This window comes from Mobula hypostoma, chromosome 1 (assembly GCF_963921235.1).
Source record: "Mobula hypostoma chromosome 1, sMobHyp1.1, whole genome shotgun sequence".
NCBI lineage: Eukaryota > Metazoa > Chordata > Chondrichthyes > Myliobatiformes > Myliobatidae > Mobula > Mobula hypostoma.
In genome coordinates this window covers 215430467-215502555 of record NC_086097.1, presented here as the reverse complement: position 1 = coordinate 215502555, position 72089 = coordinate 215430467, and the positions used below count along the sequence as shown (strand labels likewise).

The following is a 72089-nucleotide window of genomic DNA, read 5'->3' as shown; positions in this document are numbered from 1 at the left end:
AACTGCTGGAGTCAGTTATCAAGGATGTGATAACAGCACATTTGGAAAGCGGTGAAATCATCGGACAAAGTCAGCATGGATTTGTGAAAGGAAAATCATGTCTGACGAATCTCATAGAATTTTTTGAGGATGTAACTAGTAGAGTGGATAGGGGAGAACCAGTGGATGTGGTATATTTGGATTTTCAAAAGGCTTTTGACAAGGTCCCACATAGGAGATTAGTGTGCAAACTTAAAGCACACGGTATTGGGGGTAAGGTATTGGTGTGGGTGGAGAATTGGTTAGCAGACAGGAAGCAAAGAGTGGGAATAAACGGGACCTTTTCAGAATGGCAGGCGGTGACTAGTGGGGTACCGCAAGGCTCAGTGCTGGGACCCCAGTTGTTTACAATATATATTAATGACTTGGATGAGGGAATTAAATGCAGCATCTCCAAGTTTGCGGATGACACGAAGCTGGGTGGCAGTGTTAGCAGTGAGGAGGATGCTAAGAGGATGCAGGGTGACTTGGATAGGTTGGGTGAGTGGGCAAACTCATGGCAGATGCAATTTAATGTGGATAAATGTGAAGTTATCCACTTTGGTGGCAAAAATAGGAAAACAGATTATTATCTGAATGGTGGCCGATTAGGAAAAGGGGAGGTGCAACGAGACCTGGGTGTCATTATACACCAGTCATTGAAAGTGGGCATGCAGGTACAGCAGGCGGTGAAAAAGGCGAACGGTATGCTGGCATTTATAGCGGGAGGATTCGAGTACAGGAGCAGGGAGGTACTACTGCAGTTGTACAAGGCCTTGGTGAGACCACACCTGGAGTATTGTGTGCAGTTTTGGTCCCCTAATCTGAGGAAAGACATCTTTGCCATAGAGGGAGTACAAAGAAGGTTCACCAGATTGATTCCTGGGATGGCAGGTCTTTCATATGAAGAAAGACTGGATGAACTGGGCTTGTACTCGTTGGAATTTAGAAGATTGAGGGGGGATCTGATTGAAACGTATAAGATCCTAAAGGGATTGGACAGGCTAGATGCAGGAAGATTGTTCCCGATGTTGGGGAGGTCTAGAACGAGGGGTCACAGTTTGAGGATAGAGGGGAAGCCTTTTAGGACCGAGGTTAGGAAAAACTTCTTCACACAGAGAGTGGTGAATCTGTGGAATTCTCTGCCACAGCAAACTGTTGAGGCCAGTTCATTAGCTATGTTTAAAAGGAAGTTAGATATGGCCCTTGTGGCTACAGGGGTCAGGGGGTATGGAGGGAAGGCTGGGTTCTGAGTTGGATGATCAGCCATGATCATAATAAATGGCGGTGCAGGCTCGAAGGGCCGAATGGCCTACTCCTGCACCTATTTTCTATGTATGTTTCTATGTATGTTTCTATGTAAGGATTTCATAAAATGCATTTTTTATATTATTATCTCATTCTAGTGGTCTGTATTTTTCTACACATTCATGAAAGTTCTAAATCCATTTGTAGTAGTTACATTTATAGTTTTACTATTTACATTGTTAGCATTTGGTATATAAACTGTATATATTTGTATTACTTATAAAATTATACATTTGCATTGGAATGGTTATAAAATGCTGCAATCCAAGAAGATTGCAATATGACCAGTGTTTCACAACACCTGGCAAGCATGCATCTGAACAGGTAAAATCCCTGATTTTAAAGCAAACCAATTTGTTTTGTTCCATAGATGCTGCCTAACCTGGTGCATTTCCAACTTTTGCTGAAATTTTTGTTATAGAATCAGTTTCTGTTTACTTCTGTCATATTTTTCAGTTATGTTGCTTATTTTCTTTGCAGTGTTATGATCTAGCTCAATTATTTTTACACCTGAGAGTGTGACACAAATGAATCATTGATGCTGCAAGCAAGCTGATGGCAAAAATCAGTAAGCAATGTGCGGGTGTCTTTTGCAGGTTCTTCACAGTTAGTTACTCTTGCATGTTTTTGCATCAAATTTAGTGTGTGAGTTCCAATATCATTCAACAATCTGATGCTCTCTATACCCAATTTCTTTCAATCCTATTTACAGTTTATCGATGATTATCAGCAGTTTTACCAAAGGGCAAAATAACCCTTTGATGACCCATCAGTAGTTCACAGTATTCTTTAATTATATAAATTCAACATAAAAGAAATATTACCCAAATACACCTTAGCAGAGTTTTGCTGTGAAAATACAATTGTGCTCAATGGAACTTTGCTATTATTGATAAAACATTGTCAATAGTTGCCAATGCACAGAGCTAAGAATTTTTTAAACACAATCTTGACTAGCTAAACACTATTAAAACCTAACATAAGAATAAGCTAAAACTTAACATAAGAATAGGCAAACATACGAATGAGGAGCAGAAGATCTCTTTTTGCCCCTGGGGTCTGCTGTGCCTTCTTGTTCTGGTTATATCCTTAATTTTGCATTCCCTCCTTACCTCCACCCCCCACCACCCAACTAATTTTTCATTCCTTTGCATTTCAAGAATCTTTATTCCTCAGCCTTAAGATTATTCCAAGTAAAGGTTTCTTTAAGAAAGGGAGTTCTCAATGTTCACATTTCTCTGAGCGAGAGAAAAAATCAGCCTCACCTTAGATTTAAGTTGGTAAACCCTTTATTTTTAAACAAGTTCAGGATTTTCCCAGAGGAAAACATCCTTTCCAAATCCATCCCTCAGGAACCTTTGAGATTTTATGTATTTCAGTCACAGTGGCTCACAAGTTTCTAAACTTCTGCAGGTATCCACCTAACCTTTCCAAACTTCCCTCAGAAATCTATCTTAGGTATTGGTCTAGTAAATGATGTCCTAATAGTAAATGGTGTCCCAAAGGTTTCCTACACACTTACAGTACATCCTTCCTCAAGGTCGAACAGCAAAAACATAGAATTGCCGAATCATACAGCACAGAAACATACACTTTCATCCCACCTTGTCTATGCCAACCCTGCTGCCAGTTTGCGCTAATCCCATTGAACAGAACTGTCCATATCTCTCTTTGCCTTTCCTGTCCAAGTACCAGTCCAAATGCCTTTTAAACATTGTAAATGTATCTGCCATCATCACATCTTCTGGTAGCTTATTCCACCTTTTTTCACCGATGCCCATATGAAAATCTAACCCTTCGGATATGCTTTAAATTTCTCTCATCTCAAGTTAAACCTGTGCCTTCTAGTTCTAGGCTCCCCTAGAAAATCTATCTCGCTTGTGCCTCCGTGATAAATGCCTGTAAGACCACCCCTCAGCCTCCTGCATTTCAATGAAAATAAACCCAGCCTATCGGATATAACTACTGCCTGCCGTTGCCAGCAACATCCTAGACAATCTTTTCAGAACCCTTTCCATTTCTACCACATTCTTCCTGTACTGTGGTGATCAGAACTGTGCACTATTTTTGTACTACTACAACAACTTTTCCACTCCATGCCTTGGCCTGTGAATGCAAGCATTCCAAATACCACTCTTCACTGCATTATCCATCTGTGTGGCCACCTTCAAAGATTTCCAGACTTGCACCCCAAGGTCTCTCTGTACATCAGTGTTCCTGAGGTCCTTGCCATTTACTGTATATTGTCCTACCAGAATATGACTTCCTAAAGTGCAGTTCTTCACAATTTTCAGGATGAAATACATAAAATTCCAGAGGTGGTGTCACCATTGCCTTAAAAATTGAAGCATAACCTCTCTGTTTTTGTATTCATAGAGTCATAGAACACAGCATCATAGAAACAGGCCCTACAGCCCATCTAGTCAATGCTGAGCCAGTAATCTGCCTTCTCCCATCGACCTGCAATGAGGCCATAGCCCTCCATACTCCTACCATACTTGTATCTATCCAAACTTCTCTTAAATGTTCAAATCAAGCTCTCAAGAACCACTTGTACTAGCGGCTCATTCCACACTCTCACGATCTTCTGAGTAAAGAAGTTTTCCCTCGTGCTCCCCTTAAACATTTCAATTTTCACCCTTAACCCATGGCCTCAGTGGAAAAACTCTGCTTGTATTTACCTTATCTATACTCCTAATAATTTTGTATACCTCTATTGAATATCTGCCCCCACCCCAATCTTCTACATTCTCGGGATTAGTTCCTAACCTATTCAATCTTTCCCAGTAATTCAGGTCTTTAAATCCCAGCAACATCCTTCTAAATGTTCTGTGCATGCTTTCAATCTTTCTTTCATCTTTCCTGTAGATAGGTGACCAAAACTGCAGACAATACTCCAAATTAGGCCTCACCAATGTCTTAGATGACTTCAACATAACATCCCATCTCCTGTAGTCAGTACATTGATTTTGAAAGGACAATGTGCAAAGAGCTTTCTTTATGACCCTATCTACCTGTTAAGCTACTTTCAAGGAATTATGGATCTGTATTCCTAGATCCCTCTGATATACCACATTCTTCGGTACCCTACCAGTCACTGTGTCAAACCTACCCTGGTTGGTCCTCCAGAATTGCAACACCTCACACTTGTCTGCATTAAATTTCATCTGCCATTTTTCAGCCCATTTTCCCAGCTGGATCCGACCCTACTGCAAGCTCTGATAGACTTCCTCGCTATTCCTCCAATCCTGGTGTCATCTGCAAATTTCCTGATCCAGTTTACCATATTATCATCGAGATAATTCCTGTAGATGACAAACAACAATGGACCCAACACCAGTCCCTGCGGCACACCACTAGTCACAGGCCTCCGGTCAGAGAGGTGACCATTTAGAGTCACCCCCTGGCTTCTTCCATGAAGCTACCGTCTAATCCAATTTATTACCTCATCTTGAATGCCAAGTGACAGAACTTTCTTGACTAACCTCCCAAGTGGGACCTTGTCAAGGTCTTGCTGATGTCCATGTAGATAACATTCACTGCTTTGCCTTCATCAACTTTCCTAGTAACTTCCTCAAAGAATTCTATGAGATTGGTTAGACATGACCTACCATGCACAAATCCATGATGACTACCCCTAATCAGTCCCTGTCTATCCAAGTACTTATATGTCCAATTCCTTAGACTACCTTCCAATAACTTTTCCACTACTGATATTAGGTTCACCGGCCTATAATTTCCTAGCTTAGTCTTAGAGCCTTTGTTAAACAACAGAACAACATTAACTATCCTCCCATCCTTCAGCCCCTCACCTGTGGCTATATATCTCTGCTAGGAATGTTTTAAATACCCCTGCAATTTTTGCACTAGAGTCCCAAAGTCTGAGGGAGTACCTTGTCAGGCCCTGGGGATTTATCCACCCTAATTTACCTCAAGAGAGAAAACACCTCCTCTTCCTTAAGCTGTATAGGGTCCAAGACCTCGCTGCTGAATTTCCTCACATGTATAGACAATTCTTCAGTAAATACAGATGTAAAAAATCCATTTAAGATCTCCCCCATCTCTTTGGATTACCACTCTGATCTTCCAGAGGACTAATTGCTACCTTTTTTCACTTGTATTCAGTTTCTTTCACGCTAAGTTATAACATTGTTTTCAGTTTCCAAGTTATTTGTTGTGCCTGCAGCAGGGAAAACTGATCTCTCCACAGCTCAGACCACCCACCAGTTAGATGTTTCTTTTCCTTTCCAAATTTCATATTTTTCCTTATAAGGAACTTAATAGACTTACTTGACCTATGTATGACTTCTTTCTACTCCTCGTCACAGCTTTCTCTTCTATCACTTATTTTATCATTGTCAAATGGTAAAAGGACAGTCATAGAAGTTAAAATAATTATGCTAGTAAAATACAGCAGTGATAGGTAAACAAAATATTGAAAACTCTGAGGATCTAGAATGGTGATGATAAACATAGAAGATTCTATTCCTTCAGAGCCTAACACTATTTATAAGTAGACAAAGGGTGGTTACATAAGAACACAAAATGTGGAATTAGGAGCAAATTATATGGACCCATGAGATAGCTCTGCCATTAACAATGATTATTGCTTTCATCTGTCTCCTGATCCACATATTTCCTGATTCTCTTAGTGTCCTGAAATACCCTCATCTCAATCCTAAATATGGCTGACCATCACAAGCCTCACTCAAAGAAAACATTTCTTCACCCCGGTGTTAAATAAGCAACCCTTTATCCTGAATGAAGACCGCTTGGATATAATATGCTGAGAGCTAATATTTATTTTGGCTGATGGTTATTGAGTAATGCATTGTTGGAATTGTGGAGGATATATTAAAGATAGATAGGGAATGCCATTTATCTGTCTCAGCTCATCCATCTAGAAAAGCACAGCAGGGTGGAAATTCATCCTTAGTTGCTTGCACTAAATGCCTATATATTGTACTGGCTGCACATTGTACTCTTGCTTTCAAAATATGTTTCCTTTGACTTTGACTTCAATAGCATAATACAGCATGCAACTTGCTGCTGTGTGTGCATTTAGTGCAAGTAACAAAGGACAAATTTCTATACACCTTCATCCTGATATCAAGCTGTTCTTTTAAGTGATTCCAGAATTTTTGCCTCCACCACCTACTATGTAAGTATTGATCACTCTTTGCACAAAGAATTGCCTGACAACAACATTAAGTGTTTATCATTATTTTAAATCTGCCCCAATGCCAATCCCAACCCTCCCCCATCACCTACTGTAAAAGTTTAGTTTGAAACAATTTTCAGGATGTTCTTTTGTATATAGGTAGGTCACCTTATAATACCCCCTTACTTAAATCTGAAAACGCCCCAGTACTCTCATCTTTGCTTATAATATAGTTACCTAGGATCAATTACGGACCAGAGCATTATTTCTCTGCCCTTCCTTCAGGGTGATTTGGTGATCATAAGGAGCTTGGTACTTATGGGGATCCCAGACCAAATCTCATACCTTCCTAGCTTGGATATAATAATTATACTGCACTTTCATTGGTATCTTGCATTGTTTTTACCTCATGGTATTGTACAAGCATCATCCTCTCAGGGACAGCGGAGGAGACAAGCTCCATTTGTATCATCTTAGAACTACCAAACAGAGACAATAGATGAAATCTTGCTATTATTATTTACACCCAAGGACAGAAGTTAAAATAAGTACCAGAAATGGTTCTGAGGAAATAAGGAAGATAAAGATTAAAGATCAGCTTTATTTGTTACATGTACATTGAAACATAGAGAGAAATGCGTTTCTCATGTCAGCAACCAGCATATTCGAGGATTTTCTGGGGGAAGCCTGCCAGTGTCATCATGTTTCTAGCGTCAACACACCACGCCCACGACTTACTAACTGCATGGCTTTGGAATGTACATGGGAAGAAAGTGGAACGCCTGGAGGAAGCCCACATGGTCACGGCGAGAATGTACACGCTCTCTACAGACAGCGGCTGAGATGGACTCGGGACGCTGGCTCTATAAAGTGCTACGTTAACTGTTACACCACTGTGCTGCCCTCATACTGTACGTCACCTGAGAAAAACTAAAAACGTGCTCATCTTTATAGCGCCTTGCTCAATGTTGAGATGTGTTTAGATGCTTTGATAATATATACAGCATAATGATATAATATCTCATGTCTATCATTAGGGGACATTTTACAGATAGCAATAACCTAATGAGCAAGCAATCTGCTCTGACTGAGAGATGTCTGTTGGTCAGGACACCAGGATATATATACTTTTCTCAAATAATGTCATGGAGTAATGAGAGGGCATCTCTGGTTAGCACCGCATTGCCTCCTGGTGATACCGCTGGCAACCTAGCAGTCACATGACCTCTTAAAGTCAGGTGAAATTGTGAGCTGTGCGGTAGAGCAGGTTAATTATGATGTGAAGAATAATAGGTGTTAGCTTTGCTGGATTCCTATTTAAAGGTCAGGAAGAAATTTTATCTTCTTTTCGTTCAAGTTTTACCTTAGTGCGTCATCTTCTGATGTGCAAACACACTGCTGAAGTTTTGATTCCTCATCACCTAGATAGCAATTTGGGAAGTGAATCACCCTCTCTTTATAGAACCCACCTGATTTCCATTCTATTTATTTCATACCCAGCAACACTATTTGCTTTTTGTCATGTAATTTATACACATTCATTCCTGTTGTAAAAAGTAGTTAAAAGTTTTGAGTAGTATAGAGAAGCAACAGCAATATCATTAGTAAAGGCTGCAAAAGACTGATTAAGTGTTAAATCTCTTGCCTTAATAAAAAACAAACTTGAGGAATGTTGATTTTAGCTGTGCAATTGTTCCTCAAAGGCTCCTTACAAATTTCTTCGTAAAGGATAATAAAATAACAGATCTATAAAAGCATTGCATGTACTAGCTGAATTTACAGTTAAGGGCATTAACTAGCCAATTTTTTGACTTTTATTGTATTGCTGGAAGCAGCTTGGAAGCTGAAAAATTTAGCATCCAAGTTACCATGGAGTATATTGCTCAAAGAAAATACTATCGCTGCAAGAGAACAGACAGCTTGGCTGGAGAGGATTTAACAAGGTATGAGTTTCTTAGGAGAGCACAATGAAGTGGTTGGAATTGTTTGATGAACACCCAGCTATCACGTTACGAATTCTGGCTACCCTTTCAGTCAATCAAGCAAGTCAGTGTTCTATGGATGGCTGATGGCCGTCAGTGTAATGAGGTTATGAAATACAGAATGACCGTTTGCTTTTGCTTCTAAAGGAGTGGGAGTGAAACTTTCATGCAGTGCCAGTGGGGCATTTGTATCCAACATAGCTGTGTTACTGAAAAAAAAATCTCAAAACATTTCACTCTTTTATTGAACAATCTATTCGATGTTTTCTACTGGACAGTTAGAAAATTTGTAGATGGTACAAATCTTTGTGTGAAATGTGAAACTAAATAGAATCTGCAATAAGGTTTAAATGTACTGCAAATTTTTGGCAAACGATAACAAAGTGTTTTACCTAGACAGATACAGAATGGTGCAAGCATTGAGAACACCACAGAATGTATTGACATTTTACACTGACCAGTACTGCACTGTGAGAAAAGGCAGAGTGCAACATTTCAACATGTTATTGTACACTCAAGGTTCATGACCTGTCCGAAGAAGCCACATTTAAAATATCCACATCTTTAGTGGAAAGTGATCCATCACTTCATGCAAATATCATGAAAAAAATTGTGCAAGTCAAATTTAGCTTGTTATTAGGTTGAGTGATGACGAGCTTGCTTAAAAAGCTAATTTTGATGAGTATCCTAGAGTTGGTGGTGAAACGTAAGGAAGGAATTACACATGTCCGGGAGCATAAAAGGTATTATCTTGTATTGATAGAATATTACTGTCTATTTGGCATAAATCAGTGCATCTAATCTTCGCAGGTCCTTGGTTCGTGTGCTTAAATTCTATCATTTACTGCGGTGATTCCCTCATGCTAAATCTTGAATAAAACTTCGAGGAGAACTTCAAGATTAGCCACCAGCTTAAGACACAGGCTTAAAGATAGGGTGCATTCACTTGATATCAACAAAGACTTAGCGATGACCCAACTTAATTTTATAGACCGAATAAAAATTTGGATTAGGTACTGTCAATAACTTTAGTTAAACATGCAAGGAGCATTCAACATCCTTTCTGTTCAGATGTAGGACATACTGCAGCTGTTCACAAGGCCACCATTAGCCCCCGTCCTGACCATGTTTGAGAAAGTTAGAATAATAGCTTCTTGAACTGCTGCATTTCCTATGATGAAAGCACTACCAGCCATGATGGAGCAGGTATGTATTTCCAAGTTCCTACAAGCCAAAGGAAATGGTACAGCTGTCCATTCACCACCACAATACAGGGCCCCAAGCAGTCCCTCCTGGTGAGGCAACACTTCACCAGTGAATCTGTTGGGGTCATATATTGTATCCAGTGATTCTGATGGAGCCTGTTTTATTATAGTGAGACCCGATGTAAACTGGGGGACCGCTTTGTTGAGCACCTCCGCTGCATCTGCCAAAAGCAGAATTTCCCAATGATCAGCCATTTTAATTCAGACCCCCTTTCCCATTCTGACATGTCAGTTCATTGCCTCCTGTTTTGCCACAATGAGGCTACTCTTCGGGTGGAGGAACAATCTCATACTACTAAGTAGCTTCCAACCTGACGTCATGAATATCGATCTCTCCTTCCAGTAATTAATTTCTCCTCCTGTTCCCCTCTTCTTCTACTCCCCTCTCTGGCTGTTTACCTCTTCTCCTCACCTGCCACTGGTGCCCCTTCTTCCCTTTCTCCCGTAATCCACTCTCCTCTCCTATAAGGTTCCCTCTTCTCCAGGCCTTTATCTTTCCCACCCACCTGGCTTCACCTATCACATTCCAGCTTGTCCTCTTCCAGCTCCAAACTCGTTGTATTCTGGTCCTCCTCCAACTCCACACTCGTTGTATTCTGGTCCTCCTCCAACTCCACACTCATTTTATTCTGGTCCTGCTCCAACTCCACACTCGTTTTATTCTGGTCCTCTGCCAACTTCACACTCGTTGTATGCTGGTCCTCCTCCAACTCCACACTCGTTGTATTCTGGTCCTCCTCCAACTTCACACTCGTTGTATTCTGGTCCTCCTCCAACTCCACACTCGTTGTATTCTGGTCCTCCAACTCCAAACTCGTTGTATTCTGGTCCTCCAACTCCAAACTCGTTTTATTCTGGTGTCTTCCCCCTTCCTTTCCATTCCTGATGAAGGGTTTATTCATCTCCATAGATGCTGCCTGACATGCTGAGTTCCTCCAGCATTTTGTGTGTGTTGCTTTGAAAGTATTCTCCCTTATATTTTGAGATTTTGAAGTTTCCAGGGGATACAGGTACTTCTTTTTGCCTTAAGTAGTTTGTGTAGGGCGCATGTGCTTAAAACTGTGACTACTCATTGATGTAGTAGATGGATTATGAAGATAATATGTCATATATTATAAATGTGGATTTTCAGAAGACGCTTGATTAATGCCACATAAATGGCATGTTAGAAAAGCTGTATTTTATCCAGTGAAAGGGCTAGTGATAGCAAGGGTAATCAATTGGCTCTTGGAGCCACAAAGCAAAGGATCATGGTAAAGATCAAGAGAGGCTGCCGATGCTGGAAGTTGCTGCAAAAAACAAACAGCTGGAGGAACTCGACGGCTCATGCAGCATCCGTGGAGGCAAAGGAATCCTTAACATTTCAGATTGAGACTATGATTTAAACCTGTCCTGATTTACGGGAAAGCAAAAATTGCAGATGCAAGATATCTGAAATGAAAAGGTGAAATGTTGGGCATACTGATCAGCCCAGGCAGCAACTGTATAGAGGGAAATGGAGTGATTGTTTCAGATTGTTGACATTCATCAAAACTGGAAAAATGGGGGAAAAAAGTGTATGGTTAATTTGCACAAGATAGAGAAGCATAGTGGAGGGAACTAAGGGAATATCTGAAATAGGATGGAAACCATGACTGTCCAGATGGCACAAATTCACTAAGAGAGGGTGATGAATGCTTTCTAATCATTGTGGAGTGTAAGTAAAGGCTGATGAATGAAAGAGGAAAAAAATACAGAGAATCTGCAATGCACAGTACGTTTGGAAATCTGAAGTAAACAAAGATGCTGGAAACACCCAACTCCTCATGGTCTGTGAGGAGTTATTATTATAGTTTAATGGCTTTCAGTCATTATGACACAAACAAGAAAGTAAATTATCTGAGGCTGTTGAATTCAGTATGGATGAAATTCAACAGCACTGAGTCCTGACGGCTGCAGTATGCCTAAATGAAGGATAAAGACTTCATTGGAATAGTGAAGGAACAGGGAGAGAGGACAGAATGGGAAAGGGATGGAGAAATAAATAGAAAGACAACTAGAAATCAAAAGTCTCCCTCAGGGACTGAACAGAGGGATTTTGCTTTCTTTTTGACCTGCTTATTTTATTTTTTTTATTTATTATTATCATTTACAATATTTCTTACTATATCTTTTATGTACCTCAGTACTATGGGCACAAAACAACACACTTCTTATTTGTTAGTGACAATAAACCTGACTGGCCCTGATCTTCAGTGGAGATCTCACCATGAGCACCAAATTCTGCACACTAGAGTAGAAGAGTGCAAATGAATTTCATCTACAGCTGGAAAGACTGTTCGGATCCGGGCAGTGTGAATGGATAAATGTCTAGGTGTTACATCTCCTGTGATTGCAAGGAGGAAAGTACCTCGAAAGGGGTGAGGTTTGTGAAGAAATGATATGATGTTTTGCCCAAAAACCAGCAGCAGCTTGAGCTTTAACAGTAAAACATCTTAAATCTGACCTTGTCTTTATCATGTGGTTATCTGGGCTCTTCACTGAGAGCACAATTTCTTTTTGTTTTTAGATGGGTTATTATAGAAGACTTAACAGATTTAGACACACTGTTTTATATTAACTTGGAAATTCCCCCAGTTAGCTGCCATAACCTGAGTAAGAGATGGGGAAAATACTCATGGACATGTTAAATGGAGTCTGTGGGATCGTCCACTATAGTTCAAAGGTCATGTCGGAGAGGCCTGGTCCTGGGTGTAACCGGCCAAGAGCTGGTGATCTTGCTGTATGAGGATCGGCAGTTTGGTAGCATTGTAGAGTGCGGCGGCAGGTTGAAATATTCGTCTCAGTGAATTCCCTGAATTTGTCATCACAAGAGATGGTTCAGTGCAAGCCGGGCAGTTCTAAATAAGGGAAGGGAGGAAGCTTTGAAACACATCACAGTATCTGCGAATGGTAATGAAAGCATTTTGTGATTGTCTCATTGAAAGCACTGTTTTTCTTAGAGAAGTAAAAATAACCAGCATCAGTCATTATACAACTTCACTCACTTGGTTTTCTTCATTCTCAGGTATACTAACCTAAGCAGTTGGCTGGTTTAATGTCTCTTTTTACTTCTGAAGGGAAGAAGAGTCGTTTAGCAATTTTGCCATCACTTGGTGACTGGGCCGGATGTTCAGGTCTTACAAGGACCACGCTGTGCTTATTGTTTACTAGCCTGTTAACCATAATCACTTCTGCTAATTATCACAGAAACCGGCATTTATATGAGTCTGAGAAAGTAAACTGTGCTGCACTTGCTTTATAGGCTTAAAATGGCTACTAAATGGGCCATGAGGCTAGGCTGAGTGTAAGGCACATACAGTACTCACGCCACACCTGAAACCCATCAGGGTGAAACTGTTTCAGGCAGAATCCAAAACCGAAATTAGTCCATCAAAGTCAAAGGCAAAATTGAATTTATTTTCAAATGTCCAAGTACGTGTATACAAGGGCGCAATAGAGACCTTGCTTGCAACAGCATCACAGGCACGCAGCGTCAAATACAAAACGTCACGAGAAAAACTTAAATTACACAAAGTTATGCAGGAGTGAACATGATTGGGACAAAAAAGTCCATTGTCATGGTTACCATCTGACCAGCCGGCTCCAATCATTGATCCAGAGCAAACACGGAGGACCCTTGCCAGGCTCATCCCACGAAAAGCGGGAGGTCCCGACAACATCCCTGGACGTGTGCTCAAGGAATGTGCTGATGTATTAGCAGATGTCCTGACAGACATTTTCAACATCTCCCTTAGTCAAGCTATTGTCCCCAGATGCTTCAAAACCTCCACAATCATCCCTGTAGCAAAGAAATCAGTTGTAGCCTGTCTGAATGATTACTGTCTCGTTGCCCTGATCCACATAGTGATGAAATGTTTTGAACGGCTTGTCAAGCCTCATATCACGGCCAGCCTCCCCTCATCACTGGATCCTCTACAGTTTGCTTATCGTCCAAATCTCTCTACGGAGGATGCAATATCCACCACACTGCACACAGTTCTCTCTCACTTGGACAACAAAGACACTTATGCCAGAATCCTGTACATTGATTTCAGTTCAGCGTTCAATACCATCATCCTGCAGAGACTAGTGGAGAAACTGTCGCTGCTTGGCCTTAATACTGCCATGTGTCGCTGGATTCTGGATTTCTTGACAGAGAGACCACAGTCAGTCTGTGTTGGCAGGAACATCTCTGACTCCATCACACTGAGCACTGGATCCCCACAAGGCTGTGTGCTTAGCCCATTGCTGTTTACACTGCTAACACATGACTATGCAGCCAGATTCAAGGAGAATCTGATCATTAAATTTGCTGATGATACCACAGTGGTGGGGCTCATCAGCAGAAATGATGAAACTATGTACAGGGAGGAGGTCAAACACCTAGAGAGCTGGTGCAGGGATAACAACTTGATGCTTAATGTCACCAAAACCAAGGAGATGATGTCAATTTCAGACGGTCTCAGCCTGAGCACACACCCCTCAGCATCAGTGGCTCCAGAGTGGAGAGAGTGGAAAACATCAAGATCCTTGGGGTGCAGATCTCGGACAATCTCACCTGGTCCAGGAACACCACTGGGATTGTGAAACGGGCCCAGCAGGGATTGCACTTTCTGAGGAAGCTTAAACAAGGATCACTCCCCACTAACATCTTAACTACATTCTACAGAGGCGTGGTTGAGAGTGTACTGACCTTTTGCATCACAACCTGGTACTCCAGCTGCAGTGCTGTCGACAAAAAAGCCTTGCAGAGGGTGGTTAGGGGAGCAGAGAAGTTTATTGGGGTCTCCCTACCTTCTGTCCAAGACCTCTTTCAGAGTCGAAGCCTCCAGAAGACACAGTACATCATCAAAGACCCCTCACACCCTCTCCATGAACTGTTTGTTCTTCTGCCATCAGGCAAATGTTACAGGAGCATCAAAACTAAAACCACAAGGCTACTGAACAGCTTCTTCCCACAGGCAGTCAGACTGCTAAATAGCTGCTCTACCTGACTCTGCTTTGGACACTTTAACTTGCACTGGACACTTATAACTTGATTTTAACTGACATGTGGCTGTTGTGTTTTACTATTTATTGTTATGTTTATTATTTAGTGTTGTGTTTGTTATGTAATGATTGCACTGCTCCTGAGAAATGCTGTCTCATTCTGCCCTGCAGAGCTGATGTACGGTTAGAATGACAAAGTTTTTTGAATCTGAATCTGAACCTAAAGTGGTCAAAGTGATCACAGTGTTACTAAACTGAGTTAGTGATTGGTGTTTTGTAGGTTGGTTCAAGAACAATGTTGGAAGGATGTGGCTGTTCTGAACCTGGCGGTGTGGAACTTCAGACCTCTGTACCTTCTTCCCAATGGTAGCTGCAAGAAATTTCATGGCTGGAATGGCGGGGATCTTTGGTGATAGATGTTGCTTTCTTGAGGCAGTCCTCATGTTGAGAATACCAATGGTGTGGAGGGGTGCGCCAGTGATATATAACACACTGTAAAGTTTCACTGCTAATGTAATAGTTTCTCTGTAGCAGCAATGTTTGGGTTATGACTAGAGATAACTGGGTTTTGGAATGTGGGGGCTATCCAATGAGTGAAATGTTGTTCTTTCTTGTGAGTCTGGAAGAGAGATTTTTGCGGTCTTTGGTCGGCGAGAGGAGAAGAAGGAAGACGCGTATGGAGAGAGCTGGTAGACCACCGGACGGAGTGGACTGGGAGCGAGGGTCCGAAGGTCGGCGACGCTCGGACGAGGTCGATGGTTGATGCATAGCCGTATCAGTGAGCTCCAACGTGCACTTGTGACTTCTCCCTTAAAATGGGCCCTTTTTCTTTTTATTTTCTTTACTAACTCTATATTCAGATTAAGATTTATAAAGTTCAATCAGTTAATTGCATATGGTGCACTGTCTGATATCTTGCGGTGCAGATTTGTAACCAGGCAACACATCACGTAGCATCTACACGAACGAGGTTTCTCAGTTTGGCGGAGCCAGAAGTTGTCTTCCCCTGGACGAACACGTGCTGGCCGAGCCTGAGGGTTATAGATATATTAGGCTGAATTCGCTGTACTCTGAAGCTTCTTATGTTCCTACACAATTGAATTGCCGTACCAGACCATGATACAACCATTCAGGATACTTTCAGTTGTAGATGTTTGTTTGAGTGTATAGAAACATAGAAAACCTACAGCACAATACAGGCCCTTCAGCCCACAAAGCTGTGCCGAACATGTCCCTACCTTAGAAGTTACTAGGCTTACACATAGCCCTCTATGTATCTATTCAAAAGTCTCTTAAAAGACCCTATCATATCCGCCTCCACCATCGTTGCCGGCAGCCCATTCCACACACTTACCACTCTCTGAGTAAAAAACTTACCCGACATCTCCTCTGTACCTATTCCCCAGCACCTTAAACGTGTGTCCTCTTGTGGCAACCATTTCAGCCCTGGGAAAACGCCTCTGACTATCCACACGATCAATGCCTCTCATCATCTTATACACCTCTATCAGGTCACCTCTCATCCTCTGTCGCACCAAGGAGAAAAGGCTGAGTTCACTCAACCTGTTTTCATAAGGCATGCTCCCCAATCCAGGCAACATCCTTGTAAATCTCCTCTGCACCCTTTCTATGGCTTCCACATCCTTCCTGTAGTGAGGCAACCAGAACTGAGCACAGTACTCCAAGAGTATGTGAAGAAGCCACACCTCCTTAACCTTCTAAGAAAGTAAAGTGTAAATGTACCAATGTAATTCTTTTTCAACACACTTTCTGCAAGTTACCCATGAATTAAGAGGATTTTCCTGACAAGACTGTCGGGCAGCACTGTGGCAGAATTTCACAACTCTGGCAACCTATGCTAATCCTAACCTCCTGGTCTGTCCGTGTGGAGTTTACATGTTCTCCTATGGATCGTGTAGATTTCCTCCTACATTTGAAAGACAAGTAGCTTGCTAGTTTAACTTTCCACTGCAAGTTCCCCCTGATAGAATCTGAGATGATGTCAATGTGCGGAGAATATAACTGGATGACTGTAAATAGGCACTTTATTGGTCAGCATGGAAGTAAAATTTGTTGTTCTATTTGTAAGGAAATATTCTGAAAATCCTATGAGCTGGATTATCTGGCACAGTGGGAAGATTATCAGTGGTCACTGATTTCATACCTGGTGCTGGTACCCGTTTCCAGTAGGTATAGTGTGTTATAACTTTGTGATTTCCTCCACACCTGCAATGTTACAATAGTTTGACACCAGCAGGTTGTCAAGTCCCTTTTCTCAAAGCACTTTGTGCTTCCCATGTGCCATGCTGGTGGATACATGGGTATAAAGCTGAGATTCCACCCATTCAGCACCCAGCCGATGTCTCTCCACATCTCCAGATCACCTCACTTTTTAAAGGGAGAGAATACCATTGCATTAGGGCATTTCCCCAGTATGCCTCTAGCCTGGGTGTTCCAGTAAAATCCTGACATTTACCCGGAAGCCGTCCAGGTTATGCGCTGTTACCAAAGGCCAGAACAAATGCATTCAAAATTTCAAAGGTTCATTATTAAAGCATGTATCCATATACAACTTTGAATTTTGTCTTCTCCAGGTAGCCACGAAACAAAGAAAAAACAAGGAAGTCATTCAGAGAGAAACGTCACCCCTCCCCACAAAAAAGAATGGTATTCCAATCATCAACCACCAAAAAACCCCTCCCCTGCACAAAATGGAACAGGAGCATTGACCCCCCAAGATCCCCTCCCCCACACAAAAAAACTAACAAAACATCAACCCTCAAACACCCCCCACTCACACAACAAAACGGAAAAAGAACGGGCAATAAAAGAACACAGAATATAAAAACCACAAGTCTGAAAAAGTCCACAATCCAAAAACGCAACAGTCCAATCCATTAACACAGAACCACAATATCATTCTACAATACCACCGACATTCTTCGAAAGAGAGGGACACCACACGAGTCTCTTGACTTTTGAACTCAGTGCTTCGACTAATAAAAGTAATCATTCCATCAGCCTTCTTAACCACCTTACTGACCTGTGTAGCCACTTTCAAGGAGCTGTGAACTTGGACCCCAAGATGTCTCTGCTCAGCAAACACTGATAACACTTCTTGCCCTACTGAGGAGCATGAATGCTGCCCAGTAGCCCACTTGATTGGCTCTCAAAACCTTAATTCCCTGCACCCCCAACACATAGTGGTTGCAGTGTCTCCCATCTATAAAATATAATGAAGTTTTTTTGCCTAGGATGTTCTAACAGCATCATCTAAATCTGTGACCTCTACCATGGGGAATAATAAGGGCAGCAGACACACCAGAAACACTAACACCTACAGCTTCCCGTCCAAGTTGCACACCATCCTGAATTATAAAAATATCACTATTCTTCCATCATTGTTAGTTCAAAATCCCGGAATTCCTTATCCAACATCACTGTGAGAGTACTTTCACCATAATGACTACAGCAGGTCAGGTAAGCATGTATCACCTTCTCTTAGGATATTAGAGATTGGCAATAGATGCTGTGACCCAAGGTCTGAGGAGAAACTCTGATGAAAAAAGGTTTAAAGATCAGCTTTATTTATCACATGTGAATTGAGATATCGAAACATGCATTGAAATGCATTGTTTGTGCTAACAATCACCACAGTCCAAATGTGTTCTAGGGGAAGCCCGCAAGTGTCGCCATGCTTCTGGTGCCACACCCACAATTTACTAACCCTAACCCATACAGTACATCTTTGGAATGTGGGTGGAAACCAGAGCACCCGGAGGAAACTCATGCATGCATGGAGAGAGCATGCAAACTGCTCACAGAGACTGGTGGGAATTGAATCCCAATCTTACAGCTGGTACTGTAGAGAGCTATGTTAACTGCTATGGTACCCTGCTGTCCCCTTGGTTACCGTCGTGTCTCCTAGGCTACCATGCCACCCTCTAGGCTACCATGAAATTCAATGGCCTGCGTGGCTTCCGTTACCACTGTGTGTGCTTAGTAGCGTAAAACCAGGATGAGCAGTGAATGGACTTACCTTTCACAAGCTGTTTAGCAATCTCTGAAACTGACTCTTCTTACCTGATGCAGGGTAACTTGCCTCTTAGTCACTGTAATCTCCATGATCTAGGAGCAGAATTAGGCCATATAGTCCATCGGGTCTGCTCTGCTGTAACCATCATGGCTGATTCTGAATTCCCACTCAACCCCAAACACCTGCCTTCTCGTCTTCTGGGAAGATTGGCACGTTTTTCTAAATTTACTTTTGGCCTAGTTTGTTTCTTAACCTACTTTGTCTGTCTTTCCCAGGAGTTATCAGCCCAGTAGGTACTCTGGAAATGATAATTTTTATATTTTTAAAGATGTGGCACAGTAACAGGTCCTTCTGTCCCAATGAGCTTGCTCCACCCAATTACTGCCATGTGACCACAGAATCCTAAAGGGGGGGGGGTGAACGGCCAGAAGTCATGATATATATTGGTACCAATGGCATATTGTAGGTATGAAAAGGGAGGAGGTCCTGAAGAGAGTTAGGTAAAATGCTGAAAAGTAGGACCTCCAGGGTAGTAATCTCTGGATTGCTGCCTGTGCCATGAGTGTAAGAATAGGATGATTTTGCAGGAGAATGTGTGGCTGAAGAATTGGTGCAGAGGGAAGGGTTTCAGATTTCTGGATTATTGGTATCTCTTTTGGGGAAGGTATGATCTGTTCGAAAAGGATGGTTTACACCTGAATCTGAGGGGCACCAATATCTTTGCAGGAAGGTTTTCTAGAGCTTCCGGGGTGGGTTTAAGCTGATTTGGGAGCCAGAGTGATAAGACTGAGGAACAGGCTTTAGATACAGTATATAGTTAAGACTGTGAGGAAGGACAGGCAGATGATAGGGCAAAATTGCAGTCAGTTGGATGAGTTAAATTATAATGGGCTAAAATCAAAAAGGATGATGAATACAGGACTGAAGGTGCTATATTTGAACGTACACAGTGTAGAGAAAAGGGTCTTGTAGCACAGTTAGAGATTGGCAGGTATGCAGTTGTGGGCGTCACAGGTTGTGGCTGAAAGAAGATCATGGTTGGGAGCTTAACATCCAAGGATAAATATTGTATTAAAAGGACAGGCAGGTAGGCAGAGTCACGGGGTGGTTCTGTTGGTAAAAAATGAAAGCAAATGCTTAGAAAGAGATGACATAGGATTAGAATAGAAAGATGGAGAATTCTTGTGGGCAGAGTTAAGAAACTGCAAGGGTAAAAGACCCTGATGGGAGTTATATACAGGCCTCCGAACATTAGCCAGGGAATGGGGTACAAATTGCAACAGGAGAGAGAAAAGGCATGTAAAATGGGTAATGCTGGGATAGTCATGAGGAATTCCAATATGCAGGTAGATTGGAAAAATCAGGTTAGTCTGGATCCCAATAGGGGGAATTCGTAGAATGCCTAAAAGATGGATTTTTAGAGCAGCTTGCGTTTAAACCCACTAGGGGAAAGGCATTTCTTGATTGGGTATTGTGTAATGACCCAGATTCCTTGTGCAGGATTCCCTAAAGGTTAATTTACAGGTTGAATATGTGGTGAGGCGAGGAAGGTAAAAGCAATGTCAGGATTCATTTCGAGAGCACTAGAGTATAAAAGCAAGGATGTAATGTTGAAACTTCATAAAGCTTCTCATAAAGCTTCACTTGGAGTACTGAGAGCAGTTTTGGGCCTTTATCTTAGAAAAGGTGTGCTGAAACTGGGGAGGGTTCAAAGGAGGTTCACGCAAGTGATTCCAGGTTGAATGGCTTGTCATATGAAGAGTGTGTGATTGCTCTGGGTCTGTATTCACTGGAATTCAGAAGAATGAGGGGTGACCTCATTGAAACCAGTCGAATGGTGAAAGGCCTTGATAGAGTGGATGTGGAGAGGATGTTTCCTATTTTGGCAGAGTCTAAGACCAGAGGTGTATCCTTTTAGAACAGAGATGAGGAGGAATTTCTTTCGCCAGAGAATGGTGAACCTGTGAAATTAATTGCCCCAGGCAGCTGTGAAGGCCAAATCTTTATGTATATTTAAGGCAGAGGTTATAGATTCTTGATTGGTCAGGGCATGAAGGGATATGGGAGGGAAGGCAGAGCTTGGGGCTGAGAGGAAAAATGAATCAGCCATGATGAAATGGTGGAACAGACTCGATGAGCCAAATAGAAACATAGAAACATAGAAAATAGGTGCAGGAGTAGGCCATTCGGCCCTTCGAGCCTGCAACGCCATTTATTATGATCATGGCTGATCATCCAACTCAGAACCCCGCCCCAGCCTTCCCTCCATACCCCCTGACCCCTGTAGCCACAAGGGCCATATCTAACTCCCTCTTAAACATAGCCAATGAACTGGCCTCAACAGTTTCCTGTGGCAGAGAATTCCACAGATTCACCACTCTCTGTGTGAAGAAGTTTTTCCTAATCTCGGTCCTAAAAGGCTTCCCCTCTATCCTCAAACTGTGACCCCTCGTTCTGGACTTCCCCAACATCGGGAACAATCTTCCTGCATCTAGCCTGTCCAATCCCTTTAGGATCTTATACGTTTCAATCAGATCCCCCCTCAATCTTCTAAATTCCAACGAGTACAAGCCCAGTTCATCCAGTCTTTCTTCATATGAAAGTCCTGCCATCCCAGGAATCAATCTGGTGAACCTTCTTTGTACTCCCTCTATGGCAAAGATGTCTTTCCTCAGATTAGGGGACCAAAACTGCACACAATACTCCAGGTGTGGTCTCACCAAGGCCTTGTACAACTGCAGTAGTACCTCCCTGCTCCTGTACTCGAATCCTCTCGCTATAAATTCCAGCATACCATTCGCCTTTTTCACCGCCTGCTGTACCTGCATGCCCACTTTCAATGACTGGTGTATAATGACACCCAGGTCTCGTTGCACCTCCCCTTTTCCTAATCGGCCACCATTCAGATAATAATCTGTTTTCCTATTTTTGCCACCAAAGTGGATAACTTCACATTTATCCACATTAAATTGCATCTGCCATGAATTTGCCCACTCACCCAACCTATCCAAGTCACCCTGCATCCTCTTAGCATCCTCCTCACTGCTAACACTGCCACCCAGCTTCGTGTCATCCGCAAACTTGGAGATGCTGCATTTAATTCCCTCATCCAAGTCATTAATATATATTGTAAACAACTGGGGTCCCAGCACTGAGCCTTGCGGTACCCCACTAGTCACTGCCTGCCATTCTGAAAAGGTCCCATTTATTCCCACTCTTTGCTTCCTGTCTGCTAACCAATTCTCCACCCACACCAATACCTTACCCCCAATACCATGTGCTTTAAGTTTGCACACTAATCTCCTGTGTGGGACCTTGTCAAAAGCCTTTTGAAAATCCAAATATACCACATCCACTGGTTCTCCCCTATCCACTCTACTAGTTACATCCTCAAAAAATTCTATGAGATTCGTCAGACATAATTTTCCTTTCACAAATCCATGCTGACTTTGTCCGATCATTTCACCACTTTCCAAATGTGCTGTTATCACATCCTTGATAACTGACTCCAGCAGTTTCCCCACCACCGATGGCCTCATTCTGTTCCTATCTCTTATGTTCTTATCAACACCCACAAAATGCTGCAGGAACTCAGCAGGTCAGTCAGCATCTATGAAAAAGAGTGAACAGTCAACGTTTTGAGCCGAGACTGGAAAAGGTCCCAGCAAGGATCGGAAGATCAATTATTCCCGCAAGGATTGGAAGATCAAAACATAGTTTACGTTGCTCAAAACACTGACTGATGGGCTGAGTGGCCTAATTCTGCTCTTATGTCTTATGGTCTTATGACTTTTTCTGATGCAGTATCTTAGAATGTTTAGTGTGATCTGGTTAATATGTGTGACTGTGGTCCATATTAAAAGCCGGCAGTATTTTTATTTCTGTGTCTGCATTTCCTTTCCACTATTATCAACTCATGGAATTTTCTCCTGACTTCCTTTCAGGACCTTTTTGCTTCCAAAGCAGTTTCTACTGCACCAAGCAAACCACAGCCAGACTAGCATCAACTGTGAAGAATGAGTTAATCTCTCAGTCAACTTCATCAACGAGGGCAGATCACATATTCTTTGAGCCCCTGACTTCTTTACAAAGCTACTTGTGAACTGTGAAGCCAACCACTGATGCGGTGTTCCTTGGACTGGCTGATTTCAAGGACGAAAGGTACTTAGAAGCATTGGTTAATGAATGCTAACCACAAACAGAGAATAAGAACTTAAGGCTTTCACTACCAAGCAATGAAAATATAACCAAAATATTTTCATGAACGTGAAATATTTATGTAGGTCTTAAAAATGGCTTTTATTGCTTGCAGATAGTTTCCCACTTTATAAACGTTCTGCAGTCATAGGTTAAGGCATGGTGATATAAAACGGTAACCAATTAAACAACATTCCTTGTCACCTTACCTATTAAAATATCATATTTCTTTCCAATTCTTCTTCAATTATATTTTTCTCCCTCTCTTTCATTTTTCCATTTTCTTTTTTGCAGTCTTAACAAATTAATTTATCTTTGTATTCCTCTTTGAGCTTAAGGACATAAGGTACAGTCAATAAGTGTTGAAGGAGTAGTGACAGTATAAACCAAATTTGCAGTTTTAGAGGGATGCAGAAACTTGTGCACGTGTGTGCATAAATCTTAAAAGTGAAGGCAGGTTGAGAGAGTAGTTAATATCACGCATTGGGTTCTGGGCACCTTAAATAGAAATATGGAGTGCAAGAGTAGGGAGATTATGCTGAACTGTAAAACACAGGTTATGCTGTAACTGAAGTGTCTAATTAGAGCAAATTTTAGGAGAATGTATACAAAGGCTCCAGGATGAGGAATTTCAGTTATGAAGATGGCTTAGAAAATTTGGAGTTCCTTTTCCTTGGAACAATGAAGATTAAGAGGAAATTTGGAAGAGCTGTACAAAATCACGGGCAAGAAGACTTGCATTTCAGAACGATTAGCAAATAATCTAGAGCGGTTTGAAAGAGAAAAGAAATCACACAGCATGTAGTTATCATCTGGAATGGATTGCCTGAATGTGTGATGAATGCAAATTTACCGGTGTACAGGATTAGAAAAAGCTGCAGAGGGGTGTAAGCTTGGCCAGCTCCATCACGGACACTAGTTTCCCCAGCACCAAGGTCATCTTCAAAAGGTGATGCCTCGAAAAACCAGCATCCATCATTAAGTATCTCCATCGCCCATGACGTGCCCTCTTCTCATTACTACCATCAGGGAGGAGGTACAGGAGGCTGAAGACACACAATCAATGCTTTGGGAAGTGATTTTTCTCCTCCTCAGTTAGATTTCCGAATGGACCATGAACCTATGAACGCTACCACGCTATTTTTGCTCTCTTTTTGGAGTACTTGTTTTATACACTTTACTGTGGAAAAGCTTGGAGACATACAGGTAGCTAGGATGCCTAAGAATGTTGCTCCTGCTGCAAAAAAAACAAATTTCATTTCATATGTGAGTGGTGAAAAACCTGATTCTGATATGGGTCTCTATTGTGAACTATGGAAGGGGGCAGGGAGAGGGGAATCATGGTTGGGAAAGGGGGAAGGGAGAGGGGAGGGAGCAGGAAGCACCAGAGAGACAATCTGTAATGATCAATAAACCAATTAACTGGAATCAAATGACCTTCCCTAGTGTCTCAGGGCTGGGTGTGTCTATACCCGTGCCACAACCTGTCCGGGCACTCCTTCTCTGCCATCTGTCCCACACCCCTCCCACGGTGGTCCACCCTCTCCATTTCCAACATCCTTTGCTCCCACCAGATTTACAAACTCGCTCCCTGCTCCACGTTGACAAATGCAGTGTAATGTATGTATTTCTTACGGTAAGTTTTAGTCTATTTTATGCTTGCACTGTATACACAAAACACCAAATTATGTCAGTGATATTAAACATGGATTTGATTCTGAATTAAGTTGTAGTTTTCAAGAGAGAAGTGATAAATATTTGAAGAAAAGAAATGCTGGCCTGTGGAAAAAGAATGGAGAAATAGGACTGGCTGGATTTCTGTGGCAAGAGTTGGCACAGGCCCAGTGGCCTGAATTGCCTCCTTCTGTGCTCTAATGTTCTTGTGATACTATAATCCAGAGAGGAAAGGAATTTGCCTTGAATGGGTTGACTGCACAAATAGATCATGCATAGTAGCATTTGAACTGTAGTTAATAATCCAGGTTACTTTAGAGAGCACCCGGCTGCGTTTTAACCTCTTATGCTTTCAGACATCATCGCCTAATAGTTCCCCATTGATGTTGCCAGCAGTCAACCACAACTGTTTAATCAAAAGCATTCAAAATCCAAAGCTAGAAATGACAGATGGAACAAATAGATAGTAAGATAAATCAGAATTGCTTTTAAGTAATCATTTTTATCAAACACCTCCGATGACGAGACTTGCTTGTTAGCAACATAACGACTCAGCTCATTTCATTTAAATGTGTTAGTAACTTGTCACTGAGCAAGCTTGGGTGAGCATGGCTTTGGCCACTTCCATGGCCAGGTCAAGAACATTAACAATTGACCACCACTGATTGGTTAAAATCCACTCACAGATAGAAAGTTTCTTCTAATTTTTGCTTCCAATGTAGTGGATGCTTCAGGAAAATTAGACAATTGGACACTATCATCCCAAACTCAAATTGTACGCTGTAATTTTGTAACTGAGCTGCTTCTATATTTGGACAATTCTCAATTGCAAGTGAGAATTCCTCAAATATGACACTGCACATCCTCACATTTTGCATTCCAGTTAAATGTTCTGTTCATTACTTACAGCTATAAATCCTATATATACACAGAAGATCTATATTTGTATGTAGGTGTGTGTGTGTATCCAGTATATAATCCTGGAAATACATGTGCAAATGAAGAAAATTGTAATTAATGCAATTGATAAAGGATTAAGGATTTCTTTCGTGTTCAATAAGTAACAACATTCTAAACCAAAAATTTAAGTTGTCACTCACATCGTTCACACAAAGATGGACCCTAGCCTTGACATCTATTGCTATTCTCAGCCCCAGAGACAGAGATTCATTCAGTCAGTATGTTCAGAAAAATTCCTGTCTTCCTGAAGAAGGCACCAGAATAAATTGTCAGCTCGTACACTGACATACTGAAACATATTACTAAGAAGAACACCAAAAGAGGAAAAATTTAATGCTGAAATTTATACATTGAACTACCAACTACACCATTCTGCAAATCTAAACAATTATCAAACATTTTAATTCTCAATAACTAAGTGCATTTCTTTTGTAGTTGGGATGGTGTTGAAGGTAGGGAAAATGGTTATTGCAATTGCTTTTAAGAAATGTTTATTGAATGTATTGAATATGTAAGAAAACTTGTGTGGGAAAAGAATGAGCCTTAGAAACATTACGAACAATCAGTGTACCCTATCACAGTCAGGCTCTTCCTATGATCAAGCGCTCAATGGAATTAGACCTCTTATCTCACAATCATCATGCAACCACCTTTCTATCCTCCAAGATCACCCCCATTGTACAAGTGACTCTGTATTCACCCACTGCCACCTGAACAACGTCTCTTCCACATCATAACCATACAATCCCTGATGCAGAGTTTCCTGCCTGACAGTTTTTGAAAATATCTTATCAGCCAATCATGTGGCAGTAAATCAGTGCTTAAAATCCTGCAGACATGGTCGAGTGGTTTAGGTGTGATTCAGCCCAAACACCAGAATGGGGAAAAAATGTGATCTAGGTGACTTTGACTTTGAAATGGTTGTTGGTGCCAGAGGAGGTGTTTTGAATATCTCAGAAACTGCTGATCTCCTGGGGTTTTCACACACAACGGACTCTAGAGCTTATAGAGAATGGTGCAAAAAGCAAAAACAAAAAGACATCCAGTGGCAAGCAGTTCAGTGGGTGAAAATGCCTTGTTAATGAGAGAGGTCAGAGGAGGATGGCCAGACCGGTTCAAGCTGACAGAAAGGCGGCAGTCGTTCGAATAGCCATGCATTAAAGCATGGTGTGCAGACGAGCATCTCTGAACACACAGCGCGTCAGATATTGAAATGAATGGGCTACAGCAGCAGACTGTGAACATACGCACAGTGGCCACTTCATTAGGTACAGGATGTGCTGCTCGATGTCTTTATTCCTCTGTTCGATTTAATACTAAAATTCCTTTGTATGTAGCTGTGGCCACTGAAAACAGGAAATTGAAACTGGGAACTGGGTTTTCCATGGTATGAAGAAGAAGCCATAGAAAATAATTGCTTATCTTTATAAAGAAGCACAGAAGGAAGCTAATCTCTGGTAGCTGTATTAGTATCATCACTGTCAATACATCAGGAATGGCTTTGTTTGGAATAGGTTCATACCCAACTAATAACTTTAATTACTGGCCACTACTTTGCACAGTTAAAAGTCAGGCACCTGATGTTAATGGCATTTTACAATTGCACTGGTTTGACGTGTGATATTCTATGTGTTGTTCTCTCGCTTTTTGCCCTTGCCGCTATTTGTTCTTTCTTTGCGCATTGGGTGTTCCATGTTTTCCTGAATGGGTTCCATGGTGTTTCTTTGTTTTGTGGCTGCCTGCAGGAGGATATATCTCAGAGTTGTATTCTGTATACAGAACCTACTTTGAATCTTTGAATCACTGGATCTTTTTAGTTGCAGTCTATCACAGGAAAAGCCCTCCACACCATTGAGCATATATATCTACCATGAAAAAGCAGCATCCATCAACAAGGATCAAGGATCCCCACCATCCAGGCCATGATCTCTTCTTGCTGCTACCATCAGAAAAGAGGTGCAGGAGCCTTAGGTCCCACACCACCAGGTTCAGGAACAGGTATTACCCTTCAACCATCAGGTTTCTGAATCAACGTGAATAACTTCACTCATCTCAATACTGAACTGACACAACTATGGACTCAGTTTCAAGGACTCCAAAACTCATGGTCTCAGTATTATTTGTTTATTTTTGCTCATTGCGGCCAAAATGTTTCATTCAAAAAGTTCAAAGGAACATCTAGTCAAGCCTGATGCATTTTGGAAACAAGTCCTGTGGACTGATGAAGTTAAAATAGAACTTTTTGGCCGCAATGAGCAAAAGTATGTTTAGAGAAAAAAGGGTGCAGAAGAATTTCATGAAAAGAACACCTCTCCAACTGTTAAGCACGGAGGTGGATCGATCATGCTTTGGGCTTGTGTTGCAACCAGTGGCACGGGGAACATTTACTGGTAGAGGGAAGAATGAATTCAATTAAATACCAGCAAATTCTGGAAGCAAACATCACACCGTCTGTAAAAAAGCCGAAGATGTAAAGAGGATGGCTTCTACAACAGGATAAGGAACCTAAACACACCTCAAAATCCACAATGGACTACCTCGAGGCACAAGCAGAAGGTTTTGCCATGGCCTTCACAATCCCCTGATCTAAACATCATCGAGAATCTGTGGATAGACCTCAAAAGAGCCGTGCATGCAAGACAGCCCAAGAATCTCACAGAACTAGAAGCCTTTTGCAAGGAAGAATGGGCAAAAATCCTCCAAACAAGAATTGAAAGACTCTTAGCTGGCTACAAAAAGCGTATACAAGCTGTGATACTTGCCAAAAGGGATATTACTAAGTACTGCCATGCAGGGTTCCTAAACTTTTGCTTCGGGTCCTTTTCCTTTTTTGTTATTTTGAAACTGTAAAAGATGGAAATAAAAAACTTTTCTTGCTTAAAATATTAAAGAAATGTGTCATCTTTAACCTTATGCCTTTTGGAAATTAGTTCATCTTTTACTCGCTTAGCTATTCACAGTAACAGAAATTTTAACCAGGGGTGCCCAAAATTTTGTATGCCACTGTATGTAGTTTGATAATAAATTTACTTTGAACATTGAATTTTGAACTTTTGTATGCTGATTGACATCTTTGCACATATTCAGCAGCCTCAGTGCAGAAACACATTATCCGTGCAGGGAACACCTGAAATATTCAAAGTACCTTTGATGGCATGTTTTCCACATTGCTTTTTACATCTTCTTTATAATAAACCTCATTATTTTTAACATGATATAACAACTTGTAAGTATAAGCATTCACTGCAAGAAACACTCATTTTACAAACTGCCACCAAGAAACCCTTTTCCCTGAAGCTGTACTGCAGTCACAAAAGGAGACCCAACCACAGTCCATCTATTGTATCAGACCACAAAATACATATCGATGTAACAAATGAGTAAGATTCTCACCTGTCACTTGTGCCATGTGGGTTATTGTTATGCATAAAGCTCCCAATTCAATAGCCTAAAGACCAAGCTCTCACATAAGTATGGAGGACATTCCTAAAACATTGGGAACTGAAAAGATGAAAAAATATCTTTATGGTTCATTAATATAAGCTAGCAATTTAGACATGTTCATGAAGTATCTGGGGAATGTTTAGAAGCTAAACATGCTTTGGAAGAAACACTGCTGGCGGTAATCTTTCTGGGAAACAAAGCAGGCATTTTTAATCTTCATTTTTCATCATCTTGTGCATGTTCAGGATTATTTGGTCAGAGATAATGCTGGGTCCTGACTGGAGATACATTAGGGGTGGTATGGAGACGTGGGGTTGGTGAGGCTGACAATTGAGAGACCTGGGCGCACGCATATCTTGTCAAAGCAACATCATTGTTCCCTGAACTGCCGGCCCAACCCAATGTAAAGGAAAATCATACAGGCCCACAGGCCCACTCCATTCTGTGTAATTTGTGTGCCTAGTAGCTGTCATTCATGCTAATCATCAAGCACTCATTTCTGCTGCTCTTTAATGAACTGTCAAGCGCCTGGATTGGTTAGTTCGATGAAATTATATTTCTGAAGGGATTGCGATTTTCTATTTGCACAGTGAATAGCATATGCTGGTGTTTCTGAACGGAAGGCATCATGCCTAAATAATCATTAAAGAGTTGAGGTTATTTCTGCCCTCAACCCCCCCATTACTTCTGGCCCAATAAGGCAACACATTAATATCATAGGTTGAAGTTTATTTGGAATTGTGCCTTCATTCTATTAATGTCTGGTTGTGAGGCGATTGCTGGATGCTCACTTCAAACTAGGAAGAGATGTGTTTGCCCTCAGAGTGAATTTTAATTTAAGCATGATTGTCTTGCTGACCTGTCTCTGAATACCAGGAAGAGCTTCTTTATGTTGGATCGGTAGCCTATGCTCTTTGTTGCTGATTGCTGAATTCAGGTTATTCATTAATGCAAATCTGTTCAGCGAGATGACAGTAAATGACTATTAACGGGGGCAGTCCCAGCATTCTAACTACTGCACAAATCATTTTCATGATTAGAAGCCTGTAATGACCAAAGTACTGAGTATGTGTAATAGAGTCAATTCCTATTGATTGAAAACACTGTTACTGGAATAGAAATATTTGTAAAATATTAGTAACCAGGATGGAAAGATTTGTATATAGAAGCTATGGTATTTTCTAAAATTTGATGAACATTCTGGGATCAATTTGTACAGGACACTATTAAAAAATTAGGAATTGATGTTAGTAATACTTGTTAAAAAGCATAAGATGCTGGAAACAGAATCAGGCCATTCAAGAACTGAAATGGAAATGACATAAACATTTGGGTTCATCAGATCAGGGTGGGCTCCTAATAATTCTGTTTTAATATATCTCTAGCACAGAGGTGCTTTTTACAATGTTATTTGACTTGATCGAAGATGGAAACCATGAAAAGTGACTATCACTGTTTGTTGTAGCGAACAGTTATTCAATTAAAGAAAAATCAATTGTAATTCAATGTGGGAAAAGTAACATATTTCTATCGTGAAACATTCATACCTTATTAAGTAAGTTTACTTAAATGGTCTCTTTAACTGTTTAAGGGAAACTTCTGTCAACGTTCAACTAATGTTTCAGATTACCTAGTTACAAATGTTACTACGTTGCAGTCTTGTCAAGAATGTATGCTGATTAGCGCTTTCTTCTCAACCCATCTGCAGTGTCATTATATTTATTGCACAAATCAAATCCTGCTGCTATCAAGATGCAAGTAAAAAACTGGCAAATGTTTTTTTTCCAGTGATTGGGATCACAGTTCCCCTAGGCTTATTATAAATACAGTCAAATGCAGATTACATACCACACCAACAAGTAAATTGATGGTAATGTTCTGATGTATGCAAATCAGTAACAATCTCCAGTTGCATCACTTACATAATCAGTAATAGTATAGCTGTCCTATTATGTCTGTCTGATTCTTCACAGTTTTTTAGTCACCCATAACCTATTACACAAAACAGGATTCCACTGCCGTATATACACTGAAGAAAGTCTGTATCACCCTGTGCATAAAATGACTGTTTATGAAACAACACATTGCCCCCACTCCACCAAATGCATTTTTGTCACAGTGCTGAGATTGAATGTTATCCGAAGTATGGTTCGCCTATTTTTTTTCAAGTAATCATTTAGCCATCAAGCCTAGGATTCCATACCTTGAATTTCTTCAACTGTTTTCATGTGTCTCTCACAATGATCTCTTCCATTATACATTTCTTCAGAGTGCATGCCAAAGTGTGTGATAGCAATAGACAGTAGACCATTAATCAAAATATTGAATCACACCTTTACTAGCTTAAAATACTGCTTCTCTCATAATGTCCTGCTGCATTATATTTTACAATTCAGCATGCCATCCACTCCCACTGGCCCACCATTTCACTGCCCCTCCCCTTCATCCTCGCACATCTATCTGTTTCTGATTCACTGCATTGCCTTCCTCCATTTTGTCTTATTTTATTGCCTAAAATGTTTACATTCACAAAATGGGGACCACCCTGTTCATTATAAGGCTTACAGGCATTTTCTGAAAAAATGTGGTTCAAATGAAAACAATATTTTGTGTTAGAAGGTTTATGAAAATGAGGCTATTTATTAAGAGTACATTGGCTGAACACCACAGCTGCATTTCCTGACCTCAGAAATGAAGATTATCTATATCCATTTCAGGAAGAATTATTGTTCATCTTTAGATGGTCATTCTTTCAAAAACTTGGTGTTATTTAATGAATATTGATCACAAATAAAGTCTATAACAAGAGCTTTCTTTGAATTACTTATGTAAGATGCACTGTGATACTCATTCCAGTTCCTTCTTTCTATGCCTTTTTATATTTCAACACTGTTGTGGGTTACAATTTCACTTTTCAATAGATCATTTATATATATTTTCAACAACAAAGAGATGTGATAATTTTAGATGTTCCCGTCATTGTAAATCATTTCTGAACTGGATCACAGAAATCAACAATGTAATGCTTTCAGAACTTTGTCAAGGTACATGTTAATAAAGGATAATTACATCTGCTGAAAATGTAACAAAAACACCTGAAATTTCTATCAGAAATAATTTGATATGACTGGAGTTTTATAAAAAGAAACAGGAAAAATGTAAGCATGATGTTGCCTGTATTTGAATGAACCAGATATATGATTGGTAGATCTTTGTTTCCAAGTAGTTCCGCTGAGTAATAGTAAGTGTAAATCAGGACGAGCATGTGGTGCTACAGCCTATTACTTGGTCCTGTCATACTGCACCTCAGCCAGCTGGGAGAATCCATCCCAAACTATTGCTTCCATCTCAATCTGTGATTGAAACCTTTTGCTTCTTTTCATATTTTTTTAATGTAGCTTTGTTATTCTGCAGTTGCTTTGACCATTTCCTTTCAAATGCTACTGAATGTCTTGGCATGCTATGATTTGGTGCATCTCTGAATGTTACAAGCTGTCCACGAACCAAGGAGAACTCATGAAACAAAATAAGACAAAATGCACACATACAGCTTCCTCTCAGGGAAGTGTAACACAATAGTGTTTAAATATTTTATTAGTTGCTTCAAAAATAGCATTGAATCTTAAGACTACTTTTAAATAGAAATTTTGTTAGACTGCAGCAATGCGATAAAACGAACAAGCCAATAAAAGCTTGCAGAATATAGGAAACTTTGCATAAACGTTTTGCAGATTTTTCTGTAATTATACTGATAATTTAAATATAATTATTTTGGTAATAGTTATTAATTAAACATCATAATTTAGAAATCATTGCTATGAAATGCACTGATAGTAACCTGCAGTGAAGTGAAAAATCACAATTTGTGTATATAAGTTACATCGTACTTTATTCTATCCAATAGTATGTAATGATTTTACAATGCCTGAAATATTTATCAACATAAAGATGACTCCATTGAAAAATTAGTATTGTAGTCAGATTTTTTGGATAAACTGGCAAGAGATTTGCTGGTGAATCTTTGTTACCCCTTTCCTTCCTCCCCCCGTCTGTCACAAAACCAAGCCAGGATAACAGGCGAGTGTACAAAAATATTTATCGTAATCACTGTCTAATGACAGGGATTTATGTCCTAAGCACAGATGATTTGTTTCTCAGGGTTTAAATGTAGATTATTTCCATGGAGCAGGCTTAGTGTAAGCTGTTGAAAAACCACAAACAGTGCACTTCAGTCTGCATTTGGGAAGTTAGCCAAAGGTAATCTTATTAAAAGGGTATTTTTCCTACATGAAACTCCTTTGAAAGTTGCATTTGTTCAGATATCACTGGGCCAGAAATAAATTGCTTTCAGAGTAGAACAAAAGGTTTGGAGGAAATCAAAGGTAGTGTCACGTCAGTAATTTCTCCAAAAAAAATAAATAACACCCAGTCCTTTGATATCTTCTGTAGGGCAATAGATTATTTCCCTATTTTGCTCCATTCTTAGAATATAATTAACAGGGAAATACTTTTTAGCATTAATCTTTCCAGATTGCAAAGCTGTATTTCACATCCATCTTCTAATAGGAAATTAATTTAATTATTATCATATAAATAAAAATATCTAAAAGAAGATATTGAATCCAAACATGGTGTACATTCAAAATCAGTGTAGGCTTCAAATATTCCTTGTGGTAATTGTTACAGTTCTAGTCCGTGTCACTAACGGCAAAAGTAAACAAAATGCTCAGCATGATGAAAAAAAAATATGGCGTAGCTCTGTCTTGGCTGCCAGCTGTATGCTGATACTTTAGAGTATATTTTATATGTTTTATTATTTCCGCCATTTGTAAAGTTAGTTTTACTAGTGTGTAAAAGTCTGTGGAATGACAATGTGCTGCAAATCAGTGAATTGCAATGCCTGGGGGATGGAGTTTAACACAATGAAACACTGACATACAGGCGTGAACGCAAGCAGAGAAAACTCTGATGCCTGGACTTTGAGGTCCCTGATCTAAATAAGATCCACTCAGAGTACCAAAAAGATATTAATGTTTTCCCGTTGAGGAATACAAATAACTTCACTGTTGTTATACATATTTTCCATAACAATCAAATAATTTCATGTAAGAATTAAGACCCCATTTTGATTGATTCGAAGCACAGTAAAAATTATGGATTACAATGAAAAGTGAGGTGCTTGTAAACTATGCTGCCTCACATCAGAATATAGAAATTGCAAAAGCTTCACTAGATTGTGAAGGATCCCATTACTTAGCTGAATTGAGTGGCTATGTTGTTTCTGAAGAGGCAGCATCAATGACATATTTTACAGTGCATCTGATTTGAAATAAAATTTGTGTTATTTTATTGGAACAAAAATTGCGGTGAGGTAATTTTATTTGCTTTAGTGGCGATTCCAAATTTAACACTTTCTCAGATGTGTAATGTGATTTACAAACTAATGAAAGACATCCTTTCAAAAAGGCCTGCAGGGTTAATTGCTATGTCTTTGCACTGACGAATTCACTTCCATAAATTCTTCATGAATATATTGGAAATATGTACTGTAGTTTTCAGTAGAAGAAACTATGCCCCAGATGTTTGCCCTTGCTTATCTTCTGCTTAAGAACAATGGCAACTGTTCTTTTAATTTAGCCATTTTTGTTTTCCCCTGCTGTATTATTTCCCATGGAAATCTCTGAAATGTGTGTTCTTTGTTGCTGGTTACACTCGCAATGGTACAACAGGCCCTCAATTTACTTTATCAAATAACTGTGCCCTTCAGCATGGCATCCTATTGAAAGGAGCAGTGCCTCACCAGAAAAGTTCAGTACAACCAGCAATAAAACACAAGTGCTGCCTTGTTGAGTCTCAAATGATTACTTGGACAAGTGCTTGGAGTGATGCAAACATTATAAAACAACGCTTTAAACAGTGAAAACAAAGAGTCAATTCACTTTCTCCATTACTTTTAATGTCATTTGGTAAACACAATTACTGCATCTTTGGCACCGATCACAAGCACCTTGTTAGCTGATGGGTAGATACAGGCTGCAAGAATTAATTTCCCGATTGAGCCTATTCGAGAAAGAATAATGTGAGAAGTTCACAGATTTTGAAAGCCTGTATATAACGTGTATAGTTTTGATAATATCAGAGTTTTTTTATGAATAAGTAGTGGAAATGCTATATCCTTGAAGCTGTGTAAACCCTAACAGAAATGCTAGTTATGGAAAATGCCTCAGAATATTTTCAAACATGAAAGTAACTGTGCAGAAACTGATGGCTGATTTCTGTTCTTATCACAGCACCACAGTTTAAGATGCTGGAAGTGGCAGATCCTTGTGGATTTAGACAAGTAATTTTACTGCTGTGTCAGGAAATTTACCAACCAAATTTTTGATTAGTTGTTCTGTTTTTGGAAAGCTGAAGGGAACTCAATGCCACCTCTTTGCTGTAATGTCCCAAACCAATGCCCTTACTTACATTCACAACATCCTCTTAAATAATCTGTAAAATATCAAATCACAATCAACACTGAATGGTTGAGCTTTTAAAGTATGTGCATCTAATAAAGTAATGTAAGCAGTGAGAATCTATAATAAATGTCTGCAGTTTAATATTTTAAATTTAAATGACACAATAGCAAAATATATGTACACACAAAACTAAGGTGTATTTCTATTTTCAGCAGTAGAGTTTTCAAATATTAAAAGACCAATGATGCATTTTATTGTTCCTTTTTTGGTTCTACTTAGCTCTCCATTGATAGCAGCTAATCACTATTCACTTTCAATATTTTTGTTTCAGAATCACTGACACCTCCAGGATGGATTGAGCAAAGAGTACCTCTGTAGGTGGATGCAACTATTTTTGTTTAGATTTGCTTTGGCATAAACCTCTTCTCTGTCAGGTTGAAGTGTGAAATGTTTTTGAAATATTTTAGTTGCATGTAGATGTCCTTATATGTAATTCTCCATAAGGTTTAGTTAGAGCAATCGCATCAATTTGTCAATACATCTGTATTATTTTCTCTGTTTCATCTGCTAAACCCATTTGTCTTATCTTTGTGTACATACTTCTGAATAGCTACCCAGAACACATACCTGAATTTGACAATAGTAACCTCTGTATAGTTAGATGCATTTGTAGCAATGGAGCTTGTCTGATTAATGACAATTCTGGCTATTCTTGATATGGCGAAAAATTATTAATTATGAAATTTGAGTACTCTCTATCCTAAAAGCAAAACAAAGGATAATAAATAATAAAATAAATCTAAAATAAAATACTTGCCATAAACTTCAAAAATGTCTAATGATAAGGAGCTACTGATATGGATAATGTCTTCTTACGCATTTGAAAACCCAACCTAACAATGTGGACCACAGCTTTGTTCGTCTGCTCTACTAGATTTTAAAATGAAAGCTGTAATCTGTATTACACAGGATCATTAAATGCTGCATTTTACACTTGAGCAACTGCATTTTGATTATCTACTGCATTTCAAAGTAAGCTGATTTGCTTCTTGAGACTTAATTACTTGCTGCAGATTTCCCATTATTATAGTCAGTTCATAAACATGGTTGAAACCACTATTGGAATTAAAATGATGCTAGGAAGTGATAAACAAATACTAAAGTGTTTACTTTCACCACAAACTACTAAAAATCCAAGTGATACAACTGCTACATGGCACAAAGATTTACGTCATTATTATTGACTCCAACCACAGTTGTAAATTTTAAGTTCTATTTTGTCAGGCACCAGAAAAAGAGACAAAAACAACAGTTTTCACTGTTATAACTATTTTTACAATTGATTTGACAGAACAGAAGTTGATCTTGATATTATGACATTTGGTCTTTTTGGGGTTCTGGCATCTTTATTTACTGTAAAACTATCCACACAATCAATGAATAAAGATAGAAAGTGTTACTTCTAACAGAGCTGTGTTTCATAAAGCAATCAGCTACAAAGGGAAATCATTTCAAGTACTTGCTACATGCACTGCAAGATATCAGATATTTCAGAAGGCGTATCATTGTAGAATGTGAGCTTATGTCATTTCTAACCATCGCCGGTAGGTTTGAAAATGTTGTAATACACCTTCTTTTGTCTAATGATCATATAAAAATTCCATTCTATATTGTGTTTGAATCATCTGACGTTCCTTCTAATTTAGATCAAGTATATTGGTTTTATATTCTAAGTATTTATTTCCTAGCTTGAATGATTATTATCGGAGAATTATCATCTTTAAAATATTCTGCTACTCCATAAGTATATTGATTGCTTTATTTACACCAATAAAGGGGCATGATAGGATTTTTACCTGATTAATTACTTTAAGCAGCAATAACGAGTAATGAAATGTTTGATGCTGTTTCTGCCGCGTTACCTATAAAGCATCAAGATTTGTGTTAAAAAGGTCTCTAACAAATGTTGTGCAATAGATTATACAAACACCATATTGGTTGGAATGTAGTTCATGTAATAAACTCCATTGTCACCATATAAAATATCATAAGGATATTTTATTCCCCTAATGAAAATACCAAATCCTCAACAACAAAACGATAAGCAAATAGAACTTCTTAGAATAAGGAATCACTGTGTTAATTGAATGCATCAGCTACCCCCATTAAAGATTCACAAAATACATTATATATATGTAAATATGTAAACACTCTAGGCAAGTAGCTCTATACAAAACATTTACCTTTTAATCTGATACAGAAGAGGGAAAAGACTCCATTAGCATTACAAGACTGTTGATAGCAATTTCCGTGGCTTACTGACAGTATTATATGAAACAGCTTAAGAGGTGTCTTTCTTTCCACATTGTTAGTTCTTACATTTATGAGAGAAATGAATCATAATCAGAATGCCATTTTCCATTTTTTCCATTAAAGCATGTCCACTAATTATTGTTGGTGTAGTCTTACCACACAGTATGTTGACTGATACCCTTTGAATTTTATTGGAATGATTTTGAATATTTAAAAGTAAACAAGGCTGTCTGCCTCAGCTCCATTTTACACAATCTGTGGTGACTGCTAATTCAGCAAATGCACTTTCCATTGAAGCAGTCATTAGGTCTGATTGTTGGTGAGCTTTTATGGCTCTATTGTTATTAATGGATGCTCTCTGTATAATGATATAAAAAGTCAGCTGCATCATTGGGCTCAGTCACTCAGTCAAATACTAGAGGCACTATGATTCTACTAAGATGCATTTTCCCTTGTTTGAACAACAACAAGAAATGATTTCACTGATATGAACGGGGCATTTTTATTTTCTGCAGGTTTTCATTGTATCCTGTTCCTCTTCTGTAGGGTAAAGGCTCTGACATTTTTGAGGCAACAGAATGTTTTGACTGCCATGGACAATGGTCTCTGAAACTCTTCACTGATACATCAAACTACTGTTTCAATAAACTGTAAATGTGACATTATTGTTGCAGGATGCAGGGAGCTGGAGACAAGGTGAACTAAATTGTGACATCTGAAAACAGGCAGGCATCTATTAATGTGATGCTGAAAGATATGAACAATACTTCAATCAGAGTAATTATTTCTGTTCATATCAGTATGCATACCGATACACGTCATGCATTAAATACAAGTCACACACTAAAATTCTTTCTGAGAGAGATCTGAACTGATCTTTATTCCGATCTGGAAATTTTTTTTACCTGAAATAAACTGAGGTTTACATGATGAAGGGTCTCGGCCTGAAATATCAACTGTTTATCCTTTTCCGTAGATGCTGTCTGACCTGCTGAGTTCCTCCAGCATTTTGTGTGTGTTGCTTGATATGCAGATCCTATTCCACTGAATTAAGATTGTGACATTAGTCACTATAATACCATAAGGAATGGAAATTCACTAATTCCTAGGTGTGAGAGAGTTAATCCAAACCCTCCTTTCCTCAGGTAATATTTTGACAAGCACCATTCCACTATCACCACTACTGTTCATATTTTGGTGATTTCTTTTATTAATCAGAAGATAGAAAGTTGCCAAATTGTTCAACATTTAATTCAAAGGAAGTATGTAATTGAATTCATATGTGTCTCTTACTGTGTTGCAGATGATATGAATGTCAGTTTCCTAATCAGCATTTCTGACTATAAGCTTTGATTTAGCAAATTAGAAATCCCAGTTTTATACACATTAAAATGTGGGGTCACCCTAGAAATCACTGGCAGCCACTACTAAATCCAGATGAAACTAGTTCTAACTGGGGACATGCAGGTCATTGCTGATTTATATCAAGGAGGCCTAGCCTATTTATTCTTTCACAGCAGGTGATGACAGGTGCTGAAGTGGCTTGTGAAAGTGTCCCCTCACCTGATAGTCAAGTTTAATAATTTATCAATGGCTGTGGATTTCAGAAGCAGAGAGCTGGATGGTTTTAGTGCCCAGTGCAGAGTGAATCTTTCCGATTGGGCTAGTGGCACACTTAACTCAAAGGATTTTAATGCCAGCAGAGTGAAAAATAACCACTTTTTAAAGGAAAGGTTTAAAATTCTATACTTGCTCAGGAGAACTTTAGCATTTCTTTGGAAGAGGAAAGGAAGGCAGGTGAGAAGGGAAAGAAGTATTTTATTGAGTGTATGTGGAAGGTAGACCTGCTTTTACACCTTAGCATATGTTTGTTCAATAATCCATAATTTTAAAAAAACTATAACCCTGTAGTCACGAGGAGGCAGATTTACTGTTGGAGTGTTAACAAACAAGCAGCATCCATTTTTAAAGAGAAATAAACTTCTGTCTTTGATAATCAATCATTAGGTTCACCTGAGCAATTCAGTATTATCATCAAGGTCTCATGACCACAGACTGCTCACATAACAACTTTACCTTCACTAAAATGGCAAATGTAGCATTGTTTGGTCTCATCAGGTTGAACTAAACTCTTCGATAGAATTTGTTAGACTGTATTAATATGGAGATAAACAGTACTTTAAAGCTTTGCTACTAAATGTGGTTCAGTTCCTTAAGGTTGTTATAGCTGGGGGTGGTAATGGGGATAAGCTCCAATGACCGAGTAAATGCTTCCGATGGTGTGTGCCTCAGGTAGCCTCTGACAACCAAGTCCAGCTCTCAGCCTTCACGTGTGGCTTAGCTACTAAGCCTGGCCGGAACAGTTTCTACTGACAGGAGAAGGGGCCAAGCAGGTTACTGGCACCTTAAAAGCCTTTGTTTTGAGCAGTTAGGGCTTGTCAGCCATGGTTGGCAGCTCATCTAGGAAAAGGAAAACTTTGATCTCAAACCTCCGCTGCTTTGTGGCTATACGTACTCATGGGGAAGACTTCAGGAGTAAACCACGAGGGAAAAATCCGGAGATGGAATCCCTAAGGCAGTCCTACGTTGAGTTCAACACTAGCAAATCCTGCAACACTGCTGGTACCAAACTCTATTGATCTTCTAGCAACATACATCAAAGTTGCTGGTGAACACAGCAGGCCAGACAGCATCTCTAGGAAGAGGTACAGTCGACATTTCGGGCCGAGACCCTTCATCAGGACCCTTCGGGTCCCGGCCCAAAACGTCGACTGTCCCTCTTCCTAGAGATGCTGCCTGGCCTGCTGCATTCACCAGCAACTTTGATGTGTGTTGCTTGAATTTCCAGCATCTGCAGAATTCCTCGTGTCTATCGATCTTCTGTTCCTTTGGGTTCATCAGATGTGTAGAGGGAGGAGCTTGCTACATGGGCAACAGCTTGCTCTCCATATCGTACTGCCCAAGCTTGGATATCTAGACAGTTATGATCGGCCCTGACCGATGGAGGCTCATTCAAATATGGTTTATTATTAATAGATCAGTAGAAGAGTGTAGGTGGTATAATACAGTAGCGTTATATTTGAACCATTTATGGATTTCCAGTTTTAAGATAGGTTGCTCAAGTTTCATTGTTAACCTTGCTCAACAGTTCAGCATTCTTCTTTGTGAAGCCTGTTTCAAACAATGATTAATTCTACCTGTCTGCAGGGAGGATGGTGTTGGGAGGCATTTAAAAGAAAGATATGAAAGATCAGCTTTATTAGTGACATGTCCATCGAAAGAATGAAACGTACAGCGAAATGTGTCTGCGACAAATCAAGTCAGGATTGTGCTGGTGTCGCACACTTGCAGCACCAACATTGCATGCCCACAACTCAGTAACACTATCTTGTATGTTTTGGGAATGTGGGTGAGCACCTGGAGGAAACACACGCAGAGGGAACGTACAAATTCCTTACAGGCGGTGTTGGGAATTGAACTGGGATGACTGCGATCACAGTAATAACGTTACGCTAACTCCTATATTACCGTTCTGTCCTCGGACGTCTCACAACACCTAGCCACTTAGCTGAAATCACTCAAAACCTCTTGTCTTCACCACAAGAACATTAGAAGAGATGCTTTTCAAGAATGTAAAATGTTTCAAAAGATTTTTTATTTGCATCATCAGCTGTCTACTTTATTATGAAGAATTATCAAGCTAATGTTCCAAAACTAAGAGGGAATAAAAAGAAACAATTTGCATTAATGCATTTGTCCTAACTTCGTAATGAAAAATATCTTGACTTCATCCTGGCAGTAGCATAACTGAACACAACTATGGCAGAATATTTTATTCAGCTTCTTTTTAAGATTACACTATGTTTAAATTCCAGAACTATAAAGAATTCATGAACTAAATTCAATATTGACATTCACAGGTGAAGTTTCTGTGAGTTAACATTGCTCAAAATCTAGAACATGTAGATGTTTCTTTTTCATTAATATGTTTCAAATGTAAGTTTCGTGAATTTAAGAATTATATAGCAAGTCCATGTAGGAAACATTGTAAATGGAGTAGAACTTTAGACCACATTTAGTTAGAAAAAAAATCACTTTCATACAATAATAGTTTGTGAACCATGCTTTTTGATGTACATATACAGAAAGAATATATAATACAGTAGATATAATCTTCTGCATCTACCATTGATATCACAGCTCACTAAATAATGCCTAATGTTTATTTCATTTAACAGAGCATCTAACACTGGGTTGTACACCAGGGACTGATTATCATAATTAGACAAGTTTCTATGGCAACCTACAAGTCTATCAGTTTTGATTCATTATATTGGTGTACCTTATAGCATTTTCCAAATATTGGGTGAACAAGGAAGTCACAATCACAATGTTACCATGAAACACTGCTAAAATTATATTTTTGTTTTAGATTATGTTGTTAATTACATTTGTTCTTCATTGGTTCTTCACAACTGCTTTAGTTAATTGTAGCCTCTTTGTCTAAAATCCAAGGGAAATACATGACAATTATGATATGTTCAGTCTGTAGGGTTGATTAAAAAATACTTGTTGATGGCATTACTTAGTCTATCTCTGATGAAGTATGCAATTTATATTATTTTTTTCCTCCCACTAAGCCACCCACTGTATTTTTGAAGGAACAAAAATCTATGTACATTAAGTAATTAATAGTGCACCAGTAATTAAAATGGCTTTCTAAACCTCTTTAATATCTGGAACCAGAGTCATAACAAGACTTAAAATTGCCACGGATGCATCAACTTGTTTTGGCAACATTATATTACCTGACCAGTTTTGATATATGTGGGGAGGTCAGCGATCCTGCAGGCACAGAATGTAGGCTTCATTAACAAGGCAATATTTAATTTCAGCATCAAAAAGACTATAGGGCCCTACCCCTTGTTTATCCATTTTAGAGTGCAGTTGAGAGTCAACTATATTGGGTCTGCAGTCAAATATGGGCCAGAATAGGAAATGCTGGCAGAGTTCTATCCCTAAACTTTATTAGCAAACTGAAGGTGTCATCTAAAAATTCACTGATGGCACACTGTTGTCAGCAGAATATCAGATGGTGGCAATAAGGCATACAGGTTCAGCCTTGTACTTAATGTTAGTAAAGCCAAAAAATGGAATACTCCAGCCAGTTGATCAGCACAGGTCTTTAGAACTTGGCCAAGTACCTTATCTGGGTCGAAAGCATTTTGTGGTTTCACCTCCTGAAGGCTGCTCACACAATGGCCTCAAGAGACTGAATTCACAGGACTATCAGTGGGTGTGGGAGTACATGATGGTTCCTGCATGGTTTGACCATCAAAGAAAGCACAGAAGGAATTGAGCTCATCTGGAAGTGAAGCCCTACTGTTTCCTGTGTTGCTTGATTTAACTTTATAAGAGGTGATAGTATTCAAGTCCTGCCACGACTGTTGAGCATTCTTTGTTGAATCAGGTTTCGTCTGGAATTGCCACTTCACCTGTCAGATGGCTTTCTGAAGATCTTACTTGGACTTCTTGTTTCTTTCTTGGTCAACAGACCTGAACACCTGTGATCTGGGCCTCAGCGGGTTTCAGATCTCATGGTTCATCCAGGGCTTCTGGTTGGGGAATGATTTTGTGGGGACACACTCATCTACAACTGTTTTAGTAAAGCCCATGGCAACCATGGTGTATTCATTCAGACCATATCACAGGTGAGTCCTTGAACACAGCCCAGTCCACTGACTCGAAGCAATCCCACAGCTGGCCTTTTCCTCCTGCAACCACCTTTTTGTTGTCATAATCTCTGGAAATTTGCTGTTTAGTCTCTGCCTGTATGCAGGTTGGAGAAGAACAACCAAGTGATCCGATTTACCGAAATGTGGTCTGGGCATGGGATAGTAGGCATTCCTTATCTTAGTATAACAGTGGTTTAGTATGTTGGGACCTCTGGTGGTACAGGTTATATGCTGGTGGCAATCTCAAAGGTTGATAGTCGCATTACTTAAGACACTGTTAGGTAGGTACATGGATGAAATAAAAATGGAGGGCTATGTGGGAGGGAAACATTAGATAAATTTTGGAATAAGTTAAAAGTTTAACACAATATTGGGGCCAAAGTCCTGTACTGTTCTATGTTATATTATTCAAAAAATATGCCAAATTTTATTTAATTGACTGAATTTAAATTCCCCATTTGCTGTCATTGGATTTGAGCTTGTCTCTTTGGAACAGTCATCTGGTTCTCTAGATTACTGACCCATTAAATTAACTACTTTGGTCTTTTATCAAATTAGCGCTAGGCCAGGCTTGTCAATTGTTGGAGAAAAGGTATCTGCCTATAACTCAGTAGCACGCATATTTCATGTGTATTAAAAACACCCTGTGTGAGGTGGATCACATGGTGATTCATTAACTTTGTAAGGAAACTTGCCATGCTCTTCTGTACATTATTTGCTTTAGTAAAGCTGCTGTTACCTCTGCATCAGTCATGCATCCAATATAATACGTAATAAATCAATGGCATTAAGTCAATGTTCCTTCTGCTGCCCAGAGAAAATTGGAGGTTCCGGGATGAATTCCTGCTTATCATTATTAATCCACAAAAGAAATATTTCATCGGGTTCGAGAGTGAGTCAGCAATTAGAGGATCTGCTCTATCACTTCAATAAAGTAATTTGCTGTCTCACTTCTCAAGGGCCAGCACTAGGCGGGTTAATGCTCTGGAGTTCCATTCAGCAATTAGAGTCTGGATGCAAAAACAATTTGTGGACTGCATGCACTCATCAGTTTGCTGCTCACAGTGGCCAGGGGCAGTCCTAACATGGAAATCAATCAGCTCAGTCATGACTAGTGTGGGTGAGCGGGCACCAACACTCTGGATGGTATTACATTCCTCTTAGCTCCATCAAATACTGTGTGCCTCTATACTCTGAATCACATTTGGAGTTCTTAAACTACTGGCTCACTTCTCAGCAGACGAAGATAAGATCCCGAGGGGAACTGCTGTCTGTTTTACCACATAGTCTGATGTGTGAAGAATGGCGGTGCAACTTGTCATGTATTTTTTTGTCCAATAAGACTCAAGATTCAAGAACTTTATTGTCATTCTAACCGTACATCAGCTCTGCAGGGCAGAATGAGACAGCGTTTCTCAGGAGTTCCCAGTGTTTGGAGTATGCATTGATACTACCTGTTTCTTGTTAATCATCCTCAGTAAATCACAGGCCAACATTGGATGCCGTGCATCCTGTGAACACAAGTGACTGCTATTTAAGCTCAACAAAAAGTACAAAATGTTTAAATGGAGAATATCATCTGAAGTAAAGTGAAAGTAATACTATATTAGTGAAATGAGGAATAGATTGGTAAGAAAAGCAAATTGAATATATTTTCTAGATGATTGTGTTCATTTGTTTCATGGCTTTGTATTTGTAGAACTGAGATTTTCTTTGAAATATCATAACAAAAATACCAACTAATCTTAAAATTATGTGGACCTGATGCAACTCAAGTCTGTGGGCAAGACTGAGATTCCTAGATGGTATGTTGCCTCCTGGGTGCCAGGGTCCAGCATATCTTCGATCGAGTCCTCAGCGTTCTTAATTGGGAGGGTGAACAACCAGAAGTTGTGGTCCATGTAGGTACCAATGACATGGGTAGGATGAGTGATAAAGTTCTGAATAGGAGTTAGGTGCTGAGTTAAAGGGCAGGACCTCCAGAGTTGTGATCTCAGGATTGCTACTCGTGCCACGTGCAAGTGAGGCCAGAATTAGGAAGAATACACAGTTTAATATGTGGCTAAGGGGTTGGTGTAGGAGAGAGGGTCTAAGATTTTTGGATCATTGGGCTCTCTTCCAGGGAAGGTGGGACCTGTACAGAAGGGATGGTTTGCACCTGAACTGGAGGGGACTAATATCTTCGCAGGAAGGTTTGTAGCATGGTACAACTGGTGTCCTGAGCTGCATGTATTTCAATGCAACAAGTATCGTCGGAAAGACGGAAGATAGAGCTGAAGATGAAGTAATTGGTTTACGAACAGAGGCTATGTGTAGTGAAAAGTGGCTGTTGATAGGGCAAAAGTGCTGTCAACAGCACGAGTTGCAACATAAAGGACAGACAAGATCAAAAAGGGTGAATACAGGACTAAAGATGCATTTGAATATGAGCAGGACAGGGAGTAAGGTAGATGAACTTCCAACAGAGTTGCAGGTTGGCAGGTATGATGTAGGCATTACTGAATCATGCGCAAGGACGATCATAGCTGGGAGCTTTATGTCAAAGGATACATATTGTATCAAAAGGACAGGCAGGAAGGCGGTTTCAGCACTGTTCTTTTGGTAAAAAATGAAATCAAATCATTATAAAGAGGCAACATAGGTTCAAAAGGTGTAGAATTATTATGGATAAAGCTGAGGAACACTGCATAAAAAACCCTGATGGGAGTTGTATACACATCCCCAAACAGTAATATGGATATGGCCTACAAGTTAACAATGGGAGATAGAAAATGCATGCCAAAAGGCCAATATTACAATAGTCATGGGGGATTTCAATCTGCAGGTAGATTGGGAAAATCAAGTTGGTGCAAGATCCCAGGAGGGGAAATTTCTAGAGTTGGCGTTTTAGAGCAGCTCCTGGTTCAGCCCACTACAGTATCACCTATACTGAAATGGGTGTTGTGCAATGAACCAGAATTGATTACAGAGCATAAGGTAAAAGAACCCTTAGGCGAGAGTGATCATAATATGATCAAATTCAACCCTGCAATTTGAGAAGAAGCTAAAGACAGATGTATCATTATTACAGTGGAGTAAAGGGAATTACAGATGCATGAGAGAGGAGTTGACCAGAATTGGTTTGAAAAGAACACTGGCAGTGATAATGGCAGAGCAGCACTTGCTGGAATTTCTGGAAATAAATCAGAAGGCGCAGAGGAATAAGTATACTATAAGAAAGATAACATAACCGAGGTTAACAAGAAAAGTCAAAGCCAACACAAAAACCAAAGAGCGGGCATATAATAGGGCAAATTTAGTGGGAAGTTAGAGGATTGAGAAACTTTTAAAAAAGAACAGAATGCAACTAAAAAGTTATTAAGAAGATAAAGATGGAATATGAAAGTAGTCTAGCCAATAATATTAAAGAGGATACCCAAAGTTTCTTCAGATACATAAAGTGTAAAATAGAGACAAGAATGGATATTGGACCACTGGAAAATGATGTTGGAGAGATAGTAATGGGTGGACAAGGAAATGCCATATGAACTGAAAAAGTATTTTGTAGCAACACACATCAGAGTTGCTGGTGAACGCAGCAGGCCAAGCAGCAACTTTGATGTGTGTTGCTTGAATTTCCAACATCTGCAGATTTCCTCGTGTTTATGTATTTTGTATCAGTCTTCACTGTGGAAGACATTAGCAGTTTGGTGGATGTTCCAGGTGTCAGTGGTCATGAAGTGTGTGAAATTCCATATATAAAGGGAAGTTTCTTGGGAAACTGAAAGATCTGATGCTAGATAAGTCAATTGGACCAGATGGTGAACACCCAGGGTCCTGAAAGAGGTGCCTGAAGAAATCATAGAGGCATTAGTAAAGATCTTTCAAGAATCACTAGATTCTGGAATGGTTCTGGAAGACTGGAAATTTCAAATGTCACTGAATTCTTCAAGAAGGGAGAGAGGCAGAAGAAAGGAAATTATAGGGCAGTTAGTCTGACCTCAGTGGTTGGGAGGGTGTTGGAGCCGATTGTTAAGGACGTGCTTTCGGGGTACATAATAAAACAGCATGGTTTCCTCAAGGGAAAGTCTTGCCTGACAAATCTGTTGGAATTCTTTGAAAAAAATAACAAGCAGGTTAGACAAAGGAGAATTGGTTGATATTGTGTACTTGGATTTTCAGAAGGCCTTTGACAAGGTGCCACACGTAAGGCTGTTTAGCAAGTTATGAGCCGATGATATTACAAGAAAGATTCTGACATGCATAAGGTAGTGGTTGATTAGCAGAAGGCAAAAATTGGAAATAAACAGATCCTTTTCTGGTTGGCTGCCGGTGACTAGCGCTGTTCCACTGGTATCTGTGTTGGGACTGATTCTATTTACGCTATATATCAATAATTCCGATGATGGAATTGATGGCTTTGTTGCAACGTTTGTAGATGATATGAAGATAGGTGGAGGGGCAGGTAGCTTTGAGGAAGTAACAGAAGGACTTTGACAGATTAGGAGAATGGGCAAAGAAATGGCAGATGGAATACAGTGGCAGGAAGTGTATGCTCATGAACTTCGGTAGAAGAAATGTAGGGGTTGACTATCTCCTAAATGGAGGAAAAATACAAAAAAAATCTGAGGTGCAAAGGGACTTTCAAGTCTTTGTGCAGGATTCTTGGAATGTATGCGGGATGGTTTTTTGAACCAACATGTCGAGGAACCAACCAGAGAGCAGGCTATTCTAGACTGGGTTTTGAGCAATGAGGAAGGGTTAATTAGCAATCTTGTCGTGAGAGGCCCCTTGGGTAAGAGTGACCATAATATGGTGGAATTCTTCATTAAGATGGAGAGTGACATAGTTAATTCAGAAACAAAGGATCTGAACTTAAAGAAGGGTAACTTTGAAGGTATGAGACGTGAATTAGCTAAGATAGACTGGCAAATGACACTTAAAGGATTGACGGTGGATATGCAATGGCAAGCATTTAAAGGTTGCATGGATGAACTACAACAATTGTTCATCCCAGTTTGGCAAAAGAATAAATCAAGGAAGGTAGTGCACCCGTGGCTGACAAGAGAAATTAGGGATAGTATCAATTCCAAAGAAGAAGCATACAAATTAGCCAGAGAAAGTGGCTCACCTGAAGACTGGGAGAAATTCAGAGTTCAGCAGAGGAGGACAAAGGGCTTAATTAGGAAGGGGAAAAAAGATTATGAGAGAAAACTGGCAGGGAACATAAGAACTGACTGTAAAAGCTTTTATAGATATGTAAAAAGGAAAAGACTGGTAAAGACAAATGTAGGTCCCCTACAGACAGAAACAGGTGAATTGATTATGGGGAGCAAGGACATGGCAGACCAATTGAATAATTACTTTGGTTCTGTCTTCACTAAGGAGGACATAAATAATCTTCCAGAAATAGTAGGGGACAGAGGGTCCAGTGAGATGGAGGAACTGAGCGAAATACTTGTTAGTAGGGAAGTGGTGTTAGGTAAATTGGAGGGATTGAAGGCAGATAAATCCCCAGGGCCAGATGGTCTGCATCCCAGAGTGCTTAAGGAAGTAGCCCAAGAAATAGTGGATGCATTAGTGATAATTTTTCAAAACTCGTTAGATTCTGGACTAGTTCCTGAGAATTGGAGGGTGGCTAATGTAACTCCACTTTTTAAAAAAGGAGGGAGAGAGAAACCGGGGAATTATAGACCGGTTAGCCTAACGTCGGTGGTGGGGAAACTGCTGGAGTCAGTTATCAAAGATGTGATAACAGCACATTTGGAAAGCGGTGAAATCATCGGACAAAGTCAGCATGGATTTGTGAAAGGTAAATCATGTCTGACGAATCTCATTGAATTTTTTGAGGTTGTAACTAGTAGAGTGGATGGGGGAGAACCAGTGGATGTGGTATATTTGGATTTTCAAAAGGCTTTTGACAAGGTCCCACATAGGAGATTAGTGTGCAAACTTAAATCACATGGTATTGGGGGTAAGGTATTGGTGTGGGTGGAGAATTGGTTAGCAGACAGGAAGCAAAGAGTGGGAATAAACGGGACCTTTTCAGAATGGCAGGCGGTGACTAGTGGGGTACTGCAAGGCTCAGTGCTGGGACCCCAGTTGTTTACAATATATATTAATGACTTGGATGAGGGAATTAAATGCAGCATCTCCAAGTTTGCGGATGACACGAAGCTGGGTGGCAGTGTTAGCTGTGAGGAGGATGCTAAGAGGATGCAGGGTGACTTGGATAGGTTGGGTGAGTGGGCAAATTCATGGCAGATGCAATTTAATGTGGATAAATGTGAAGTTATCCACTTTGGTGGCAAAAATAGGAAAACAGATTATTATCTGAATGGTGGCCGATTAGGAAAAGGGGAGGTGCAACGAGACCTGGGTGTCATTATACACCAGTCATTGAAAGTGGGCATGCAGGTACAGCAGGCGGTGAAAAAGGCGAATGGTATGCTGGCATTTATAGCGAGAGGATTCGAGTACAGGAGCAGGGAGGTACTACTGCAGTTGTACAAGGCCTTGGTGAGACCACACCTGGAGTATTGTGTGCAGTTTTGGTCCCCTAATCTGAGGAAAGACATCCTTGCCATAGAGGGAGTACAAAGAAGGTTCACCAGATTGATTCCTGGGATGGCAGGACTTTCACATGAAGAAAGACTGGATGACCTGGGCTTGTACTCGTTGGAATTTAGAAGATTGAGCGGGGATCTGATTGAAACGTATGAAATCCTAAAGGGATTGGACAGGCTAGATGCAGGAAGATTGTTCCCGATGTTGGGGAAGTCCAGAACAAGGGGTCACAGTTTGAGGATATAGGGGAAGCCTTTTAGGACCGAGATGAGGAAAAACTTCTTCACACAGAGAGTGGTGAATCTGTGGAATTCTCTGCCACAGGAAGCAGTTGAGGCCAGTTCATTGGCTATATTTAAGAGGGAGTTAGATATGGCCCTTGTGGCGACGGGGATCAGCGGGTATGGAGGGAAGGCTGGGGCGGGGTTCTGAGTTGGATGATCAGCCATGATCATAATAAATGGCGGTGCAGGCTCAAAGGGCTGAATGGCCTACTCCTGCACCTATTTTCTATGTTTCTATTCCCTAAGGGTTAACTTGCAGGTTGAGTCTGTTGTGAGGAAGGCAAATGCAATGGTCGCATTCATTTCAAGAGGACTAGAATATAAAAGGAAGGATGCAATATTGAGACTTCAGAAAAGCACTGGGTGAGGCCTTACTTGGAATATTGTGAGCAGGTTTGGGCCCCTTATCTTATAAAGGACATGCTGAAACTGGAGAGGGTTCAAAAGAGGTTCACAAAAATGATTCCAGGATTGAATGGCTTGTCATATGAAGAGCATTTGATGGCTCTGGGCCTGTATTCACTGGAATTCAGAAGAATGAGAGGTGACCTAATTAAAACCTATTGAATGGTGAAAGGCCTTGACAGAGTGGATGTGGAGAGGATATTTCCTATGGTGGCAGTCTAAGACCAGAAGGCACAGCCTCAGAGTAGAGGGCGTCCTTTTAGAACGGAGATGAGGAGGAATTTCTTTTGCCAGAGAGTGGTGAATCTGTGGAATTCTTTGCCACAGGCTTCTCTGGAGGCCAATTCTATATATATTTAAGGCAGAGTTCATTAGAGTCTTGATTGGTCAGGCCATGATGGGATACGGGGAGAAGGCAGGAGATTGGGGCTGAAAGAAAAATTGGATCAGCCATGATGAAACAGCGGAGCTAACTTGATGGGCCAAATAGCCTTTCCTATATCTTATGGTGTATGGTCATAGAGCACCACATCACAGAAACAGGCCCTTTGGTCCATCTTGTCTGTGCTGAACTATTATTCTGACTAGTCCCATCTACCTGCACCTGCACGATATCCCTCCATACCCCTCCCATCCATGTACCTATCCAAAATCTCCCTTAAATGTTATTGTTCTCTTAAGTGTTAAGACTATTTCAGGGAAAGAACAAAGAATGCCCTGGAATAGTCCTGTAACTGTCTAGGATATAAACATTTATTTCAGGTGTCACGTTTTTCTCTGCTTGCTTTCTAATAGAAATGGAATTATAACTTGACTGAAGTACAGTCAAGAGGAGTTTCAATTACACACATTAAACATTCTGTTCAGGCACACAAGTGTGTCACTTTAGGGATCTATGCATAAATAATGTAGATCTGCTTGCCTTTGGCTGGACCAGGCGTACAAATGGCAGCTACTAGTTAAAACTTGTAATATATGAGCACTGCTGAAATTTAGGCATAAAATTAAAGTGGGAGGGGAGTTGTCCAGTTATTATAATATCTCCATATGTTTTTCATTAGGTCAGATCCCAGAAAATTGGAGCTTGGTCTTAAACTGGCAAAAGCACAACCTGTGAAATCTAGTGAAATTAGACAGAAAGCATTGCCTGCAGGATCTGGAAACTCACAGATTTCACAAGCAATTAAGGGCTGAATTCAATCTAAAAAAATGTTTGCTGCCATTTTCTGCAGCAATTGTATTTTTTTTCATAGAATATAGAGAAGCTAGGGGGAAAAAATTCCCATCTGCAGGACAAATTGGAAAGGCTTTTCTGCCTAGGAAATACATTGTAACTGTAATATATTGTTACATTTCTAACTGGGAAAATATCATGATGTGATCGTGTGATTTGAATAAGTTTTCTTTCAAAATATGCAAGTCAAAGTTCATATTTAAAACCAATGCTGGTTATAAAATTTCATTATCAAAATTAACGGAGGCATTAATATAAGACAAAACCTAGGAGTAGAATTAGGTCATTTGGCCCATCGAGTCTGCTCTGTCATTCCAGCATGGCAGATTTACTATCCCATCCAACCCCATAACCTTTAAGGTCCTGACTAGTCAAGAACCTATCAACCCCTGCTTTAAATATAATCAATGACTTAGCCTGCACAGCAGTTCATGGCGAACAATTCCATGGATTCACCATCCTCTGGCTAAAGAAATTTTTCCTCATCCCTGTTCAAACGGGACTTCCCTCTATTCTGAGACTGTGCCCTCTGGCCCTAGACTCCCCCACTCTTGGAAGCATCCTTTCCATATCCACTCTATCCAGACCTTTCAATAGTCGGTATGTTTCAATAAGATCCCCCATCATTCTTCTAAACTCCTGGGATTATTCTCTTGAACTATAAAATATGTAAAATTAGAAAAGACACAGAGTTAATTTGATCTAGTTCTAGAAGCTCTTGGACTATCATTCTCATAACTGGACTGATCAAAGAACATTGAGGCTGTCTACAAGAAGGGTCAGAGCCGTCTCTATTTCCTGAGGAGACTGAGGTCCTTTAACATCTGCCGGACAATGCTGAGGATGTTCTACCTGTCTGTGGTGGCCAGTGCGATCATGTTTGCTGTTGTGTGCTGGGGCAGCAGGCTGAGGGTAGCAGACACCAACAGAATCAACAAACTCATTCGTAAGGCCAGTGATGTTGTGGGGATGGAACTGGACTCTCTGACGGTGGTGTCTGAAAAGAGGGTGCTGTCCAAGTTGCATGCCATCTTGGACAATGTCTCCCATCCACTACATAATGTACTGGTTGGGCACAGGAGTACATTCAGCCAGAGACTCATTCCACCAAGATGCAACACAGAGCATCATAGGAAGTCATTCCTGGCTGTGGCCATCAAACTTTACAACTCCTCCCTTGGAGGGTCAGACACCCTGAGCCAATAGGCTGGTCCTGGACTTATCTCCTGGCATAATTTACATATTACTATTTAACTATTTATGGTTTTATTACTATTTAATTATTTATGGTGCAACTGTAACGAAAACCAATTTCCCCCGGGATCAATAAAGTATGACTATGACTATAACTATGACTATGACTATAACACATCAGAAGTGGGGCTTAGGCAAAAATAATGCGAAATTAAGTCTTAACTAAGGAATTTAAAGAAGTGAGTGAAGCAAATTTGTGTTACAAGCAAGAGAATAAATGCTAATGTTAAGTGCATAGAAGGTACTTAACTGTGATCTTAAAATACCTGAATATCATACAAATAATTGAATATTGTATGGTCAATTTAACATGTTATGTTAAAGTCATGGTTACAAATTACTAAGGATACTGGAGCTGATATATAACACATAAATGAAGGTCTGCAGTATTAGGCTAGATAAGCCAGCAAAGCTGCACCACAAAAACTTTAATGTCTGCATGAGACTCCTGGCACCCAGTGCCACATTCACAGACCACCATCAGACACCAGCTTACTCCCACCTCTTCTGCCACCATGTAATCTGCTGAGGAAGGCAGAAAAATAGAGAAAAATCCCTGAGCCACACAAGTCATAAAATACTTCAACTGTTTCAGACAATCAAAGGCAGTTCAGAAGGTCACGTTCCTTAAAAACTACTTCTTTATGAGACAATCTCTGAACCAGCTCACATGAGAGTATGCAGAGAAATGGTCCCCATCACAACTAGAGACATGGGGAAGAAAATGTCCCCGATATCCAGTCTATTAGTACAGTTCAAATGTTTAAAATTATATTTTGATATCCTCCTCAATCTGAAAGGTCTACTAATAGGCAAGTTATCAGATCATTAATGATTTTATGGGCATCTATCATGTAACCGTTAAGCCAACTTTAGTGCTCCTTTAACCAACAGATTTGGTTAAAAAGTCACAGGCCTGTCACACTCTGACATGACTAGCAGTGGAAAATTATCCAATTAATGGGAGAAGGAGAAAATTCAGAAATTCATAGCAATGCACATCAGTAGGAAAGACAACCATGAGTACCAGTAAAGAAATTCAGCCAAGAGCACCCAATGTATAATTCAACTCTGTCTCCTTCCTAACTTGTCTGAAGCCATTCTTTGCCTAATTCACTTGATTTCAAGGAGTTGGCTGACAGCTCTGGATACAGCAAATGCTATGAGACCAGGTATTGCCTCAGCTCATATATGAACAGCTACACCTGAACAAGCTTTGCTTTTTGTTAAGCGTTCTGGTATGGTTCTAAGTCTGTCTCTGTCTGACAATGTGGAAAATAGCCCAGGTATGTCCTGTTCACAAGAGACCACGGGACCTTAAGATATAGATAATAAGACCAAAGACCATAAGAACTACTACTACTACTACTACGTCGACTCAGGCCTAGGGGGCCAGTGTTGGGCACGATGACGGACTCTCCACTTCTCCCTCTCCCTCATCAGTGTGTTCAGTTCATCTACATTAGCCGCACCGCTGTCTCCTAGGGGCGTGTTGACCATAGTCTTGGGAGGGCGCCCAGGGTTCATCCTCCCATGCTTGGGCTCCCATATGATGACTAGGCTGGCAGGTAGCTCAGGGTGACATAGACAGTGCCCCGCTAGTTGCAGTCTTCTCGCCTCGATTTTAGTGGTGAGCATCGGTAGGTTGTTATAGAGCTCGATCTTCGTCATGTGCTGTTGCCAACTCACGTCAAGAGCCATCCGGAGCATTCGTGTATAGCAACCATCTAGAGACTTCCACATCGTCTTGGTGAGTGTCCACGTCTTGCATCTGTACGTGAGAATGGACTCTATGACTGCTATGAAAATCCTCTTTTTAAGCCCTCTGGTCAGGTTTGACTTCCAGATTTCCTTCATGTCGTTGGTAGCCCTCCACGCCAGTGCCTTCCATAAGAAATGGGAGCCTAATTAGGCCAGTTGACCCACTGAGTCTGCTCTGCCATTTCATCAGGGCTGATCCAATTTTCCACTCAGCCTCAGTCTCCTGCCTTCACCCCGTATCCCTTTATTCTTTAAAAAATCAGGAATCTATCAACCTCTGTCTTAAATATACATGAGGACTTGGCCTCTACTGCCATCTGTGGCAAAGAATTCTGCAGATTCACCACTCTCTGGCAAAAAAATACCTCTTCATCTCCATTCTGAAAGGATGTCCCTCTATTCTGAAGCAGTATCCTCTGATCTTAGACATTCCCACCTCAGGAAACATCCTCCCCACACCCACTCTATAAGCCCTTTCACCATTTGATAGGTTTCAATTGATCACCTCTCAATTTTCTGAATTCTAGTAAATACAGGCCCAGAGCCATCAGATGCTCTTCATATGATGTGCCATTCAATCCTGGAATCATTTTTGTGAACCTCCTTTGAATCCTCTCCAGTTTCAGCACATCCTTTCTAACATAAAGGGCCTACACCTGTTCACAATACTTCAACTGATGCCTCACCAGTGCTTTCTGAAGTCTTAATATTGCATCCTTGCTTTTATATTCTAGTCCTCTTGAAATGAATGCTAACATTACATTTGCCTTCCTCACCACAGACTCAACCTGCAAATTAACCTTTAAAGAATCTTGCACAAGGTTTCCCAAGTCTGTTTGCACCACAATTTATTGTATTTTCTCTCCAATTTGAAAATAGTCAGCCCTTGCATTTTATCTACCAAAGTGCATAACCAACACTATATTCCACCCGTCATTTCTTTGCCCATTCTCCTAATCTGTCTAAATCCTTCTGATGCCTCTCTACTTCCTCAAGACTTCCTGCCCCTCCACCTATCTTCATATCGTCTGCATACTTTGCAACAAGACATCAATTCCATCATCCAAATCACTGATGTATAATGTAAAAATAATCGGTGCCAACACAGACCCCCATGGAACAGCACTAGTCTCTGCAGCCAACCAGAAAAGGCTCCCTTTATCCCCACTCCTATCCTCCTGCCAATCAGCCACAGCTTTATCCATGCTAGGATCTTTTCTGCAATACCATGGGCTCATAGTTTGTTAAGCAGCCTCATTGTGAATGTTAGGTCACATTAAACTTGCAAAGCCTGCTACATTGCACATGAGACTGTATGCCTTGAAGAGTAAAGTTCTGCAGCAGCGAACCCTTGGACAAAACATTTGTGATCTTGTTCTCCACGTTACATTTCATGCCTCTCCTGCTGACGAAGACTATAAAGGCCATGGTCTTAAAGTAGGGAATCTTCAAAGAAGGCTGACAAAGGAGAGTAACAAAACACAAAATATTACCAAGATATTAAATGTGGCCAAAATTATAAAATGTGTCCATGTATCATCCACTGTTTGGGCACTGTGGGTGTCTAATTGGTTGCAGCAGCACTGTTTAAAAGGATTATTATTTGCTGGCTGATTATTTGCTGATTACCTTCCAGCTGCAGCTTCTTCAAGGCAGCATGCTTGTTCTTTGATGTTTTTGAGTGGCTTTGCATTGCTAGTCCATTTGAAGAGGATACCAAGGGCTGAAGGAAGTAACATAACCCAGGGCAGCTTGTGACTGATGAAGAGGAAGGAGCTAAGAATAACTGTGCCTGCCCATACATACAACGATTTGCAATCTGGTATTTTAGCAGTGGTCACGATGCTTTCATTATGTGCTGGTCAACTGTGGCCTCGATTTTTGAGTCACTGAAGCAAAAGAGCTTTTAGCTACCAGGTGCTTCAATGGTCCTGATCAAGTGCACATGTCACCTGTATGAAGCTTATCTGCACATGATACGTTACGCTGAGAAAACACTTGACTTTTCTGTCTAGACTCCCCTGTACATAACAGACCATGTATCAATGTCATGCTTTCTGTATTCTTCACCGCTGTTTGCTCATGGTTACTGGAGGTTATTGGAGGAATCTCCCTGATGATCCATTTGCGTTAATTAACTGAAGCAGGGAACGATGCAATTACAAAAGTAGACTTTGTGCTAAAGAAGACATCATATTCTTTGGTGTACAAAGTTGTAAATCTGGTCTGGAAAAGAAAAGCTTACGAAAGGTTCAAAAAACTAGGTAAGGATAGGTATCTAGAAGATTATAAGGCTAGCAGGAAGGAGCTTAGGAATGAAATTAGCAGAGCCAGAAGGGGCCATGAGAAGGCCTTGGCGGACAGGATTAAGGAAAACCCTAAGGCATTCAACAAGTATGTGAGGAGTAAGAGGATAAGACGTGAGATAATAGGACCTATCAAGTGTGACAGTGGAAAAGTGTGTATGGAACAGGAAGAGATAGCAGAGGTACTTAATGAACACCTTGCTTTAGTATTCACGACGGAAAATGATCTTGGCGATTGTAGGGATGACTTACAGCGGACTGAAAAACTTGAGCACGTAGATATTAAGAAAGAGGATGTTCTGGAGCTTTTGGAAAGCATCAAGTTGGATAAGTAACCGGGACTGGATGAGATATACCCCAGGCTACTGTGGGAGGTGAGGGAGGAGATTGCTGAGCCTCTAGAGATGATCTTAGCATCATCAATGGGGACAGGAGAGGTTCCGGAGAATTGGAGGGTTGTGGATATTGTTCCCTTATTCAAAAAAGGGAGTAGAGATAGCCCAGGAAATTATAGACACCAACAGAATCAACAAACTCATTTGTAAGGCCAGTGATGTTGTGGGGATGGAACTGGACTCTCTCACGGTGGTGTCTGAAAAGAGGATGCTGTCTAAGTTGCATGCCATCTTGGTCAATGTCTCCCATCCACTACATAATGTACTGGGTGGGCACAGGAGTACATTCAGCCAGAGACTCATTCCACCGATATGCAGCACAGAGCGTCATAGGAAGTCATTCCCGCCTGTGGCCATCAAACTTTACAACTCCTTCCTTGGAGGGTCAGACACCCTGAGCCAATAGGCTGGTCCTGGACTTATTTTATAATTTACTGGCATAATTTACATATTACTATTTAACTATTTATGGTTCTATTACTATTTATTATTTATGGTGCAACTGTAACGAAAACCAATTTCCCCCGGGATCAATAAAGTATGACTATGACTATGACTATGACTAGACCAGTGAGTCTTACTTCAGGGTTGGTAAGTTGATGGAGAAGATCATGAGAGGCAGGATTTATGAACATTTGGAGAGGTATAATATGATTAGGAATAGTCAGCATGGCTTTGTCAAAGGCAGGTTGTGCCTTTCGAGCCTGATTGAATTTTTTGAGGATGTGACTGAACACACTGATGAAGGTAGAGCAGTAGATGTAGTGTATATGGATTTCAGCAAGGCATTTGATAAGGTACCCTATGCAGGGCTTATTGAGAAATTAAGGAGGCATGGGATCCAAGGGGACATTGCTTTGTGGATCCAGAACTGGCTTGCCCACAGAAGGCAAACAGTGGTTGTAGACAGGTCCTATTCTGCATGGAGGCTGATGACCAGTGGTGTGCCTTAGGGATCTGTACTGGGACCCCTTCTCTTTGTGATTTTTGTAAGTGATCTGGATGATGAATTGGAGGGATGGGTTAGTAAATTCGCTGATGATACAAAGGTTGGGTGTGTTGTGGATAGTGTAGAGGGCTGTCAGAGGCTACAGTGGGACATTGATAGGTTTGCAAAACTGGGACTGGGCTGAGAAGTGGCAGATGGAGTTCAACCCAGATAATTGGTTAATTTTGGTAGGTTAAATATGATAGCAGAATATATTTTTAATGGTAAGACTCTTGGCAGTGTGGAGGATCAGAAGGATCTTGGGATCTGAGTCCATAAGACACTCAAAGCTGCTATGCAGGTTGACTCTGTGGATAAGAAGGCATACTGTGTATTGGCCTTCATTGATCGTGGGATTGAGTTTAGGAGCAGAGACGTAATGTTACAGCCATATAGGACCCTGGTCAGAGTACTTGGAGTACCGTGCTCAGTTCTGGTCGCCTCAGTACAGGAAGGATGTGAAAACCATAGAAAGGATGCAGAGGAGATTTACAAGGATGTTGCCTGGATTGGGGAGCATGCCTTATGAGTATAGGTTGAGTGAATTGGCCTTTTCTCCTTGGAGAGATGGAGGATGAGAGGTGACCTGATTGAGGTGTATAAGATGATGAGAGGCATTGATTGTGTGGATAGTCAGAGGCTTTTTCCCAGGGCTGAAATGGGTAGCATGAGAGGGCACAGTTTTAAGGTGCTTGGAAATAGGTACAGAGGAGATGTCAAGGGTAAGATTTTACTCAGAGAGTGGTGAGTGCGTAAAATGGGCTGCTGGCGACGGTGGTGGAGGCGGAAACGATAGGGCCTTTTAAGAGACTCCTGGACGGGTACATGGAGCTTAAAAGAATAAAGGGCTATGGGTAACCCTTGGTAATTTCTAAGGTAAGGACATGTTTAGCACAGCTTTGTGGGCCGATGTTCTATGTTCCATATTAAAATCAGGATTAAACAGAGCGTTAAGGTACAAAACAATTTTCTTCAATCAAAAGTAATAACCAGGGTCAAGGACGATCAGTGAACTAGGAAAAAGTTCAGATGTTTGATTGGACACCAAGGCAACAAGCTGTGGGGAATTGCATTCCACCAGGATTGACGTGTGAGAGCCAGCAGGATAATGTAAAGTGAAGATGGGGGAAAGGTAGAGCTGAGTGATAGGTTGAAACCATGTTTGTAGATGGCATTACAAATATGAGTGTGGAGAATAAGGGGTTAAGAAATGATCCTTGGAGGAAATGTCACTGGGATAGGCAGAGAGCACATTAATAACGATATTGTGGCCTCCCTGAGGGATGGTAGAATGCAGCTAAGAAAGACAGTCCTTCTGACCTGAACATTGCAGAGGGTTTCAGCAAGAAGCTATAATTAAATAGTCAGAAACTGTGGAAGGTCAAAGAAAAGATGGAGATATATTGAGTACCAAGGCCATAACCGCATACAAACAAAGTCATGTCATATGGTCAGTTTCTCAAACCATCTAGCATAACATCAGTATTTATGTAGAAGCTCCATGTACCATTATCTTATACTTATCCACATGCATGTCGGCTTTTCAGTTAATTTCATTATTGATACAGGCACGTTGTTATAACTTCACATTTTATATTAACTGGATGATGATTGGTGTCCAGTCATCTATTTACTTAATGTTTTATTTAAAAGTGTGCACACTGAATTAAACATGTGAAATATCTAAGAACATCGATAGAAAATAGAATGATTAATGTAACGTGTTAGCTACGATAGAATTTTCTGAAGCCAAAGGCTTTGAGTTCAAATCTCACTTCTTAAACACAAAATATAGGAGGGGGATATTCAGATAGCCTTACTTTTGGATGAGAGATTAAATCAAGTTGTCATTTATTCTCAAGTGGAAATCAAAAATTTTACTCTTTCTGATCCCTCCCTCACTATACAACAATAACTGGGCCTCAAAGAGTTGGAGACAAGAAACACTGAGTTCAGTTCTAAATCTTTTAGACTATAAGACCACAAGATACAAGGACAGAATTAGGCCATTTGGCCCATCAAGTCTGCTGTGCCATTTCATCATGGCTGATCTATTTCCCTCTCACCCCCAATCTCTTCCCTTCTCCCCATATCCCTTCATGCCCTGACTAATCAAGAATATATCAACCTCTGCTTTAAATGTGCCTAATGACTTGGCCTCCACAGACAGCTGCCTGTGGCAGTGAATTCCACAGATTCACCACTCTTTGGCTGAAGAAATTCCTCTTCATCCCCATTCTAAATAGACGTCCCTCGAATCTGAGGCTGTATCCTCTGGTCTTAGACTCCCATACCAGAGGAAACATTCTCTCCATATTCACTCTGTTGAGGTCTTTCAACATTTGATAGATTTCAATGAGATCTCCCCTCACTATTCTAAATTCCACTAAGTGCAGAGCCGGAGCCATCAAACACCCTTCATATGATAAGCCTTTCAACGCCAGGATCGTTTTCATGAGCCTCTTTTGAAACCTCTCCAATGCCAGCACATCCTGTCTTAGATAAGAGGCACAAAACTGCTCACAATATTCCAAATGAAGCCTTCAAAAACCTCAATATTTCATCCTTGCTTTTATATTCTAGTCCTCTTAGAATGAATGATAACATTGCTCTACCTTCCTCACCATCTACTCAACCTCCAAACAAACCTTTAGGGAAGCCACGGGGACTCCCAAGTTGCTTTATTCTCCGTTTAGAAAACAGTCTGTGCTTTCATTTCTTCTACCAAAGTGTGTGGCCATATACTTCCAAACATGGTATTCAATCTGCCATTTCTTTGCCTATTCTCTTAATCTGTCTATGTACTTCGTAGCCTCTCTGATTCTTCAAAACTACCTGCCTATCCACCTGTCTTAATATCGCCCTCAAATTTGGCCACAAAGCCATCAATTCCATCATCAAGATCATTGACATACAATATAAAGAGAAACAGTCCCAATATAGACCCCTGTAAGACACTGCTAGTCACTGGCAGCCCACCAGAAAAGGCTCTCTTTATTCACGCTCTTTTCCTCCTGCTAATCATCCAATGCTCTATCCAAGCTAGCATCTTCCCTGTTACTTGTTAAGTAGCCTCATGTGTGGCATCTTGTCAAATTCCTTCTGAAAATCCAAATGTCCTCTGTTCAATTCAAACAATCAGAGACTAAATCTGGAATCCATTTTGGCTTGTAAAGGTGAGTAGAGATGGTACACTTACATGATCAATTGACAGACGAAATGATTGCTTCAGAACTGTTAAAATAGATAAAAATCAGATGAGCCTGGAACGCAAAAGCTCATAAAAGTAACAAGATTACAACAGCTTCCAGGCTCAGTACCATTTGACTATTGTGATAAACAAACTAGAAATAATTTGTCTGAGAACAGGCTGACTTAATAAAATTCCAAAAAAGTCTTGTTGCTATCCATGATGATAATAGGAGACATGTTCACATCAAAAGTTAATTTGAGGAGGAATCTACATCCTCAGTTCAGAATAGAATAGGAAATACTCCAGGTGCAGTGTATGCAATTGCACTAATATATCCCTACCCCTCTTTAAATCCTCTCACTATAATGGCTAACATATCACTTGACCTTATCATCTATACAACTGCATGTTGGCTTTCAGTGACTTGCGTGCAGGCATATCTATGTTCTTTGAACATTAGCATGATCCAGTCTCTCACTGCTTAATAAATACTTCACCATTCTGTTTAGTGTTTTCAGTAAAGTGAACCTAGGAGTTTCACCAACGTGGACGACCTCTTTCCAAGTTCTAGTCCATCTGCCATGTTTTTATCCACTCATTCATCTTGTCCATATCCACTAAGGACTCTTTGCACCTTCTGCTATACTCACAATTCCTTCTAGTTTCATACAGCCAGAACACCTATATGGCAGCCAAATCATTGATTTAGATTGTGCAATGCTGGGCCCAAGTATTGTCAACCTGGTAGCCTAACAGCAACTTACTCCCACTCTTTGCTTTCTGCCCAATAACCAATACTCAATCTAAGGGGATATGTAACCCACAGCTCCATCTGCTCCAACCTTATTTACAAGCACCTGGCTGGGATTTCATTAAGTGTCTTCAAAAATGCATGTATATCAGCACATTGGTTTCTACGTATCCAGTCTACAAGTCATATACTCAGAATTATATCTGATGAATCTCCTATTTGATGCTGCTGATTTGCATTATATTGTTCTGTGGTACGTCTTTCATTATGGATTTCAGCACTTTCCCTGCCGCTGATGATAGGCTAACAGGCAGGTAGCTTCTCCTTTTGTACCTAGGATGGTAGCTTTGGCCTCGAGTAGCAAAGTAAGGTTAAGTAGAAGGATGAAGGTGTGTTCAAGTATTAGGTAAGAGGCCCATCCTTACTGAGCTACTGTTGGGAGGTTGCCACTGAAAATGTCCATTGAATCTTCACCAATGCACCAGGTACATTCTTAGTTAAGGTGAGCTTTTCTTCATTATTTGCAGTGCAGGGCTGTACTGTTCTGGTACTTGCCAATGTTCCTACAATGTGTGATTGTTGGAGATGGATTGAGCCTTCTTCTATCTCCTATCCACATATTGATTTGGTTCCAATGTTTGAAGTGAATTTAACTTTAAGAACCACCACTTCAAATCCTAACATCATGGCTGAAGGCCACACATTGTAAGTTTGCATTTCTAGCCTAAACCTTGAAATTATTTGCAGTTATGATACATATTTCTGAGAATCGCACCTTGTATACCCATGACTTTTTCTATATTGTAAACAAAATTGGAATCAAAGGACTGAGGTCGGTAAACATCATAATGATGGAGGAACAGGGGGGTTTAGTACCAAGTTACGATTTTCAGCAGCAGAATTTTGGATGAGACTACAGAGGAGCCAAGGTCAGTCAAAGGAGGTTTAGATAGACAAGTCCAGGTATAACAAAGGTCAAGAGTTACATTGACGATCTGAGGAAGAGACTGAGATAGGAAATGTTATGATATTGGAAGGAGTCAGATATGCAGCTGAAAGCTCATCTTAGGTTCAAATACAATGCCAAGGTTCAGTGTGAAGGATTAAAGATCATGCCTTTGGACTTCCCAGTATTTAATGGTATGAAATTTCCAAAAATGACTTTTGGACAATAGTCTGACAAACTAGAGAATGGTAAGTGTCTGTAATGTACTGTTAATGGTGGCTAAGGTTGATACATTAGGGAAATTTTACAGACTCTTAGATAGGGATGTGGTTTAAAAGAAAAATGAGAGTTGTGGACTATGTAGGAGAGGTGGGTCTGATCAATCGTAGTGTATGTTAAAAGATTGGCACATCGTTGACTGAAGGGCCTGTACTGCGTTATGTTTTATTTATTTATTTTTGTTTAACTAAAACCCTACCTAGTAGAGTAATTATGGGTTACACAATATTTAGCCTCCGCTGCACTTTTTTTTTGCTTAGGCTACCTTTGTGTTTTAGTACTAACTAAGTACAAATGGGACTTTTTTGAATTCTGAATATGGTTACTTTTCTAGTTTAAATTTAATATTTTAATGTACTGATGAAGAACTAGCTGCTGATGCTATTAATCACACAAAATGATGTATTAATATTTCCCAAGCATTGCAGCTTCAGGAGAAGAAAGGCTGTCAGTTTCTCCTGCAATTCTTTGCAAACACTGATAAGCTTCTCGTAATTTCTGACATCAGCAGCTTTGTTAAGTTGGATGTAAAAAAGAACTAACTCCATTGGCCTATATAAATGACCTCTCAGCTTATCCCTGAGCACAGCTATAATTAGGACAGAGATGCCCTTTAAGTGACATGAATGAAAAGGACCAGAACAACATGGGAGGAATCAACAAATAGCGACTATCTCCACTCACAGCAGCTGGCCCCCCCCACTAAAAAAAATCAGACACCATTACTCAAAATCACTTTTTAATAAAAATGTGAAATAACTATGGGAAATAATTAACAGTCTTAGTCCATTCTTTCAAAGGTGCTTCGAGACGATGCCATTTTGATACTACTGACACACAGCTTAACGGAGCCAATGGAAAGCCATATAAATTTCTATAGTATTAATAAGTTGACATGCATAAAAAATCTCTAATTGCATTAGACCTCATTTTACTGTTGATGTCCCCAAAACCACCATTATAAAGATTGAATTTTTCAACTTCTTTTGCTCACTGTGGCAAGGAACTAGGAAATGATATAGCTATGTTCACAGGAAACATTATATGAATAGCTAACCTCTCTGTTTTCTCTCGATGGCATACCCTAACCACTTTGCCAGATGCACGAAACTTGCTACTTCTCTAAGTATGGTTAAATTATTGACTGTTTGGTAATGCAACTCAAGAAAACAGCAGCAATTTTATTGATACCACTTCATTTACTACCATTTTTACCACAAAGACACAAGGTATTCAGTTTATGAGTTTAAGGATCAGTGGACTGATCCTCTAATCCATTGTTTGGGACGTCAGAGTAAAATAAAGTGCAATATCATTGGCACTCACATCTTTATTTAAGCTATTATAGTATTCATTAAGTTAGGCAAATCTTACACAAATGTTTTGATTTTGTTCTAATTGTCATCCTTTAAATTGCTTGAATATCTTGTAATTCTAATGTTCGCAAAATCCCTGAATGATTGAACCAGTAATCAATGTTTGGTTTCTGGGATAGGTTAGTTTTAATAGTTCAGTTTTTTTGCATTGGGATACATTTGTAATTAGCAAGAATACTGTGTCATATTCAAAAAGCAGGCAAAAATAATAAATACTAAAAACCCAAAACAGTTGTTGCAAGTTGTAAGAAAGCCATCCCCTTTTGAAAGTTTATAGTTTCTGAAATCAACTCGTCAATATGCAGTTAGGAAATAAAATGTAATGAATTGTGATTTTAAGAAGTAAAAACTAATATGAGAATGTGAGATCTGAAAGCGATCATGCCGTGTCCCCACAGCAGGAGTCCACTTTGACCTCGAGCGTCTGCCCTGGAGCTGTCCACGGGAAGGTGCTGAAAATGACAACCGCAGATGTTCCAGGAAGCAATTATTTCAGGCTGCAATGTATCGCAATAATCAGGCCTGAGTAGTCGCTGGGCAGATGTGACCTGCAAACCCAATTACTGACCAAAGCATACTGATCATTTTGGCTCCTGTCTGTAAGCGAGAGGAGAAGTTTTGGCACCCGAATGTTCCTCTGATCCCATGGAACAAGCGAAAAATTTTCCGACGATACCACTAATATGTGGAATTTCATCTGAACGATTACAGTCATGACTGGCCACTTTAGAAAAATCAAATAACCTGGCTTTAACTTTCCCTTTCTTAAAAAAATAAGAACTATTCAATTACAGCACTTTGTAAAAATTAGTTTTTTTTAAATAATTTACATGGGATAAAATTATTCGTTTGTTTATGATATTGTGCTTCCTGTTATCATGGGTGTAGGGAATTAATTTTGCAATTGCTTTGACACGGCAGCTGCTCTTAGATGACATGTCAACATGCATCAGCATTTTGCTTTCCACCGCAATGCCACTTTGACCTTCATTCGCAATGTGCAGTTGTGTCATCCCGGTTCTGACTATTTCTCTTTACAAGCTGTAAGAACCTCAAAGACTGCCTGCACAGGAAGATGGCTTTATGAGTCCCTGGGGGTGCCGGCTGCTTATTTGCTACCGGCTATACAGTCTCCTGTAAAACTGCACTAAAATCCCGAGTGTTAGATTTTAAAAAAAAGTCGACCCCCTTCTACCCCCTCCACCGAAAAAAAACGTGAAGAATAGTACTTCCCTAATTTAAAGCTCCTATGCAGGTTCCAATCTCAACTGGAATCAGTGTTATGTGCTAAGCAACCATAGTTAAATAATCCTAAATTACAAGCAGCAGTAATATTTTCATATAATGCATCCGATTTTTTGCTTAACATCTTCAATTTAATAATAGATTTTAATTAAATATACTCTATTTTAGATTACAACTATTTCCACACGGCGATGCTGCACTGTCCTCTAATTGACCTTGTTTGTGTATTGGAATGGCTGCTTCCAATCGCTACCGGCCCATATTGCGGTGTTTTGAACCTCTCACTAGTGACTCTACTGTAGCAGTGTCCAGGAATCGATACTGCATCAGCAGCAGCCACTAAAGGAGTTGCCAGCACAAATTAGCTGAATGTGGCTGCTTTAACAGAGAGCGCAGGCTTCAAAGATTGTCCCTACACGATTAGTAATCCCACCAAGAAAATATTTTAATGCAAAGTGCGAATCTGCTATATTTTAATTTTGGCGCTGGTTTGACACTTTTTCTTTTGCAATAGAGCCTGATGGAACCAAAGCTGGTAATGGCCAAGATCCATTACAAAACAGGAAAGAAGTTAACCATTTTATAGCACCTCTGCTCACTTCTGATTTATGTACTGATTTCACTACACTGTATATTTAACAATTTATATAAAGCTGCCAGAGGGCATAGATGGAACTATCAGTGGAACAGACCTTTGAGAAAGGAAAATAACATTATTACAAATACATAAAATATGCTTTCCTGTTTCTAGTTGCATTACTTCTCTCTGTCTGCCTCCCTCTACCTCTCTCTGTGATTAAATGCTTGTGCATTTACTGTCTACACTGAGCTGAACATTTTTATCACATTCATTCACTTAGGCCTTATCCCCTTAGCAATCAGCTGCAAGTCTCCTCAAGGACTTTTTCAAGATCATGACCTTACACAGAGTAATCATTAGACAGACTTATTATTATTTTGCTAATTAATCCAATACAACTTTGATTTCCTACGGCTCCTTCCTGCTGAGCAACGATTTGATTGTACCCATGTTGACAAACACAGAGTCATAAATTCTGCTTCATTTATTTTTTGACATGAACAGTGTCAATGTGCATGTTCATGTGTTAATTTTTTGGGGAGGGGGAGATAAAAAAAATCAGCAGAAGATGAAACAAAAGCTGCTGGTATTTTAGAAAGTTGCTTTAAGCAGCATTAAGATAAATGAAGAATTAACAATAATCTTTGGGTTTTGGGAGCTTGAGAGGCTTCCTCCATGACTAGTTTTATGTTAAAAGATTGGGAATCATATTCGTATCAATAGTTTATTGTAACCATTATTGGCATTCCATGACATAGATACCTGAAATGTCTTTGTTTTTATAAATATGTTGCAGAACAATAGAATATAAAATGATTAAATAGTTGCATTAGGCCTATTCTGTAACATCTATATCTGAGTATATATAATCATATATAATCAGATATTCAATCATATCTGAGTGGATGTTTTTGTATCAACTTGGCGTTTCTCAATGCTTTATTTTAATTTCTCCTTCTGATGATGATTAACATTTAAATTCATGTAATTTACAAATGCTGCTAAATGTTACATATAAAATCTGGCATAGAAACTCCACATACTCATTCATGAGAATCAGAAAATGAAGTTAAGGGTTTGCATGCCATTATCTCCCATAAGCCGAAACCTAACACCATAAATGACAGTGATAATTCACTACCCGATGAGCTCATGACTTTTATACACACTTTCAATGGGAGAATAATACTACACCTGTGCAAATCCTTACAGCAACCAGTGACCCTGTGATCTCTGCCTCAGAGGCCAATATCAGCACATCCTTCAAGTGGGTGAACCATAGCAAGGTGTCATGGCCTGACGATATACCTGGACAGGTACTGAAAACTTGTGCCAACCAACTGGCTGGAATATTCAAGGATATTTTCAGCCTCTCACTGCTGCAATCTGAGGTTCCCATCCCAGGGCAAAAAAATCATACCAATGCCCAAGAAGAGCATGGTGAGCTGCCTCAGTGGCTATTACCTGGTAGCTCTCACATCTACTTGATGAAGAACTTTGGGAGGCTGTTTCTGGCTAAAGTTACTACTGTGTGAGTAAGGAACTGGATCCACTGCAATTTGTCTACCAAAATAACAGGCCTACAGTGGATGAAATCTCTCTGGCTCTCTGCTTTAGAGCACCGAGACCACAGCAAAACTTATGCTGGGCTGCTCCTTATCAATTACAGGTTTCAGCACCATTATTCTGTTAGTATTAATCAATGAGTTTCAAATCCTGGGGCAACTAAGCCTCCCTCTACAACTGGATTCTTGACTTCCTCATCAGCAGACCACAGTCTGTGTGGGTTGGAAATAACATCTCAGCTTCACTGACAATCAACATCGGTGTACTTCAAGAATGTGTGCTTAACCCACTGCTTTACTCTCACTAATCTCATGACTATGTTCCTAAGAACAGCTCAAACACCGTCTGTTAGTTCGCTGATGTCACCACTCAGTATCTCGGAGACAAGGAAGTGAACAGGAATGGTGATAGAACAGTTGGTAGAATGGTGTCACGACAACAGCAATGCGCTCAAAGTCGGTATGATCAAAGAATTAATTGTGGACTAAAGGAAAGGGAAGGCAAGAGAACACTCATCAGCCCTCTGAGCGGTCAGCGGTAAAATGGATGATCAGTTTCACGTTTCTGGGTCTCAAACTCTTGGGCGATATTTATTGAACCTAGCACACTGAGGCAATCACAAAGAAGGCTCTCCTTTGTTAGGAGTCTCAAGAGATTTGGATGTTACAAAAATTTCAAGGTTCAAGTTCATTAGTCATGTGTACAATGAAACATACAGTGAAATGCATTGTTTATGTTAATAATCAACCAATACACTCCAAGGTATCCAGTGCACAAGCGTCATCAAACATTCTGGCACCAAAATCACATACCCACAATGCTCAGCAGAACAACACAGAACACAACAAGCAACAAAACGACAGCAAAAATTAGCCCTGTTCTTCCCTTCCACCCATGCAGATACACAGTGTTCTGACACCAGGACAGGCCTTCAGCAGACATAGACTTGGGCCGGTAGACTCTGGGTTTTAACCTCTCCAGTATACTCACAGACTTGTCTCTGGCCAATGGGCCTTGACTTCCAGACTTCCAATATGAGACTCAGCCATCGATCCTGGCATTGATCCCAGGACACGCCATCACTGGACTTCGAACATGGAGCGGAGACTTAAGACTCTGGCCTGACCTCTAATTCCTCCATGTTCCTGTCCCAATGTCCTAACCAATCCCCTAACTGCCCTCTCTGTCCCCCTGACCATCCTTTTGAACCTAAAAAAATTAAAAATTAAACAATTAAAGAACAACTAAATCTGAGCTGGAACTCAATGGAGGTCACGGCTCAGCACCATATTGGAAATCTTTGCAAATTTCTACAGATAAACATTGGACAGCTTTCTGACTGGTTGCATCACAACCAGGTATGGAGGTTCCAACACACAGGATCACAAGACGCTGCAGAGAGTTGTAGAATTAGCCAGCTCCATCAAAGATACAACCTTCCCCAACTGAGGACACCTTTAAGGAGCAGTGTTTACCAAAGGTAGCATTCATCACCAAGGACTCTCACCATCTGGAACATGCCCCCTTCTTAATACTAACATCATGGCGGTGTCATGGTCCGGTCCATGAAGTCGGCATTCCGGTTCATGGTCCGGTCTATCGATCCGTATTCCAGGTTTTCCGGTTTTCTCTTATCCTGTTGTGTGTCTTAATTGGGGCAGATGATTCTGATCTTGGGCTGGCTACATAAACAGCTCCTGGGTTCAGCTTCAGTTGCTGGATTGTTCCCTTCCCTTCAACTTCCTCCCAGAGCCCTGCCTGAAGCCTCACCAAGCCTTGCTTCGCCTGCACAGCTGTCAAGTTCAACTGTTGGAGTAAGATAAGGAACTGTCTATTGTTGTTTTGAACTGTCTCTGTGTCCATGCCTTCACTAGGTAGGTCTAGCCGTTTCCCGCTACCTAGTGTTGGGAACTGGGTCTCTGTGTTCTGTGTATGAGTCCTGGCCCTACGTCCTGCTCCCTAGGAGGGGTCCTGACTCTGTAGAGCCCTGGCCTCAAGTCCTGTTCTCAATGAGGGGGTCCCGGCTCTGTGTTCCCTGTCCCTGTGTTCCCTGTTCTGCCAAGGCCAAGGCCCTGTGTTCCCTGTTCTGCCAAGACCAAGTCTTGACTTCGGGGACTCGTCCTGTTCTTGTGCCTCGCCCAGCCCAGGAGTACCTTGTCCTGCCCAGGAAAACCTTGAAGAATCCAAGCCTCATCTAGTCCTATAGCCATGTCTAGTTCTGGAGTCTGAGCCCGAGTCAAGACCCAGGTTCTGGGTCCTTGCCCAGTCTCTGGCTCGGAGTCCATACCCAAGCCTCGAAGGAGCCCAAGCCTCGTCACGTCCTCGCCTAGTTCCGGGGTCCAAGCCCGAGTCAAGACCTAGGTTCTGGGTCCTTGTCCAGTCTCTGTCTTGGAGTCCATACCCAAGCCTCGAAGGAGCCCAAGCCTCGTCACGTCCTCGCCTAGTTCCGGGGTCCGAGCCCGAGTCAAGACCTAGGTTCTGGGTCCTTGTCCAGTCTCTGTCTCGGAGTCCATGCCCAGACTCCTAATTTCTAGTTCCTCGTCCAGGTCCCACTTTCCTAGTCGTCCTAGCCCAAGTCTGTGTTCTTGTCCCAGCTCCTAGTCTGCATCCAATCCTGTCCCTATCTCTAATCTCTAGTCCTGTCCTGTTCCTAGTACTTCAGTGTCTGTGTCTTGCATTTGGGTCAGTTCCCAGCGTCCCCTGCCCCCCATAACAGGAGGAGGTACAAGAACCTGAAGATTTCTGAATGGTCCATTAACCCACGAACCTTACTCAGTTACACAAGAAAATCTGCAGATGCTGGAAATCCAAGCAACACACACAAAATGGTGGAGGAATTCTGCAGGCCAGGCAACATCTATAGAAAAGAGTTAACAGTTGATGTTCCAGGCTAAGATTCTTCATCAGGAAGAGCCTCTGCTCAAAACGTTGACTGTTTGCTCTTTTCCATAGATGCTGCCTGGCCTGCTGAGGTCCTCCAGCATTTTGTATGTGAACCTTACTTTTTTAGTTCTTTTACCTACACTGTTTATTTAGTTTGTAATTTATAGTAATTTTAAAATTGTCTTAACTGCAAAACAACAAATTTCATTACATATAAACCAGTGATATTAGATTTTTATTCTGATTTAGACTTTATTAAAGCATAAACTTGAAAGGTCAGAGGATGGAATGTTTTGTTGATCATCTATTTAATTATTATAATTTATTTTACTTTAAATCGAAACTATTGGTATATTGTCTTTATTCATCTTAATGGAAATTAGGTCAATATTAAATGGAAATACTTGGGTTATATTCCTTCCCACAACTAAAAGCAATGATGAAATAAGCAGCAAAAAGTAAGTGTGTAATGAGTCAATCCTATTAAACTAAGAAGATATTCCTTGTCTCACTAGCAGCTCATAATATGCAGG

The 72089-nt window shown here is 40.4% G+C and overlaps 1 long non-coding RNA gene across 1 annotated transcript; it reads left to right on the top strand.

The window, feature by feature from the left end:
- The first annotated feature begins 17360 nt into the window (after nucleotides 1-17360).
- On the top strand, nucleotides 17361-38000 carry LOC134343128 (uncharacterized). Its single transcript, XR_010017177.1, has 3 exons — nucleotides 17361-18224; nucleotides 22725-22941; nucleotides 35848-38000. It is a non-coding gene; the product is annotated as an uncharacterized LOC134343128 (long non-coding RNA).
- Nucleotides 38001-72089: the final 34089 nt, after the last annotated feature.